This window comes from Colobus angolensis, unplaced genomic scaffold, assembly GCF_000951035.1.
Source record: "Colobus angolensis palliatus isolate OR3802 unplaced genomic scaffold, Cang.pa_1.0 Scaffold17, whole genome shotgun sequence".
Classification (NCBI taxonomy): domain Eukaryota; kingdom Metazoa; phylum Chordata; class Mammalia; order Primates; family Cercopithecidae; genus Colobus; species Colobus angolensis.
Window position 1 is genome coordinate 6805065 of NW_012114821.1, and position 60143 is coordinate 6865207.

The following is a 60143-nucleotide window of genomic DNA, read 5'->3' on the forward strand; positions in this document are numbered from 1 at the left end:
GCCGCTGCAAGTGTTGGCGGCCAGAGACGGCGAAAGAGGAGAAAGAGGGACCCAGGAGCGCGGCCCCCGGGGGAAAGAGAGGGGAGCCCTGCAGTGGAGACAGGTAGGTGAGAGCGCTCTGGGGTCGGCAGCTGCAAAACTCTCTCGTCGGTGGCAGTGACGCTTCTGCAAGCGTGGTTGCCAGTTGGATGGCTTTCTGTCACGGAACAGCGATTCCGCCGCAAAATGTGGTTTATCTCCCTCGATTTTCCCCAGTCTCTCTGCCCTCCAGGTTTGCTGCACAGCTGGGCACGTCTTGAGGGAATAAGAAGGGCCAGGGCTGTGAGAGAAGTGGAGAGGCTGGGTTAATGAGGGGGTCCCCCCAGGAGTTCCAGATGGAGGCTGAGGGGGCGCATGCAGACCTTGGCCATTGGGGTCCTTGGAGCCAGGGAACCCGGGGGCCAGGCTCAGGAGAAGACCGCACTGGGATGGAGGGGACAGTGGCAGCGATTCTCTGTGATCCAGGCGAATGCACAGACCCATTCTTCCTGTGGCTTGGCTGGGGACAGGGGTGTGCGGGGACACTGCAGCTCAGCTATGACATGGAAAGGGACCAGCTCTTGATCTTTAGAGCCACCTTCAAACCCAATCACTGGAGGGGATATTTAGACGAGACAAGTAGTAACTGTTATTATTTTGGGACACAGGAGTATCATGTTATTGTCGTTGACTATTAGGGATAGGAGGGCAATAGAAATAAAATTTTGGGCTAGCAGACAAGACCGTGCCCTCCCCTTCTCCCCGCCTCATTTCTAGCTCCCCACCCCACTTTGCCAGCAAAACAAGAACCACATCGTCCATAGTGACAATCCTTGCTGCTTGGCCACTGGCAAACTATCTCACTTTCAGACAGCTGGAGACACCTGCTTCAGGTGTCCATTTGAACCAGGGGGCTTTGTTTTCCATCAGGTTATGATGCTCTTGATGTTAAGTGATGTGTCAAAGCCGAGAGGCACCTGGGCTGTCCACACAGTGTGATAGACTGTTAACTACATCTGCAGGCTGGAGAGAGGGCCAGAGCTTGGGTAGTGATTCCCAACTCAGATCAGCTGGGACCAGGGCGCCGGAAGAAGGAAGATAGCATGTGAATAATTAGGGTCTGAAAGTTCGTGCATGTGGGTAAGTAGGTCTCTGAGTAATAACCAGGATAGGCAGCCATTGACTTTGAAAAGGCTCTTCCTTTATATCGTGGCCTCGGGGGACAGTCTAAGTCCCAGTTAAATGGCTATGTTCTTTAATTGGGCTTTTAATTTATGGTGTCATTATGTTACCCAAGGGGATTTGATTCGGCCAATGTCTCATCTGGAGATTTATGTCATAATATGGATGATATTATCAGAGCTTAGGCAGATGGTTAGGTATAGAGGAAAGTGGACCAGATTCAAATCCATTGTCAGAAAACATGGATTTGAATTCTGATTTCCTCATGCACCTGCTGTGTGACCTTGAGTTGTTCCACCTCCCTGAGGCTTCTTTCTCTCATCTGGAGAATGGGGCTACTAACAAGTCTTGCAGTTTATCAGGCTCAATCACAATCCAGTGGGATGTGGAGAGGACGTTTGGGAAGGGCTTTTAAAAACCTAATGTCTTGTGCAAGTAAAAGGGATTATTGTTTTCTAAAGAAACTCTCTTCCTCAGATTGGCAAATCATTAAACATCCATCAGCTATGAAAAGAGAGTGGAAATATTAGTCAGCGACTCACAGTGGAAACACTGTAGTCTGGTCCAAGATTCACTCAGGGCAACATAAAGAGGGCTTCTCAGGGGAAAATGCTGCATGCCATCCTCCTTGCCGACAAGTGCTGAAGGTCAAGTGCTTTGCCATCAAACGCAGCACTCATCTAGTTTGAAACACTGAGGTCTGCTCACCACAGGGGTGGATTAATTTTTTTTACAGTGTAAACAGAGATTTACACAGAGTAGGGACTCATTCAACTGTTCACCTCGGGTTGTGGGTTTCTTGTGGGCAGGATTACTTTCATCCAACTCTGCTCTGTAATGTCAGGTGTTTACCAAATGTTTGCTCAATTTGACTGAAGTAGACTGAATGCTTACAGCTTGATTTTATTGCTGAAGGAATTATAATTTCTGGAAGGAACCAGGACTATCTTATACTGTTCTCTGCTCTTTTATGCCCCTGATTTTGCTCATAGTGGTCTCCCTGCCTAGAATAACCATTTCTCACTTCTTTCTTCCCTTAACAACCTGATTCAAATGCCCCTTCCTATAGGAAGCCTTCCCAGATTCTCTCATGTGCTCCCACAACACTCTGGACCTGCTTTGTGATGGACTGTGCTGTGTCATCGCTTGCACACATACCTGTCCTTTCTGTTGATTTGATGCTTCCCGATGACTGGTGCCTCTCCCTATCTGACTTTGGTTGTGGCTGCAGCACCTGGTGCAGCCATGGCCATGATGAATGGTTGTTGAATGAGTGAACGAGCCTTACTTCCAACATGACCACCTGTGCAGACGTAGGCTGCAGAAAGGCCGTTCCTGGCTGCTTTTGCCATCTCGGTCTGTGTGGCAAGCCTGAAGGATGCTCCATGGCTTGTTGTGTATTATTTAGGGTCAACCACTGAGGCAAAGTGAAGGAGAACAGAAGCACATATTTTGCTTTAAAATGCTCATTTTTTTTTCAAGTGGGCACTTTAGGATAACTGAAATCTGGTGTTGAATGGCCTTCATGTAACATTTGCTGAAAACATCTGATGGAATATTTTAAATTTGAAATATCTTTCTCTCACTTCAATTTCTTTCCTTGATTTCAGCTCCAGTAGAGTAAAAAAGCACAAGCATCGGATTAAGATAGCCTAGATTTAATCTCAGTTCTCAGGGTACCTGGAACTAGGGCACTTGATTGTCTTGTGCCTCAGTTTCCTCATTCATAAAGTGTGGATGTGAATACCCATCTCACAGGGATATCGAATGCTTGGAGCAAATTAATACTGTGCCATAAAAGTAGTTCATAAACTGTAAAATATTAATACCCTAAGTAAGTTCATTCTTTTCCTTACTTTTTGTCCTAGAAAATGAGCAAAATCCTTGTCTAATTTCACAGCATCACATCAGCTTCCAATGCTAGCTCCTTCACTCATTAGCTCTGTGTGACCTTCAGTAAATCATTTTGCTCCCCCAGCCATCTGCCTTACCTGTGTAGCATTGCAATGATAGCCACCTTTCAAGATAGGTAGGGAAATTCACAGAAAGAAAATTGCCATGCCAGGAACTCAATATGTAATATCTGTAATTTGCAAATGATTGATGTAATTGCCAATAATAGAGGGTTCCAGAATTGTTTGAAATGCCCCAAATGAGTCTCCTCCCTCTATTTCACCTACATTTCTACAAAAGAGGAAGAACTAAGAAGATGGCCATGGTTCCAACCACCCAGAACCTCTTTTGGTTAGACATGAGAGACACCAGGAGGGAGCAGAATGACCTAAAGATTTAGATTCAGGGACCAGGTCCTCACTCCAGATCTGACACTAACTATTTGCAGGACTATTGATCTGGTCACCTTACCTTTCTTGACTCTGTTTTCATCTGTAAAAAACCTGGGTGATGTCAATGGCTTTCTCTAGCTCTATTGCAGTGCTCGTATGTACTAATCTGTGTTTCCCCTTACCAAGTTTACGTCTATAGCCCTCAGACCATTTTGTGGTTGTTGTTATTGTTGGGACTCACAGCTTATCCAAAACTCTACATTTCAATGCATTATATACCCATAGCCCTACCACCAAATTTTTCTTCTTTTTGCATTTTCCTTAGTTTAGAAAGTTAAGACTGGGTGCGGTGGCTCATGCTTGTAATTCCAGCACTTTGGGAGGCTGAGGCAGATGGATCACAAGGTCAGGAGTTCAAGACCAGCCAGTCCAATATGATGAAACCCCATCTCTACTAAAAAATACAAAAATTAGCCAAGCGTGGTGGCACATGTCTGTAATCCCAGCTACCTGGGAGGCTGAGGCAGGAGAATTGCTTGAACCCAGGAGGCAGAGGTTGCAGTGAGCCAAGATCACACTACTGCACTACAACCTGGGCAACAGAGTGAGACTCCAACTAAAAAAAAAAAAAAAGAAAGAAAGAAAGAAGAGGAAAAGAAAGAAAGTTAAAGTGCCCAAGATGACCCAGGGACTTAGGGAGTTGTTCAATACTCCTTGTCCCAGTCCAATTCTTATCCTACTCTAGGCAGGAGGTTCTGCTGCTCAGTCCAGTCTGGAAGATCTCCTTAATTTCAAATGCAAGAAATCGTGTGTGTAAAGTCTGATCTTACCCGAGAGATCTGGCAGAGGTTCACGGACATCGCTAATATCTGCTGAGCTACCCAGACAACGGGTGCTCAAACATGTCAAATGTTTCTGCTCAAACATGAATCATTTCTAGGTGGCTGCACACCCATCTCAGGAGTGACTCGTGAGGGAGATCTTAGCATCACAAAGTGGCACTGTAAGCCTGGGATCTGTGGCCCTCCCTCCGCCTCTGGTGTGGATGGAGTGGTGCTGTGATATGCCTGGTACAGGACATTTGCATAAGTAGCCTGCCCTGTGTCACTCATCATGCCAGACTGAGAATCAACTGTGGACAACACAAGGTCCTTGCCGTTCAAGAGCTTAATATGTAGTTGGGGGATCAGGCATGGAAGTGGGCAAGAACAAACCAGGCAATGCAGGGGGTCTGCAGGAGCAAAGAGAAGGAGCATACGGCATATTTCCTAGGTGGTGGCCGTCAAGGATGCCTTCTCAGAGAAGAGAGAGTCTAAGCTGAGTCTGAAGGAATCTCCACATGCAGACCTGAGGGAAGGGCAATCAGAAAGGGAGAGCAACATGCAGAGACTTGGAGACAAGAAGTAGCAAGGAAGAGAAAGAAACGGCAGGGCTGGAACAAGAGGCCAAGGGGTGAGGTGGTGTCCACTGAGGCTTGAGAGACAGTAGGGTTACATGTTTGAGAATTTTGCAAGCCAGTCTTTTCCTCTAATGGAAGGCCATAGGAAGTCACAGAAAAGTCTAGACCTGAGCAGGATGCTCTCCCCAGGTGTGATAGAGGCCAGGTTAGCGAGATCCAACAAAGATTTTATGGCCTCTTAGGAGGCTCTGCAGAGGTGCTTGACTTCAGGTAATGAGAGGTGGGAGAAAGAGAAGGACAGAGAAGAAATAGTGTGAGAAGGAAGAGTAGAGAGGAACAAAAGGAGGGTATCAGAGAAATGAACAGATTGCATGCTATCTCACAAAAATATCAGTGAGACATTCTAGGGACCTTTGATCATTGATAGGTCAAGAGGAAGGAGGGGTCATGGTTGATACTCAGGCTTTCTCTCCATCCTCCCACCATGAGAGAAGAAGGCAAGGACTAATGAACCAGGCTGTGAATTGACATCCTGCTTTTATTCTGCTTCCCAGTGTCTACCCTGCCCAAGGCAGCCAGAGAGATCTTTATAAAACTGAAATCAGATTAAACTCTTTACTCAAAGCCCTTTAGTGGTTTTCTAACTCAGAGTTAAATCTGAAGCATTTCCCATGACCTGCAACCTACATGACTTTCAGCCCCTGTTCCAACCCTGCTCACCACCTTGTGACCTGGTCTCCTCCACAGCCACTCACCTCTACCCACCCTGGCCTCCTGGCTGATCTTCAGCAGCACATGCTACTCCTTCCTCCTGGGACATTCTTCTCCCTGGTAACCACCGGCTGTCCCTACTTTATTCTGGCTGCAACTCAAATGTCACCTTAGCATATCATTAACCCACCCTTACTACCTACTTCTACAATGACAGTCTCCTATTTTGATGTTTCTTTCTTTATAGTACTCATCAATATATTACATAGTTCACTATTGAACTCCCACTGGTAGAACAAATCCTCTCATATAATATGCACTCAGTAAATGTTTGCTGAATGAATGAATGAATGAACATAGGATTGCCTTGGTGCCAGAGTAGATGCTGGTCCCAGCATTGACTGGGAATTAGAAAATGAGGAAACGATTGAGGGAGAAACAATGACATGTTCCAAATTGTGGGTTAGAATTAAATGATCATTTCCTACATAGCTCCAATATTCCAGGCATAACTAGGCAGTTGGATAGCAAGACTACCAAGATCAAATTTCTTTTGAAACATTTCTTGGGACATGGAAAACCATAGATTTATTGTTAGAGGAGTCTCCAGCTAGACACTGGAGGATGTGGGCCTGGTTGAGTTCTGTTGTTCACTTTCTCTGTCACTTTAGACATATTCTTTCCACCCCATTCTTTAAAGTCTTGCCCTATATTTAACTGATGATATAGCTTTTGTTGTTGGGCTTTGTGATATAGGAAATATTTTTCTTTTCTTTCCTTTCTTTTTTTCTTTTTTTTTTTTTTAGACAGAGTTTTGCTCTTGTTACCCAGGCTGGGAGTACAGTGGCACAATCTCAGCTCACTGCAACCTCCACCTCCCGGGTTGAAGTGATTCTCCTGCCTCAGCCTCCCAAGTAGCTGGGATTACCGGCATGTGCCACCATGCCCAGCTAATTTCGTATTTTTAGTAGCGACAGAGTTTCACCACATTGGTCAGGCTGGTCTTGAACTCTTGACCTCAAGTGATCCACCTGCTGCTGCCCCCCAAATTGCTGGGATTACAGGCATGATCCACCATGCCTGGCCTATTTTTCTTTCTCTTCTAGAGTTTTGTCTCTAATTTCATTATATTTAGCAGACGTTGAAGTGACGTCATATTCTCTAAGTCTTCAGTTACTTAGAATAACTGTAACTTACAGTCTTTAGTCTTCAGTTATTGGAGGGAAGATGGGCAAGGAGATTAAAGAGGTGAGTGTCATCCCAGGTAGCTGGAGGGAGGTAGTGGTGGGATGAACTCTTTGCATATGGATAATCTAGAGGCAGAGTGGTGTAGGCTCCCTTTGTGAGAGTGTCTTCCTGGTGCAGCTCTTTCGGTAGGAAGTTCCCGTGGTGGAAGTTCTCTTGCTGGGATGGCAGATAAGGCCCTTATCCACCCATCTGTCTGTCTGAGCATGGCTCACTCTGCTCTCCCAACCAGGCACACTCTCTTCCATGTCTCCAGGGCTGGGCTCTCTTACCTGATGGGCCCTGCAGGTCCCTGTGTTCCTCTCCAACACTCAGTGCAACCCTGTGGCTTGACCTCAGTCTGTAGCTTTCTTGTCTAGATCTCGAGTCCCTCCTAGACTCTGTATTTTTGAGATTAAGAACTAGGTTTTATCTTTTATAAGGAGTCTGGTATCTGAAAGAAAATCGGATCAAAAATTGAATACAGGTACTCTAGGGTTAACTCTGATATGAATTAGCTGTGTTCTTTAAGCAGGAACTTAACCTCCCTGGAGTTCTTTTCCCAATTGTGAAGTGAAGGCAGTCAACACAAATTTTATTTCCTAAGTGCCTGTTATGCCCCATACTCTCTTATAGAAGCTTGAAGGGGGCCAAGATAAGGAAGATCATGTTTATGTCCTTAAGAAGTTTATAACTTTTAAAGAAGACAAACAAGTAGAGAAGCAGTTATAATGTACAGTGACAGATGTACAGTTATAATGTACATTCTATGATAGAGATAAGACTTGATAACAGAGAAGGACACCTAACCCCACCTGGGAATGCCATGGGGGGCTTCCTGGAGGAAGAGGTATCAAATATGAGACATGAATGGAAAGTAGGAGTTACATAGATATATGTGGGATAAGGAGTCGGGGGACCTGTTTCACATAGAAGAAAGCCAGTGTGGAGAGCAGGGGTTCAGAGAGTATTGCAGGCAGTGGGATGTGTGGGCTCAGAGAGAGTGTGGGTGAAGAACTTAAGACAGGGGTGGGAAGCTGAAAGGCTGGAGAGGTGAGTAGAGCTGGGCGTGCGGGCCCTTGGACACTTTGTGAATGGATTTATTCTTTATCTGGAAGCTAATGGGAAGGGTGGGAAGATCTTAAACTGGGAGATGAGGGATACGAGTATGCATTTTGGACTGGTCCATTCTGGCTGCAACATAAAGAATGCATTGGAGAAAAGTAAGTTAGACAGGAGGCATGGAAACTAGGTGGGAGTCTATTGCAGGAAATTTAGGGTACCTAGACGTAAGGATGGCCTAAACCTAGGTTAAGGTAGTAGGGACGGAGACGGGAGGTCCAACTTGAGATTTATTCAGTCAGTAGAATCTTGACATACAGAGTCCAAGAGTAAAGAATACCTCTACTCCAGGATGATGCTCCATTTTCTGACCTAGTCTGATGGATTGGCTTTGCTGCTGTTCACTGGCCTGGGGACACAGGGGAAAGAACAGGTTTTCAGGAGGAAATGGTGAGTTCTGTTTCGAATGTGTGGAGTTTCAGGTCTCCAATGACATCCATATACATTTTAGGCAGTATCAATCAAACTCAGAAAAGAGTTTGGCTGAATACACAGACTTAGGGAATCCGCAGCACATAGATGCTAATTGAGAGCCTGGGAGTAGCAGTGATCGGCTAGGAGAAGTATAGAGGTAGAGGAAGCAAAGGTGTTCTTTTAGACCCACAAGGTCTACACTACTGCTCGTTCAAAAAATCAAACAAACGCTGGGTGCGATGGCTCACGCCTGTAATCCTAGCACTTTGGGAGGCCGAGGCGGACGGATCACGAGGTCAGGAGCTCGAGACCGTCCTGGCCAACATGGTGAAACCCCATCTCTACGAAAAATACAAAAATTAGCTGGGTGGTGGTGTGTGCCTGTAGTCCCGGCTACTTGGGAAGCTGAGGCAGGAGAATTGCTTGAATCTGGGAGGCGAAGGTTGCAGTGAGCTGAGACCGCGCCACTGCACTCTAGCCTGGTGACAGAGTGAGACTCTGTCTCACAAACAACAAACAAACAAAATCAAACAACAACACACACACAAAAACAAACAACAACACACACTATCTGGCTTCCTCTGGCCTTAAGGATTTTTCCTTTTGTGTCTACCCTGTTGGTTGGGACAGATCATCCCTTGATGTTGTTGTGGCTCACTCCCTTTCCTCATCTAAGTTCCCTCTTTGTAGTGATCTCTCTGGACAACCCTAGTTAAATAACCCTGTGTAGTCTCTAGCCACAGAGCTTTCTTAGTCTTTGGCCACAGAGCTTGCTTTCTTTTTTTCTCAAAAGAATTCATTATTACATCATTATCTGAAATAGTAGAGATGCATCGGTTTATTTGTTTTCTGTTATCTCCTCTGCAAGATGTGACCTCCCACGGTGCAAGGACTTTGCCGTACTCATAGCTGCACAAAACCCTTAGAATAGTTCCTGACACCCATTGAGCATGCAATAAATATTTGTCAAAAAATAGAAGAATACATGCAGAAATCATCAATAATAAAATAATACTTTTTACATTTAAAAACTAATAACTGCAGCCCTATTTAAGCACCATTTACAGTTCCCTATTTAAGCACCATGTACAGGTCAGAAGGTAGCCTTCCAGTTCAGGGGCACCTTGCAGCCTGGTTGCTTGCTGCTAGGCACCTGCCCCCCTAGGATGACCTCCCCTGTCCATCTCCTCAGATGACACTGGCAGGTCTTTTCTTTTTTTTTTTTTTTTTTTTTGAGAGGGAGTCTCACTCCGTCTCCAAGGCTGGAGTGCAGTGGTACGATCTCAGTTCACTGCAACCTTTGCCTCCTGGGTTCAAGCGATTCTCCTGCCCCGGCCTCCCCAGTAGTTGGGATTCCAGGTACCCACCACCTTGCCTGGCTAATTTTTTGTATTTTTAGTAGGTAAGGGGTTTCGCCATGTTGGCCAGGCTGGTCTTGAACTCCTGACCTCAGGTGATCCACCCACCTTGGCCTTCCAGAGTGCTGGGATTACAGGCATGAGCCACTGCGCCTGGCCGACAAGTGACAAGTGTGTTTTTTTGTTTTTTTTTTTGTTTTTTTTTTTGAGACAGAGTCTGGCTCTGTCGCCCAGGCTGGAGTGCAGTGGCGCGATCTTGGCTCACTGCAAGCTCCGCCGCCTCCCGGGTTCATGCCATTCTCCTGCCTCAGCCTCCCTAGAAGCTGGGACTACAGGCGCCCGCCACCACGCCTGGCTAATTTTTTTGTATTTTTAGTAGAGACAGGGTTTCACCGTGTTCGCCAGGATGGTCTTAATCTCCTGACCTCGTGATCCGCCTGTCTCGGCCTCCCAAAGTGCTGGGATTACAGGCGTGAGCCACCGCACCCGGCCAAGTGTGTTTTAAATTTCAGTTGAAACAGAAAAGAAGTACCACCCCTGCCCACCCCCCTCGCCCCCCGCCGCACACACACCTAGGGCTAGGATGAAAGTAGCCTGAGGAATGCAGTGGACAACTCCCACCCACCATGCTCCTGTGAGTGCACGGGTGAGTGCTGGGCCATTTACTGGGAAACAGCTCTGCTTGAGACATTAAGCATCAGATATAAGTACAGCACCCCACTGTTCTGCTTAATCCAGAGATAAAAGCAATGTTTTCTTAGACAATTGTTCTTAACCTTAATTATGTCCAGGATCACTTTGAGCATCTGATAAAATTTATAGCCACTCTTCTCAGAAAAAAAAAAGTAATTCTATGGGAGTTGGGGGGAAGGTATGGATCTCCTGAAGTCCTCCGTGACCAGCTAAGAATGCCTTTTCTACAAGTGGGATGGGGCTGCTTTGGCGCCTACAGACATCCCTGCATGGACATCACAAAGTGAACACATTCTCTGGTGAAAACTAAACGGCAGGTCTTCTGAGTATTAGTGAGACAGGGTCATGCAAATGAAAATCACAACCTTTAGAGTGAGGCAGACTTTGGTTTGAATCCAAGTTCTGATTAGAGTAATCAACTTGTAACATTTTGAGGGGGACTGTTCCAGTTTGAAAACTGAAAGTCTCGCATCCCAGGAACCTTCTTGGTCCTGGACAACGTGGATGAGACGGTCACCCTAGTTCTGACATTTGTTAGCCCAGGGACCCCAGGCAGTTACTAGGCCTTCGTGGAGAGGTCCTGCACCTTAGGTCAGGTTCCTAAGATGCAGAAACTGAAATGGAGATTCTTGTGCAAGTGATTGGCTGAGCAGGTACCTTCAGTTGAAACTTCAGAGAAAGAGGGAAGCAGGATTAGACAAGGCAGAGGCCAGCCATGGATATCTAGTCTCAGCCTGATGGCATAGGATGCCCTGGGACACACACGGCCCACACAGTCTTCCTCCTTGTGGCCAGGGCCCAGGCTGTTGTTACTGCTATAGACTCAGCTCTGGCAGCATATCCTTCCAAGTATTTCTGGGAAAAGCAGCTCCTGTCAGCTGTGGGCAATTCGCAGAAGAACAAAGTAACTGCAGACTGCTAGCAGCCAAAAAATCATCTGGGTGATGGAGCACCAGCTCAGTAGAGGGGACCAGGTGGGTCAGCAGTAGCATCCACTACATTAATGTGTATTTCAATTACAGCCCTCCATGTCTTCCTTTAAGACACACACATTCCCCAAGGCTCATTCTTTGGGACCCATAACATTCAGCCCTACCACTCTCTGATCCTTTGAAAATGCCTGTGCCCTGAGGGAATGAGTCATAAAATACTATAAAAATGTCTCCCGAAACTTTACCATGCTTGGAACCCGAGGAGCCCTGCTGTGGATTTTCATCCCGACTTAGCCACTCCTCCTGCTCATCTCTTAAAAGCATCTACTGACCAGCAGAAGTGCGATGGGATGCCAGCTACACCAGTACCTTCCAGCCTGATGGGGTTGCATTAGCTGTTCACACATTACTCTCCACTCACTGATAATTTTGGTACCTGAAGCTTGGTTTTCTTTACCACCCACTTCTGCAATTACCTAGGAGGCTTTCCAAGTTTAAGTAGATGATCCCAGACCATCCTGAATCCCACCTTCTACTCAGATAGCTTTTCCTCTACTCCCTTTAGCCGCACACTCACTCACATATCATACTTGTTCTTCATTCCAGATGATCTGTCGAACATAGCCTCGTCTCTTAGCTTGCTTTTTTTGAGTTTTCCTGCTATTGCTGTTCTTTGATTGCCTGGATTCCTCGGACCCAGTGATCTCTCCTATTTCCCTCAATTCTTTAGCCCTCTTTTTTTATAACTCCCCTCCTTACCCACAAGGGTTTCATGGTATGGAATTTCAGCAGTCCTTTTCCCAATAACCTCATTGTAAGCTCAGTTTCTCCCTAGGAGACTAAGACTTCAGTCATGTTGCCTTAATTGTATTGACCTTCGTTCCTTTATCTCTAAAACAATGATAATATACAACCTGTGAGGAATTTTTAATAAAATTTGCATAAAAGTAAAATTAAACAGCTTCTATTGTAATACTTGGCACATAGTAGATTAATCAATGTTTATTCTGACTAAAGGCTGATCTGTGTATGTATTTAATATCAACCAAGAGGATGGCGGGATTGTCATTCCACTCTGAAAACTGAGGAACCTCGATGTGATGCCTTAGGGGTCTTTGAGGCCATCAACCCATGACAACACTGAGCAATAGCTTATGTTCAGAAGTGTGACAATGAGTCATAAAAGAAAATCGACATTACAGTCTGTAAACTCTGCTGAAATAAGAGTATAATTTCTAAAATAGGTTACATCAGAAATTACTAAAATTAAATATAAAAGTATTTGGTGTTTAAAGAACTTGATATTAGTTATCTGGAAAATTAATTTCTGGGGCACACATCATCTTAGCTGAGGTGTTTTTGCAGGGGAAGAGAAGGCAACTGAATTGGTGCCTTTGGTGAAACTTCGTTGATTTTAATCCAGAATATAAAATGCACTGAAGAATAAATTGCCTTTTTAGTTTGTTTAAAGGAAATGTATAAAGATAAGATTATCCTTGGAATCTTGTGCCCCAAGTAGAATTCATCAAGCTTGGTATTTTAACAGGTTGGCTTGTGTTGGCCTTTTGGGAGAATAAAATGAATATTAATATAATTGCTTCTGAATAACAGAATGAGATTCTTCCAGGTTTCTTTTTTTTCCTTCCTTTCCCCACCTTCTTTTCAAAAGCATGCAGATGTTGGAGACAAAGAATGGTAATAAAACCATCTTTCAGCGGTGGATTAACATTGAATTAGGAAGTGGTGTGCGTGAGAGGAAAAGGAAGCTCTTTCTTCTTTTTTTAAAAAACAAATTATTAGCTTTAATTAAATGTGAAATAAAACAAAAGCATACGATAAAAAGCCCTTTGGTGTAAAGAGCTGATACTACAATAAGACCAACTTGAATATTCACAACTTTTCTATAATAATCGATTGCAAGATAATCACAGTAAAATTTTAGCATACTTTAAGTAGATTTAATTGTATAAAAGTAAATATATAACTCTGAAATTATTAACAAAATACTACCTAAGTATACTTTGTAAAAGTAAACTTACATTTTATGTAGTCTGACCATTTTTCCTTGGGAAGCTCTTTCTGAGCCCCTACAATGAGCTGTGGACTGTAGAAAGTACTTCCTCAGGTGAAGCTCTTATGTCATCTTCATGCGGGGCCATCATTAGCCCTAAAAAAGAAAAGCCAAGAGGGTTTTCACAGTCACTTGTTCACAGTCACACAGTCAGCCAGAACCTGACCTCCAAATTGGTTTGATCTCAAAACTTATTCCTTCCTGGCCACACTGTAGATGTCCCTTGTGAAGGGTATTCAAAATTCAGCTATAAATCATGAAAGGAAAACAAACTGTTTCCCTCTCAGCCAATAAAGAAACCCAAATAAAACCTCAAAAAACCCTATTTACTCAAGATTGCTTGCTTTTAGCCACCCAGCTGTGTGAACTTGAGAAAGGACTAGAGCTCATGTTTAACTTAGAGGAAGGGATTTATTTGAGGATCCCTCATATCAGGTCTGGTTCCAACATTTTTTGAGTCTAGAACACGTGTGAAGGGTTGCAGGCACATCTACTTGAAAAAACTCGTAGAATTAGAATCCTGCTTAGGCTAAAAAAAAGAAAAAGAAATCCAGAGAAATCTATGTCCTCCCTACTTACTCAGATGAGCAGTCAAAATAATAGGTGCTCATCCTTTCACTTCATACTTTATTGACTTTCTTGAACCAAACTGGAAGAAAGGAGCATTTACTAAAATTGCAGATCTGCCCCTCCTTGTTTGTGTGGCTTCATTCAGTGTCCCCCTAGATATTTTTATTCAAAATTCAGTGATTAATGGATGTGTCAAAACTCCTGGGATGCAAATGTAGTGTATAGTGTATATCTAGACTGAAAATCAATATGCTGCTTTAAGAGCCATCTCATTCTAAGTTAAAACTGAGGCTGGATTGACACCCAGTGTAATCCAATTAAGGCTTGCGTAGGGTCACTGCAGGAATGAGCAGTGTGCCCTGAGCTGCAAGTTTTCTTTGCAAGTATTTTTTGGGTCCTGATCATGGCTTCCATGGGTGCAGAGGGTGAGGTACCCCCAAAGAAGGAGCTGGTGCATCTATTTATAATTTAAGCATAATATTATTGCCTCTCCTGTCTCTCTCCCTCTCTCTGTGTTACACAGGCATGCATAAACACACGTACAAACCCCATCTTCATCTGGGCAGCCTCCTCATGGATTCAGGTTCACCTCAGTTGCCATTGTTTCTGAAAAGGCATTTTCCACGCCTCTGATGGTTGAATTCATTGTCTTTCTCTCCCACAGCAGCTCGGCTAAGACCCCAGCTTGGAGGCGTGACAGCCTGTGGGTTGTGTGGTAATACGTCGCTCAAAGCCTCGCTCCTCTCCTGGTTGGCTGTGTTACCCAGGACAGATTGCTCAGCCTCTCTGTACTTCCATTTCTTCACGTGGAAAGTTGGGATAAAAAATAAAATGGTGCCTCCTTCACGTTTTTGTTAGAATGAAAGAACAAACTCAAGAAGAAATGTGGTTAGAAATGTGACCCATAGCAAGACTCAAGAAATGTTAACTTTTGCGCTTAGAGCATTGATTTAAGTCCATCTCTGTTTCTTATTTGGGACAGTGAGGTTTTTTTTTTTTCAAATTTTACATTCATTGTTCCAGAAATATAGTCTGTTCCATTCATTAAAGAAGTCACTGAGGCACCTAAGTCTAGGTACTAGGTTGGCACAGGTTTTATAGGAAAATGCAGTTTATGGAGTCATTAAATGAATGCTTGGGTAGATGGATGGATGGGTACATGGGTGGGTGGGTGGACGCTAAAATAGTTTAACAACTTTTTTTTCTAAAAATGTGGGTATCTCAGAGTACTACCCCATGATGAAAATATAAAATGAAGAGACCCAGTGTGAGTGGATAGGAACACTGGCTCTGAAGCCAGAAAACTGGGTTTAATCCTAACTGTGCTACTGGCATTGGTCAGGTTTGTTAACTAATCGGAGCATAAATCCTTTCATCAAACAATGCAAGAACAATGTGTCTACCTAATGGAGTATTTTGAGGATTAAATGAGTTAATATATGAAAAACATATAAACACTAGAAGTGTAAGCTACTATTACTAGGTAGGACCTGGGATTGACTACAAAAGTTGCAGGGCCAGCTGCAAAATAAGGAGGTGGAGCCCATTGTTAAAAATTAGTATTAATATCAAGATGGTAACAGCAGAGCAATTAATCGAAGGGAGGGGTCTTCTAAGCATGGTGTGGGATCCTCTGTGACTACGTAGGGCATGCATTCATAAAGTCAACCCTGGTAGGATGCTCGGATGCTCATTTCCCTAAATTACAGAGTCTGACAAAGATTACAGGCATCTTCTGAGCAGGCTCTTGATGGCCCCTGTGGCCACGTACTTCAACACACTCTTCCCTATTTCCCTCTTCCCTACCCTTCCTCATCCCATACAGATATCCTATGGACCTTGTTGTTCCCCACATCTTTGGAAACCAGCAAGGTGTCACTCCTGCACAGACTATACTCATCCCCTCTCTGCTGAAGTGGCACTTCCTTTCCATTCTCCCTCTACAGTCTGGGAATCTCTTTTGCATCTTTCAGCTGACGCTTGGGCCTGATGTGGAATGGACTCCTCTGCCGTAGGTGCTGACCATGTAGCCCATACTAATGTCCGTCTTTGAACTGAACAATTTCACACCCTCCTTCTCCAGATGGTGAACTCCTCCAGGGGAGGCCTTTGACTTTTTTATCTTGTACTCCCATCTAATGCCTGACTATTCCAAACATTTCTTCTAAAGTTAGGTCTGGCCTTGGCACTGTTAGATGCACAGACTCATGGTAAAATCTTGGTTTCTGGAGCTGGTTTTATAGAACAATTCCCTGAAGTGGCTAGGAGAGACCAGTTAAACAGACACTAGGCTGGATGTAACAGAGGCAGGAACAAGTAGAAGGTAAAAATGATAGAGTGGAGGAGCTGTCATTCAAGCGAGAATAAAGCAATAAAACATGAGCAAAGACTGGCTGTGTTACAGCCGCATAACCGGGGCAGGCAGTGTGGAAGCCAGCCTTGAAGGGCTAACTCCCAGGACTATGCTAAAACACACCCAGTTCAATCACTGTCCACCTAAGGGAATGGTGCAGCCATCGGTGCTTTCCCAAGAGCCTGCTTTGCGGGCATTAGCTTAGACCCACTCTCTGCCCTGCTATGCTCAGCTGTAATATGCAAACTAATTGACCTGAAGGATGCAAGCAGAGTATTTGAATTCAAAAAATCCTGTTCCAGTTTCAACTGTGCCAGTCACTAGCTGTGTTTTGGAAAACATTTAACTTCTTCGAATCTGTTTTCTTATCTGTAAAATGGAGATAACAAGACTTCTTTTGTCCTAGGTGGCCTGGATGATTGAATGATGTAACCACTGCATACACAGACTTAACAAAGTGCCTGACACCGTGAGACATAATTGAGAAAGAATATTTATTTTATTAGTAAATGAAATTTAATCAAGTCTATAGCATGTGCCAAGAATCATCCTGTGTGCTGGGGATGCTGTTGAGAGCGAGGCAGGCATGGTCTCTGTCTCCTCAAACTTAAATTCTTTTAGCAGGGAGAGTAGGGAGAAGTCAGAGGTAACAGACAGTAGTTTCTTTCTCTTTTCCCTTCTAAACAATGTGTCCAAACACATGTTCATTCAACAGACATGGGTTTTCTCCTGTAATCTTAACAACAGTTTTATCAGATGAAAGCATTCTTACTGGTCTCTTCACAAACGAAGATTCTGAAGCTCAGAGAGTTGAGTGTCCTGCCAAGAGTCACACAGATGATCAGTCTCAGAACCCAAATTCCAACTTAGAGGCATCTGATTCCAAAGCTGTTTCAGAAGGCTAACTTGTTAAATAGAGACGGACTCACAGTCCTGCAGAGCAATCAGTGCAAACTAGGACAAGTTGACTTGCTTCTCAAAATGACGAGAGGTGCAGAAATCATCCTAGTGTTGTTTCATGTTGGCTTTCTTCCATTAGGAAATATATTTCTCTTTCCTTTGAGTTTGTTTCTTCCACTGAACCTCTCTCATTTTTTTCTTATTTTCTCATATATTCCTGATTTCTCTATTAGCAGAGATACTTATTTACATTTAAAAAATCCTATTTGAGTGTGGACAGCTTGAATATTGAGCCTATTTCATAATCTATCTTTCTCCACAGTGCTTCCACACCATAGCTGCACAATAAGTGTTTATATAATTCTGCAATTAGGATTTTATAGTACAACCTGATGACAACAGCCTACAGAAACAGAACAATCCCATCATGTCAAGGTACTGATGTTTTGGAACCAGATAGTTCAAAATAACTGATGTTGAGGTTCCCAGCTAGACTCTCCTAAGCTGAGCACTAGTTATAAATGACTGCTCACTTCTCTCCAGCCCTTACTTGTCCCAGGGAGTCCCCGTGGAATTCACATGAGGAAATTAAATTGTTCAGAATGGTGGAGCCAGAGCTCAACTCCCAGAGGCTCATGGACATCCAGATCTGATGAATGACCGTGTTGTTTAGCTGCATTTGTTACTGACCCAGTCCTGCCAGCACAGTTGGCACCACTGAGAACCTCCCCGCAAAGTGGCTGCCCCAGGGCTTCACTGTGCTCAGAAACAGACTGTCTCAATGAGGCACTGAGCCTGCCTGATGGGGTAAGCCTTGGGGGATAAACATCAGGAGGTATTTTTGTGGGAAAACTAGGTGCACAGGGATATCATTTGATTTTGTGTCCTTTTGTATTCAGATGTTAGAGTTCTGTGTAATTTAGAAGCAAGAACAAAAGACGTAAATATTGTTTCATTTATTTATCTAAAAAATATTAATAAGCACCTACTATAGTCCGAGTCCAGTGCTGAGGATACAAAGATACAATCATCATCATCATCCCTAAAACTAATATTTGTTGAATTCATTTTAGCAGGTATTATGTTAAACACTTTGCATGTACTACCTACTTAATCCATAGGGTGCCCAACTCCAGGATTGTATGATATTATGATATAGTAAGAAATCTACATTTTTATTTTAGTCCTCAGTTATGGACACAGAGCTCCTAAAACTTTTATAATTTCCTAAGTGATAAGAGCAATAAAGATGAAAGTAGCAACTTTTGTGATTCATAACAAGCCTCTATCAACATTGCCTGAGTTGATATCAATGGCATGACTTTTGGAAAGCCCCGAAACAGGGGGAGGGGGGGCTAGTTGCCAAGGGGATCAAGCATGTGGTTAGTGGGTTGGAACTGCCAGATCCCCGACCTCCCAACCTCCAGGATGGGGTGAGGAGAGGGACTGGAGACTGAATTTATTACCAATGTCAGTGTTTTAATCAGTCATAGCTATGTAGTGAAACTGCCATAAAAACCTACATGGACAGGGTTCAGAGGGCTCCCAGGTTGGTGAACACCTGGAGGTGCTGAGAGGGTGGTTGCCCAGAGAGGGCATGGAAGTTCCACACCCCTTTCCATACCTCACCTTATGTACCTCTTCTTTTCAGTGCTTTTTGAGTTGTATCCTTTGTTATAAATGGCTACATGTAAGTAGATGTTTTCCTGAGTTTTGCCAGCCGTTCTAGGAAATCATTAAACTAGATGAGGAGGTCGTGGGAACCTGTGACATAGAGCTGGTCAGTCAGAGGCACAGATGACAACTGGACTTTCCGTTGGCATCTGAAGTTAGGGGTCTGAGCCCTTAACTTGCCAGGGTCTGCACTGACCCCAGGCAGTTAGTGTCAGAATTGCTCAGTGTGCAAAACCGACACATCTGCCAGCAGAAATGTTTTCTCTGTGAGCGTATTGAAGAATGGTTTGTTTATCCCTCCCTATGGGAAATGTCTTTTCATGTCTTCCTCAACACTCACCCAAGGGCAGGGCCCTTATTATTTGTAGTATTATATCCCTAGGGTTGTCTTATGTGGCTAACCTAGTGCCATCCTGAGTTTATCCACAGAGTTAGAGAAGATCAGGGTCACCACTTTGGTAGGTAGAGCCAGTGTATTTAGAAGCACCCTCCCACACTAGATTGAATGCCTGATAAGGCAGGATCACTGCTCTCTCTCTGGTTTCAAGTTCTGGTGGAGAAGGGAGATGATAAAACAAATAATTTGAAAGTCATTTATTATTTGCTGCGACAAAAGCAACCATAGGGTGCTCTCTGGAAGTTCAGGGGAATGAGGGACTATGGGATCAAGGAAGGCTTTAAAGAGGAGGTAATATGCACCCCCATGTTGATAGGCCAGTTGGACACTTTCAGGGGAAGCTCGTGGGGAAAAAGGCATTCCAAGGACAGAGAAGAACCTTTGCAAAGACAAGGACCTATAGTAAAGGCCAGGGTTTTCGGGGGCACTTGTTAACACATATTTAGAATGATTAGGGCTCAGAGAGCATGTGGTGACTAGTGGCAGGAGGTGGGACTGATAAGGTATACAGACCCTGAGATGCAGGGAGTGTCAGGGGGATGGGTTGAGATTTCATCTTGTTTTGGGGGAAGAAATTATATATAGTTTTCTTCCAGTTAACACGGGGTTCTGCTGGAATAACAGAAACCTCATGAGGGGGCTCATCCAAATAGGGTTTTATTTTTCTCGTGCAACAACAGATCTGGCTCACGCTGCTACTTGTGGGAAGTCATCAAGAACCCAGGCTTCCCAGGATCTCTTCTCTACATCTTTACTGTATGTCTGTCTTTTTCTGGTTCATGACCATGAGATCTCTGCTCTATAATCAGACATGATGTCTGATGTCCATATTCCTGATATACAGGAAGCAGGAAGGGTGAAGAGCAAAAGCATATGTCAGCAAAGTTTATCTCTTTGAATCAGGACAAAGTATCTTTCTCCTAATTCCATTCACTAGACTTTCAATAACATCTTCTTAGCCTGAACTGACCCTCATGGCCACCACTGACCAAAAGGGCATCTGAGGAAGTGCCTGTCTGAGTATAGGTGTCAGTTAATATCACCATTCTGTTTAGTGAGAAAAGGAGGATAGATTTTGGCTAAGAAACTAGCAGTGCCTGCTAGTGTGAGTGACAGGATCAGCTTACATTTACAAAACTGGCATTGTCAGCCATCAAGGTTACCATGACCTTGTAGCCATGGCGATCAAGCAGCTCATAATGAGGCAACAGATAAACAAACAGATGATGAAAATGTAGGGTAAGAGGGACTTGTGGTGATTTGGGAGCCAAAGGAAGGAGCACTTTACCCAGTGTGGGGCATGGTTTGGGAAGGTATCCCCAGAGAAGGTGACTCTGTGGCTGAGCTTGAAGGAAGATAATTGGTAGGTGACAAAGAAGAGGTAAGGACATGCAAGAAAGCTCAGGGAAAAGAGATTACATGATCCTGGCTGGCAAATGTAAATAGTTCTATTGGAGAAGGGTAGAAGGGGGGAGTGGGTTCTTCTTAGTCTCAACTAGACACATAGGACAACCATTGGTGACACTTGATATCTGCCTACTCAGGAACCACAGGTGTTCCTCTTTAGCAAAAGCCTTTGTAGCAGCCACACGGCAGACAGCTCAGATGTAAGGAAGAACGATGTACATTGGATGGTTCAGGTTCCATAGGGCTTAAAAGTCTCATGCCTTTCAGGAACCATTTATCTCTCATAAGAACTCCGTAGGCATTGCTTGTTGGTTCTTGGCTTCTTCTCTCATGCTAACTATAGGAGTCTCCATAATCAGGAAAACTTCAAAATAAGGAATCTTCATCACGTATCTGTAGTTATCCCAGTCCAGCTCCAGTCCTCTTCACAACAGGGGTCATTTTACGAGAAGCAGTACTGTTTTGTTTAAGTGATATATCTGTTTCCAGGAAAACAGCTTAGAAACTTTATCCAGTGGTCAGATTCTTAATGCACAAGGGGAAAAAATGCTAACTGTTTGCCTAGAGCTCTTTAATGTATAGGCTATAGAAAGCATGAAAGGGTTTTCTGGAAGTAGATTATGCTGATTATATTTTTTATTTAAAAATTATTCCTGAGTTACGTGGGAGATTGATTCAGTAGGTTCATGATGGTTCATATGGCTAGATGAAAGGCTATTTTGTGTTTATTTCCTTTTTTGTTTTTAATAGACTTATTTTTTTAGAGCAGCTTTCAGTTCACAGTAAAATTGAGCAAAAGGTAGAGAGATACCCCACATCTCCCATCCCCATACATTCACAGCCACTCATCAACATCCACCTCACCATGGTTCACTTCTTATAATCGATGAACCTACATTGACAAATCATTATCACCCCAAATCCATGGTTTACATCAGCGTTCACTTTGGTGTTGCATATTCTCTTGGCTTTGATAAATGTTTCATGATATGTTTCCACCATTGTAGTATCATGCAGAATAGTTTTACTGCTCTAAAAATCTTGCCCTCTGCCTTTTCATTTTTCAATCCCCCCAGACCCTTGGCAACCACTGATCATTTTACTGTCTTCATGATTTTGCTTTTTCCAAAATATCATATAGTTAGAGTCCTACAGTATGCATCCTTTTCCTGTTGGCTTATTTCACTTAGTAATATTCATATAAGTTTCTTCCATGTCTTTCCACGGCTCCTTAGCTTATTTCTTTTTAGTGCTGAATAACATTTAATCATCTAGATGTACCATAGTTTATTTATCCACTCTCCCACTGAAGTACATATTGGTTACTTCCAAGTTTTGACAGTTATGAATAAAGCTACTATAAACATTCATATGCAGATTTTTGGTGGACATAAATTCTCAACTAATTGAGTGAATGCAAAGGGCATGATTGCTGGATTGTAAGGTAAGAGTATGTTTAGTTTTGTAAGAAACAACCAAATTCTTTTTTCCAAAGTGACTGTACCATTTTGCATTTCCACCAGCAATAAAAACATGTCTGTTGTTCCACATCCTCACCAGCATTTTGTGTGGCTAGTGTTTTGTTTTCAAGGTAAGAGAATACCTATACCATCAATGAGGTAAGAATTGGTGAGGTCCTGAACTAAGGCAGTGGCAGTGGATACTGAGTGACTAAATTCTAGAAATATTGCCAATTTAGAATTGACAGATTGTGGTGATAGATTGACCTTGGGTGTTGAATCTTGGTTGACTCTGAGGTTTTGGGTTTGATGACAAGATGATAGATGGTCGTGATACCACCTGCAGACATAGGAGAATAGAGGACCAAAACTGAAGTTTTGAGAGCTGGCAATATGGTGCCTCATTATGAGCTATCTATAGTCTGTGGCTTTGGTCGATGTCTGGGTTGGAAGTAGAAATTCAGGGTTTATGGATGTGAAGATTGTAGCTGAATTCATGAGATTTGATGTGACTCCCCAGTTAGAGCATTTCCTGTAGAAAGATAAAAGAAAGGGTAGGAGAAAGAATTGTGGGTGGTGTGAAAACCAACTTGCAAGGGGTCAGGGAGAAAGAAGAGCCTACAGAAACCAACAGTGTCTTGCACAAAGTTTGTTGCCTCAGTTAATAGACGTTGACTTGAACTACCCAGCTATTTCTGTCTCCCTGTTATCCTTAGCAAATATAAGCTATGGCTTTCAAACTGTGTATTTTTCACTTATCTAGAAGCAAAAAGGAGCAAATGTTACAAAACTTGGTAACAGCACAAGGTTTTGTCCCAAAGTGAGTGATACTGAGAATGCATGTCACAAACAGGTCTGGAAAAGCATCCTGTAAGAGGCTGACAATGAACCAGGTAGTTAAGGGTTAGTAGTATGTGAATTACTTTATTCATTTACTGCTAGCAAATACCTCCTGGTGCTTACTCTGGGATGGATGCTGTTCAGCACATTGGGAATAGAGAGGGAAGAGTCCAGACCAAACCTTCATTTCCCCAGATTCTCAGCCCTAGCGGAAGGAGTCAAACAGTACATAAATATTTACAAAATATAATAGAAAATAAAATGCATAATGCAGTACAGTACAACAAGGGAAGAGGAGGCAGAGAATTTCTGCTTTACATAGAGTCGTTGGTTGAGCAAAGACCCGAATAAAGTTAGGATTTGAGCTGTGTGACTGTGTGTAGGAAAGGCATTCCATTCAAAGGAAAGGAGGCCAGGGGATTCTCAGGATGACAACTTCAGTTCTTCACAGTAAAATCATACCTATGTCCCCAACAAGCTTGCATCTTTTATAGCTGGAATAACACAGAAATAACACTAGCATGAGGGAGGAAGTTATGACTGATCTCTACTATGTGCTGGTGTCTATACTGAACACTTGACCTTTTCTCACTTGTTCCTTATAACCATGTATCATAAGTCATGCTGTTACTCTCATTTTGCAGTAGAGAAACTGAGGCTCAGAGAGAACATAATTTGCCCTAGGTTCCACTATTAATGGCTGGTAGAGCTGGAATGTTCGTGGGGGTCTTTTTGGCCTCAACGTCCTTACTTTTTATTCATCCATCTATGGCATCCTCCACAAATGACTCAGGTGACACTCCCAACTGTGTATTCCACAGGACAAATTTAAACTTGCTGCACTGCAAGGAAGGAACTAGGGCTATATTTGTTTTCTGTTGACTGGCTGACTCCACAATGGTTTTGCAAACCTCAGATAGAATCACTGAATCTATGCCTGAGACACGTTGATACAGTCAAATAAAAGATGGAATGCTGATCTTTATGTAGTGTGCATAACAAACAAATGTATCCCAAGGCACTCACTGTAGTGCCAAGGTCCCCAGGGATGGCTTCTGTTTAGTTTTATGCACATTTACACAATGCTTGGACTGAATTAAAACAATAAAATTACAATTGAAAAGTCTCTCTCATATGAGTGGATAAAAAATTAAACACGAGTATCAACAAGTCACGAACAATTCTGTTCTTATTTGTTTTCACTGTTGTATCTGAAAGCTGTTGGTGACTGGGTTGATCTCCTGATTGTTTACTAGCGAATTACCAGTGCATTATTTTCGTTGGCAATCAATAGCTGTCTTTAGCATCTGGAGAGGCTTTAGGAAATTGCTTTTCAGGGTGAGGATATTAGGCTGAATCTGGTTGGAGCAATAGCTTTTACTGCTTAGGGTATTGTTTCTATTTCAAAAACTACCATCTTTTAGAAGTTAGGAAGGAAATGGCTGTATAAGTTTAGAATTCTCTGAGATATATATTTCCATGTTATAGGAAGATGGGATCTGTGTGGGAAGGAGCAGGATGAGAGATTGAAGAAGCAGCAGGGACTTTATCCTCTTATCTAGGAGGGTTGTGTAAAGCATTCTACAGATGCTGGGCTTGATTCTGTAGGCACCATGAATTCTTGAAGGATTTTTAAGCAAGGGAACGCCATGAGAAGACTTGAGATTTTTGTGAATTATTCTGGGGCAACGAGGGTGTGGCTGTCTGTCAGTTCAGACTAGACATTAGGTCAGCATGTTTTATTCTTAGCGCTCACTTTGAGGTTCTCCTACTAGATCGTGCTATCTCTCATTATTAATGTAAGGCCTTAAGTCATCATGAGCAAAGCAGATCACATGATCACAACCTAATGTGATCAAAAGGTGAAAATGGTTTGAGTTGAGAAGAAATGATTCATCTCAGTTTATTCTTATTTTTCCAGAATGTAATAATTCATATTAATGACTGTGCTTCTGGCTAGAATTCCCAAAATCCACGTGCTCTCTCATGGATTTGCAGGACTTCTACATGACCTCCAGATAAAATGTGCTCCATTTATGATAAAACATGCATCCTTGGTCTTGAGGGCAGACATCAGGCGGTGTCAATCAATGCATCTGCATTAACAGACCAATCAGCAGAGACAAACCATGATACCTGCATCTGGTAGTGCTCAGTCTTGAGTCCTTCTAAACATGGGACTCCCCTCGCTGAGGCTGTGAGGCTGCCAGTGGAAATAACATGCACATTGTGATGGTGCCAATTGAAATCCATAGTCTCTAAAACTTAGCTCAGTTCTTAACATTGCTGGACAACCCTTTAACACCTCCTTCCTCTGCTCTTGTTTCTCCTTCTGCTCTTTCTCTACTGGAATTTGAGTTGTTCAAAATCTTCCAAATTATACCCTCCTTGCATTGTCTACCTCCCACCACGTGTCCTAGGACCTGGCAGGAGACCCATTTCACCTTCTGCACTAGGAAAACAAAATGAAACCAGAACAACGCGGGGACCGTCCCTATGTAATCTCCCTGTACTCCTGCATACCACTTCATTTGTATGTAGCTCTTTCTGGAAAGAATGGCCTCTTTCTAAGGCCAGATCCTCCCTACTCCCTCCTATTCTGGATCTCAGCCTCCTTCTCTTCTTCAATGAACTTGTTCCCTGTGATATTCCTTCTTCCTTCAGAATGGTCAACCTCTTCCTCTTTTATTGCCCTGGTTCATTAGCTCATTAACATATACATATGATAGAAATTTCTCTGTCTTATCAAACCACATGGCCATCCCTACATTCCCCCCCAACACACACTGTGTCCCCTCTTGTCTCTGTCCTCTCGCTCAGTCCTGCACACCCAATCTTGACAAGGTTGTCTCAACCTGTTGTCCCCATTTTCTCATTTCTTCTTTTCCCACTGACATGCCCTTGTGCAAATCACCAAACAGTCTTCTAATTGCCAGTTTCACTGGAAACATTTCACTCTTTAGATCTTTGGAAGGATGCTTCTTTGCGTGGTGACCAAGTTGACCATGTCTTCCTTCTGTGAATCACTTCTTTTCACTATTTTTTCCTTGATTTCATTCTTTCCTCAATTTCCTCCTACCTGTCATATAATACTTGTTTTCCTTGTAGTGTATGTTATCTTTAATTCTTTGCTTACTCCTTAAATGCTAACTTCCTCTCTGGTATATACTTTGATCCTTTGATGTTTTTATGGTAAATGCATATCCCAGGTGTTCTTATCTACTTCAGAGGTTTAAATTACCATAGGTTTCTGACTTTTAAGTTGTGCTTGATCCACTTCTATAAATCCATGCATCCTGCTGGATTTCTCTAGAAGTGCATTTCAAAGCACCTTAAACTCAACAAGTTCCAAACTTACGTCTACAATCTGTGCTTCTTTGAGGTTCCCATCTCAGTGGGTAAATGGTACTTTTGTCCATCTGTTTCCCTAAGCTAGAATCAAAAGTCATTGTTTCCATATATCCCTGTGTCACCATCCCATCACCTGTCCATATCTGTCCTTCTAATCTTCCTCCATCTTCATCCTTCCCTCGGTGACCCTGGTGAGGCCACCATCATCTCTCAGCTCTGTTGCAGTCATATTCTCCCAATGATTTCCCCATGTATACCAGCCACACTCTGCCCCAAATCTGTGGCGCATTTGATATTCTCAGAATGGAGATGAGATCCTGCCCCCTCACCTTTCCCTAGGAACCCTACAAGGCTTTGCAGTTTCATGAAGACTAAGAGCATACATTTCAGCATTGTCTGTGTACATGATAACTTGTTGCCAGCCACATTGTGCCCCAAATCTGTGGGGCATTTGATATTCTCAGAATGGAGATGAGATCCTGCCCCCTCACCTTTCCCTAGGAACCCCACAAGGCTTTGCAGTTTCATGAAGACTAACAGCATACATTTCAGCATTGTCTGTGTGCATGATAACGTGTTTACCTCTCAGCTCCATACAGTGCTTTCCCAAAACAGTGACTTCCAGAGCGAGAGGCATGCATTTCAGTGAATGCTTAAGAGAGTTCATTGGAGCGTAGACAGAAAATGCTAGAACTTGCCTTTATATTGGTTTTGTAATTATAAAATAAGTGAGAAATTGGGCTTTTAAATATTCATATTCTGCATGATTTCAGTACCCTTGCCTGTCTACTTGTCAGACATCACATGTAGTGTGACCAGTGTCCTGAGGGAGGGGGACTCCTAACAAAGCAAGTTGGAGTGATGTCCTCACTTGTCCTTTTAAATCCAGCTTTATTGTGACAATACATTGTCTCTAGTACCCAGTTGTGTAGATATGTGGATTATAGTATTTAGTTTTAATTAAACAGACTTCACAAAATGAACAAGTGACTCTGAAAGATTCCCTCAAGGAAACGGCAGATTGAAGACAATGCTGATAATTACACAATGAATAGAAATCAAGTAAAAGCTTTTTTCCAGACATATCACAAGTTCAAAAACAAATTCAATCTAATTATATTTGATAATACATTATAAAAATATCCGCAAGACCATTTGAACCAGGGCTTTACACTGATTCGTAGCCACAGTGAGCTCCTGCCTTTAAATACACTGAGACTTAAGATATTAGTTAATGTATAAATATAAAATGTACAGAGAATATGATACCTGTGTCTATGTATATGGGTGTGTATGGTTTTTATACCCCCCTGGTCACATTGCCTTTCCTGGTACATTTGTTCCTGCTCTTGTTCCTGGGCTTGTGATGTGTGTTCTAAAATGTTTAGGAGACATTTCTCTGAAGCTTGGTGTTTTCTCCTGTCTTAGGGCTCCCGCCTGAGAGTCAATGCTTCTTTCCACTCATGTCTTTTATATTTCAGTTCAGGTATTATATCTTTCAAAGCAGTTTTCCTTAAATCTTGCATTTATTTCTATAATTATTTTATTACCTCATTCACTAGCCTGCATACTCCATGTTGAGGAGAATGTGCCTGCTTTTGCTAATCTCTGGAATCCAGCCCTTAGCCCACTGGCTAACCACATCCAAGGTGTTGAGTTAATAACGAATGAATGAATGGATCAGTGCATACATGTCAGCTGCTGTGCTAGTTGCACTGCATTTATTATTATATTTTCCCAATTAATGCTGCTAGTTTCAGAATGTGCTGAGAGCTCTGTGTTGGGGACTGTAAATGTAAGCCTGTTAAAAAGCCAAAAATAAAATCCCCACCCCTTCTTCTCCCCAAAATATTAATCCTTAGTTAGGTAGCATTAGTGTGACAATTCAGAGAGGTCGTATCTGCTTTCTAATCTTGTGTTTGTCCTGCTATGCCACCTGCCTCAAGACATCCAGTTACATAATTAATTGAGGAATCTCTAATATTTCTTGGCAGTGGTCTCTGTATTCATCTCTTGGTATCAGTATAAGCCCATTGTCCAGTTGTAATCGGTGAGCTTAATGCTTTCTTTTTCCCTGATTTTTTTCTTCTTACTTTGATTCCCTAGTTCCTAAGATGTTACGCACACATCCTGCTCCTTTCTCAGAGTCTTCAATCAACATTGGCTTTATATTAAACTAGTTATCACCTGAGACACCTAGGTCTGTTCAGAGATGTGCCTAGTCACTAGTTGCCTTGTAAAAAATTATCTGTCTTCTGTTTCCTAGGTCTAATCAATCATTCTAGTTCATTTTTAACCTTTCATCATTGGGTTCCTTAATCTCAGGAACTTGATTACCTTTCATGTTTTCTTCTTCTTTTCCTGTAACTCTCTTTCTCTCTCTCTTTCTTTCTTTCCTTTCAGAAACTTTAAAAATTGAATATTTAAAAATTTTAAGCATTTTTCCATTACTTTCAAAGGGAAAAACCACAATCCTTCCTTCTTTCCTTCCTTCTTTCCTTCCTTCCTTCCTTCCTTCCTCGCTCACATGCTCTCTCTCTCTTTCCCTCTCTTTCTTTTCTTTTCTTTCTTTTTTCTCTCTCTTTCTTGACAGAGTCTTGTTCTGTCACCCAGGTTGGAGTGCACTGGCTGTATCTTGGCTCACTGCAACCTCTGCCTCCTGGTTTAAGCAATTCTCCTGCCTCAGCCTTCCGAGTAGGTGGAATTACAGGCATGTGCCACCATGCCTGGCTAATTTTTGTATTTCTAGTAGAAACAGGGTTTCACCTTGTTGGCCAGGCTGGTCTCGAACTCTTGGCCTCAGGTGATCTGCCCACCTTGGCCTCTCAATGTGCTGGGATTGCAGGCGTGAGCCACCGTGTCCGGCCCTCAATTTTTAATTAATATATTTATTAGGTTGATACAAAAGTAATTGTGGTTTCTCCCTTCGAAAGTAATAGAAAAAATGCTTAAAAATTTTAAATTTTCAGTTGTGATGTTTAAGAGGAGGCTCTCTGGTTAGAGCTGGTTGAATCAAAAGCAAGTTTTGACAGATACAGGAGAAATGAGGTGCCTGGCATTTAATGGGGAAATGTAAATATGACATGTAAATTGCAACACCCTATTCAAAAAGAAAAAGGAAGAGTGGTGGGTGGCAAATAAAGAAAGTTTATCAAGTGGGCTCATAATGAAATTGATTGGCTTGGGATTGGGAGACACATGTTGAAAGTTTCGTGTCAGTAAAATATGCAGGCTTTCTTCTGTCCATAGATAGTCATGAAGAGCTAACAGCTGACTCAGAAAACGCAATAAAATTATTCCTATCATTTGATCTCCTGACACCCATGTAAATAAAACAGTGTTAGAGGAATGGAAATGTTCCATTACTAAGTAAGGAAAGCAAAAAGGGCTTTCAAATACAAATTGCCTTGGAGTTTTGACACATGTCAGGCTCTGTAAATTCCATAGGGATGTTGTTTCACAAAAATTTATGATGAAAGTTTCAATCATCCAGAAATGTTGAAGAAAGGCATGATGAATACCCATAGTTCCTAGTCCCAGGTTTAACAATTGTTAATATTTTGTAATATTTTCTTTATCAGCACATGAATGCGTATTTTGCATAAAATATGCATATGCATATTTTTCTAGATCATTTGAAAATAAGTTGCAGACTTTAAGACAGTATACTCTAAATACTTTGCCAGGCTTCTCCTAGGAATAAGACATTTTTCAGTGGCACTCCAATGACATCATTATAATGAAGTAAATAAATGATATTTCGTAATACTATTTAATGTATACTCTACATTCATATTTTCCCAATTTCTCAAGAAATTTGCTTATAGATATTTTTGAATTAGAATCCAATCTAAGTACATGAATTTCTTTTGATGTTATATCTTTATTCTCTTTAAATCTACAACAGTCCTCCAAATTTCCCTTCTCAACACCACACCTATAACGTTGACTATTTGACAGTGTGAGCCAGTTTGCTTATACAAATTTCCACATGTTGGAGTTGTCTGTTTTCTCAAAGCGTCATTTACCATGGTTCTCTGTACCCTGTATTTCAGAAGCACTACAAGTGAGGTCTAAGGCAATACTGTCCAATAGAAATTTCTGTGGTGATAAAACATATCCTATACGTTGTTTATTACAATGGCCAGTTGCCACATATGGTTACTGAACACTTGAAATGTGGCTAGTAAAATAAAGGAAATGGATTTTTAACATTTCATTTAATTAATTTTAATGCAAGTAACCATGTGGCTAGTGACTACCATATTTGACAACACAGGCCTAGGGCCTTGAGTAAGTTAAATAGTCCAGCAACTATGCCTCCGAGATGTTTGAAATTTGGTTTCCAATTTTAAAGGTTCTAGTTCTGTTCATCCTCTGGTGAACCCTATGGTTAGACTGAGCGGCAACTGGTATAAGATAGCATGCAGTGAATCACAGACTATGTTCTCCAATTTCTTCTGCACATTTATAGCACAGGACAGATGGGATCTTCCAATCATATTTCGGGAAGACAATGATTACCTAGAACTTAAAGTGACCGATGACTGATTTGGAGTGTGTCTTTTTGAGTGAGGGGATGAATTATGGGAAAACAAATAGATAGGATGTTTTATCCCCATCTTTAGTTCTGGGGTCTGCTTGGGATCCCACCTTGTCACACCTCCTTAATCCATATTTCTACGTGTTCATAGTCAGCATTTCACTAATGACACAACTGCCTGATCCTGAATCATCAAAGTAAAGTTTCTATAAATTTGCTGCCGTATACTTATTCAGGAAAGGAAATAAAAAACTTTTAACTGCTGAGGTTGACGTAAAACTTTTAGCTCATCTCCTGAACTAGACATGAAGTAAATTAAACAGAACATCCCAGCCCTCCATATAGTTAACCAAGAGCTTTAAAAATAGAGTAGTTTTTGATACATCACTCATTGCATTGGCATCGATTATTAATTTGTCCTTACTTCTTATCTTGTAAGACACAACGTCATTCTTATTTAAATTCAGTTGTTCAGTCATTAATTTCTCCAGCTAACATTAGTGAACACATTCTAGTGCAAGGCCCCCGCTCTTCCACGAAAGCGTCATCAGGGAACATGGTGCTGGCATCCTCCACTCTGAATCTCAGACTCTGGATGCAGCTGCCCACCTGGTCACATTGCCTTTCCTGGTGCATTTGTTCCTGCTCTTGTCTACTCACAGGCATCATCTCTTGGGTTTTCCAGTTTTGTCTCCAGGTTTGCTTTGCTCTCAGCCTGCCACTGACCTACTTCTCTCTCCTGACCGAGATTCTGACCCACTCTCTTTAACTGGGTCACAGTGCAGCTCTCTTGCTTACTTTGATCTGTCTTAGTTTCAGTGCCAGACAAGAGGAGTCAAGAGCAGGGTCCAGTCTGTCTTCTTGACTCAGAGGGCCTTTACCCTCCAATGCAGGCCCCTTCCAGGTCCTCTGCATATGAGCAAGACCTGGAGCTCTTGTTGGAAGAGGGAAGAACATACTGTCCAGGCTAAAGCCATAGATCAGATTTAAAAGATCAGGTGGGGCCAGGCACAGTGGCTCATGCCTGTAATCCCAGCACATTGGGAGGCCGAGGCAGGCAGATCACCTGATTTCAGGAGTTTGAGACCAGCCTGGCCAACACAGTGAAACCCTGTCTCTACTGAAAAAACAAACAAACAAAACCCAATTATCTGGGTGTGATCGCACATGCCTGTAATCCCAGCTACCTGGGCGACTGACGCGGGAGAATCGCTTGAACCTGGGAGGCGGAGGTTGCAGTGAGCCAAGATTGTACCACTGCATATTCCAGCCTGGGCAACGGAGAGAAACTCCATCCAAAAAAAAAAAATCAGGTGAAACTTGCACCAGGATGTACAGTGACAAGTCAGCAGCTAGGTGAACATGAGATGAGGGATGAGCAGGAGGCTGGGTACAAGTCACACTCAGCTGAGAGGGGAGAGGCTTTTTGCTGTTTGCAGGGCTGGGCTCCTGGAGCTCTGCTGGCTTTATGTAGTTGCATTATGCAAAGAGTGGGTTGGGCAAAGGCACAAGCCTCAAATGATGACACCAAGAGAGGCCAAAGAATGGACATTGCATTTCTGGGGGGTTAGAAAGCGTGCATGGGCACGAGAGAGGATTTTAGAGAGGAAGATCCATCAGTGAAAAAGACAAAGCATTTGGATTTGATCAGCCCTGAGTATGCTTGTGGTACCACCCCTTACTTACCGTGTGATCTTAGGACAAAGTGACCTTGAAGCCTGAGATGCTCCATCTGTAAATTGGGGATATGATGGACTCCTTGCAGTGCCTGCGAGATCTGAGTGTAGGGCCAGGTGCAGAGTGGGCACTTCAAAAACATCTACTAGAAAAGGACCATGATGGGCAATTGGCAGATGACCTTTGGGTCTAAACACCTGATACGTGCAATGTCGGTGAATGCCGCTCCCTTCCTTTCCCTCTACTTCAGAACTACCTCAATCAGGTCTCAGCATTGACTTGGATACCACAAGAGCCCGGCTCGGTTTGTGTATCCCTTTGTCTTCCTGCTTTTGACTTGACAGTTTGTCTCCTGAAACAGCAGCCTCCAATTTTCTTAATTGCAAAATTGCCCTCAAGCCTGTGATTCCAGCTTGTGGCTGTTTCTTCACTAATTGTTTTTTAAATAATGAGTAAACCTGTAGTTCTTCTCAACTTCTGAATGTATTCTTCTGCATTCGCAAAAGTCTTAACATATGGCCGGGTACATTCAAAGTGCCAAGGTACAGAAAGACAGTGTCTGTGGTGCTGAGGTCTACACTCCAGGGCCAGCGTAGGGGACAGTGCAGCCGGGGCACTTACTGCGGCAGTACAGAATGATTGGATGCCTTTCCTGTGAGGATATGTGCTGACTTGTTTTTCTCTTCTGATGTTCTGGGCAGTGGGCCCACTGTCATCCAGCCGCAAGGATCTCTGTTGGGATGATGGAAGAATATCCTGAAATCCTTCCATTCTGGTTTTTTCCATTTCGGAATTTCACTGTCGCTTTGGCAAACCTCCTGTCTTCCTCCCTCCTTTCTTAGAATATTCACTTTGTCCAGAATTCTATGGCTAATGCTTCATGTGTTCAGAAGACACCCAAGAGGACCCTGTCTATGGATATCACTGAGGCCAGAGGGCTCAGCAATGCAAATTAAACCTCTGTTCTAAGGGGTGGGTATTGTTTTTCTCTCTTGGCATCCTGTGCCATATGTTGGGGGGAGGTTTTTGAGAGGCCTGGAGGTCTGAAGTTCTGGATCTGAAAGGAGGGTATTTGGTAAGCCCCACCCTAGGAATAAAGCATACAGACCAAAGAGAGGTCCATTTGCGTCTCAGGAGGGAGTGAAGAATCTATCCTGAGCATCAGGTCCAAGCCAGGTATCCACTGGGCTGATATTTGCTCAGTGACATCTCAGCCATCTCCCCATTCACCGTGATAGGCTGCAACCTTCTTAAAGTCAAGGATGGTATGCCCCTTACTCTTGTCTTCACTTCCATTGTCTAGCAGTGCCTGACACACATGGCTCTGACAGTCAAATACTACCTGATGAAGGAATGAGTGAATACAGACATTTGTGCGCTCGGCCTCAGTCTCCTTTTCTGTTAAAATAAATGCAAGGTACTGATATCTCATGCATTGTAGACAAATCAAATGAGATCATACAACTCAAAAATGCAGCATACTTTCTATTTTAAGCACCCTATACATGTTGGTTATTTTTATAATGATAATTACCACCCATCGAAGGGTTTCTTGACTAGTGGGCCTTGCTTTATATCTTAAAATCTCATTCTACTTGACCCTTCTCCTCAGGATTGCTCAGGGGCCAAATCAAGCCTCTTCCTTCTGAAACTTCCTTCCCTTCTGCAGCATCTTAGATTACATCTTACTACTGCTTCTCTTTACTAACTCCCTCCCTGAAAGAGGTGCGGATGCCAGCTACTTCCTCTTTCTCAATGCACTCCTCCTGAGTTGCCACTTGGTTACAGGACCTTTGGTATTTGTGGAGTGCTATATGTTCACCCCAGAAATTATACCATGGTGTCTTCAAAACACTCAGACAAGCCATTTACCCAGAGGAGCTGAAGCACAGGTGCTACGGCCTGGAAGTCGTGGAACTGGGATTCCAGGCTCTTCCTGCTTCACCATGGCTATGAAACTTTTTACAGTGGACTTTGCTCTATCTGGAGGCCCCAACATCCACCCCCTTTCCTGATATAATCCTCTCCCACCCTTCTTGAGTTCCTTGGTTCAGTGGTCTCTCCGTTTTCTAACTCCGGCTGGCCCTGTCTTTCCTACTGTCACTGTTCTAACTGTATGTGTTCTACTTTGAATTATAATCATTTGGTACTTGCACTTTTCATCCCCATTAGCTTTGGAAGAATCTGAAGATACTTACTATCTCTTTTCTATCTCTCTTTCTTTCAACCCTATTAGCAACAGAACCCGATGAAGCAAGGACTCCATATGTGCTTTTCACCAAAAACTTAGGAATAGAAACTTCCTTTTAGAACTGAGATCTTCAGTTTTATTTATTAACACAGATGTGCCGGTTGCCTGGGATCACAAACATTTCGAGTGCTATGATGTTCTTTTGGGAATAATTTATTATTACTTCTTGGTCTTTTCAGTTATTATGAAAATATAATGTAAATAGCCTGCTGTTAGTTAATTTTTGGATGAGAATACAGAGGAAATTATAGTTACTGACCACTCAGAAACATCAGAGAAGCCGTGGTTGAAACTCAGCCAGGTTGGGCAGGGCAGTGACTTTCCCCAGATCTGGACCTAGCTTCAGATTTTCTCTGGACCTCCCTCCTCTCATTTCCACATCTTGACCTACCTTGTTTCTTTGCACCTTACACTGGTGCTTGCCAGATAGATAATTCCCTAGCATTTTCTTTTTTATATTAAAAGGCACTGACTCCCTTTTTTTTCAAATGATGTTGAACAGAAAACTCCTATATAGGAAATGGACACAGAGAAGAGCTACTTGGTTTAAATTATGAGTTGGGGTCCTGAGCCTGGCTCAGTCGTCCTGGCATTTACCCTACCCTCCTCTCCCCAGTGACTCCAGGAAGCATTCTAGGACCTGCACACCCTCTGGTGAGAGTTGGAAACCCGCAGCTCTGAAGTTCTTTCTTGACTCTCTTTAAACATATGCACTCAGCAGTAAAACTGCCTCCCTTGGAGTTGACTTCATTCATAGCAGGACGCTGGAACCTTTATCCCACCCTTGTGAATCCTTGAAAGAACTTCGATGTGACTTGCTCTACCAAGTAGGAAAGTATTCTGCACAGTTATGAAAACAAAAATAAATGCCAAGAGCAATGGAACAATGTGTTGTCCCCAAATGGCCTTTGGCATATGACAAAGAAGAAATCGGTAGAAAGAAAACAAAGTATCCCACATATATGTACATATATGCATATATATGTGGAATACTTTTAACGTATATTATTACATGTTACATACATATGCAATACTTTGTTTTCTTTCTTTTTCTTCTCATTTCTACTTTGTTTCTGGAAGTATTTACATTGATGGATTTATCATCATTATCATCATCATTATTATCATCCTCTATCAAGCCAACCTTGGATAATTGATTCAGCTGGTCATAGAGTTGACTCAGGCTTCTGAGAGAGGGCTGACAGCTCATATGTGTCATTCGGGCAGGATGACAGCCACATGAATCATGCTGCTCTGGGTGGGCGGTTATTAGCAACCTTCTCCTACCCTCGTGGGTTGAACGATACAGAGAGAGGATCATCATTTTTGAGTATGTGCTGGTTTTAAAAAGAAATTAAGGGGCAGTACCAACGTGGCTATGTCTTGTAGAGAAAGGCAGGCCTGGGTTTAAATCCAATAGTCATGGTTGACTGTGAGGTCCTAGGATGATTTAAATAGACTACTGAAGTCTGAGCTTCATGTTTTATCAAAGAGAGTGATCCTACTCATTTCATAGTGTTCTCTTCAGGGTTAAATGCAGTATGTATAAGGAACCTTGCACAGGTCCTAAATAGCTAGCCCTATGGAATTAGAGTGTTGGCTTAACATTTCGTTTGCATACCTTGACATGGACTTGAAAACCAAGAGAAGTTAAATGTCAATCCTGAGGTCACATTTAAATGTGTTTGTGGTAATTTATTGTATGTGTTCTCTGCTTTCATCATGTCACTGGGCTTCTCAAATCCTCTGGGAAGGACTTTTTGTAATCTCTTCATTACAGAAAGTCATAACATCTTAGAACTCAAAGAGACCTTTGCTGACATCTGGCTTTTTTTCCTTACTTTACAATGAGAATTGGTGAGTTGTTTCCTTGATGACCAGGATGCATGCCCAGCACCTGGTCCACTTTCTGGCTCAGGTGTGTGCTTGACACCCCTGCAGATCTCAGCTGCCTTGCAGTGTGAGCCAGGACTGCTGTCAGCTTTACATAAGAGTATACTTGGTGAATAGTAGCTTCAACTCCTGTTAACTAGCCTGGAGGTGACCAGTGACAGGACATTAAAAAAGAAAGAAACTTATAACAAAAGATTGACTCCCTGTTTTTTAAATGAGCATCTGATCCTTATCTCACCAGTTCCCTTTGCTGTGGATTGGAAAAGAAAGTAGGAAAACCCAAGCTCTCTGAATACAGGAACTTTGGCTGTACGATGCCAGAGCCCCCTCTGCAGGAGTCTGAGCCCTATCTCAGTCCAGATCTGAATCAGGGTCTGTAAAGAGCTGAGGTTCAGGGTAGAGTTATTCTTTGCCATCCTTAGCTATTGCCTTGTTGTCACATTGTTGTAGTAGAATAACCACAGCTCCCAACATCACATCTGTGTTCAGGGCAGAAGAAAAGAGGAGTACAGCACCAGCCATTTTTCTTCCTCATCTGTTCTTTTTTAATAGAAAAAAAAATCCTTCCAGAAGCCTCCCAGAATATTTATTCTTTTATTTCTTAGTCAAAACAGGGTCACCTAGAGGACCCTCCTAGAAGAAATGCTGGAGAATGAATAACTGTCTTCTTTTCCCCAATCTTAATAGTCTGAAGCAGGCACAAATGTATACTCCAAGGCATGGGGTGGCCTGAGAATGAAACACTCTTGGGTTAGACAGTCCCTGCCATGTTTGGGTGAAGCCCCTGTTGGTGTGAATTGGCTCTGGGACCTTTGCCATGTCCCTTTGTCTCCACTTCCAGGGTGTGTGTGTTTCACCCTCCAGGCTGTTGTTTTGCATTTGGAGGAAGGCGTTAGCTTCTGGGGCTGTGGGTGTCTCAGGCACTGCAGTATAGCACTGGGTTGTTGAACTCATAGGCTTTGAAGCCAGACAGTCTATGGAATCTTCCATTCCCAGCTCTGCTGCTTACTAGCCATGTGCCTCTGAGCAAATTATGTCCCTTACCTGTGACTCAGTGTCCTCATCTGCAAAATGTAGGTATTGTGTCTGCCTTCTAGTAATAAATGTGATAATGAATGGAATAGATAATGAATAGAAACTGCTTAGCATGATGTATCACCCAAAGTAAGGGCTTAAACTATTGGTACAACAACAACAAAACAGTAGTTAATCCTTACAGGATGCTTCCTATGGGCTGGCCTCATTCACAGTGCTTTGCATATATTAAATCAGTTCATCCATATTACAAATTGAGGAGGAAAGTTCTATGGTTCTATTCATTTTACAGCTGATAGAGCAGAGTACAAGGATGTATGAAGTAACTCCCTTAGGCCACCTGGGATTTAAACTGATGCTTTCTGGACCCAGGGTCCATGGCCAATCTCTATTTTAAAGTGACTCACAGACTTTCAAAGGGGACCTGCTTCTTAGCTCTCCAGTTCCCTTTGCTGTAGATTGGAAGAGCAAACAGGAAAACCCAAGCTCTCTGAATATAGGAGCGTTGGTTGCACAATGCCAGGGCCCCCTCTGCAGTAGTCTGAGCCCTACTTCAGTCCAGATTGGAGTCAGGGTCTGTAAAGAGCTGAGGTTCAGGGTGGAGTTATGCTTGAAGAGGATGAGACAGAGAAAAACTGGCCATTCATCATCATCATCCCACCAGTTTGAGTATTGAATCAATACAGCCTGTGTTTCTCATGATCGGCTGGTCCTTGAGACTGTTGATAAGGCATTAGAGAGCTTCATGGTTGTTGATAATCTGAGGAAAGCCCTCTCTAGTGACAGACTGTCACGGACATGGAGGACTTTTTGAAGTGCCTTTTCAATTTTATGAGTTCAGGATCCTGCAGCCCTGGAGATTTATAATTGTCCCTGCCACTGCTGTTTTGTGCCTTCTTCTAGTTTCTGCCTTGTTTATCTGGTTTTCTTCCCTCATAGTATTCTGGCAATTGTGAAAAGTGGTTCTGGAAAAATATCAACAAATCCTCTTACTGCCCGAGAACTGACACTTTTGGAGACCACTGACGTTTATGGCAAAATAGCCTGAGTCCTTTAATATCCTTCTTTGATTGTTCTACCAGCTACGATTCCTGCAAATCCCTGTCATTCTTCATCACAAAATTATAGGGGAACTGTGATCATAAATTTCCCCAGGTCCTTTTGCTCTGGGCTGATTTGGGGACGGGGAGTGGGAGTGCTGCGTGGATTCAGATGCCCAGCCTCTGCTGTATTCCCTGGGCTTGCCTGTGTAGGGAATTTCACACACATGCACTGTGTGGCCACCAGTACATGCTGGCAATTTCGCAAGTCAGAAATCCCACACTTCACTTTGCCTCTGCTTAAATTAGCCATGTGCTGCTGGAAAATTATCATTTGCTACTCCCTCTGAATTCAGCGTAACTTCTACAACAGCAGAGAACTAAATGAGCTCCTAAATCAGGGGTCAGAGTACATTTTCTGTAAAGGGCTAGATAGATGGTACATATTTTAGGTCTTCCAGGCCATATGGTCCCCGACTCAACTACTCAACTCTGCTTTTATAATGAGAAAGCAGCCACAGACAATACATAAATAAATGGCTGTGTTCCAATAAAGCTTTATTTACAGAAACAGACCATGGGCCAGAGTGGTAGTAGATTTGGTACCAGGAAGGAAGCATGGAATTCTCTGGACACATGTACCAACTCTTTTGATCTAATGGCCATCCGTGTCAAATCCAAGAAATATTTTCAGATTCTTTCTACTCTGCTCCTTCCTCCCCAAAGCAACCTTGACCATCTGATTTCAGGCCATAACCCTCTTACCTGGATTATCCAAGTTTCCCACCTTGCCTCAGATCTCCATCTTCTGATGTGTCATTTTGACTCCTGACAGACTGAATTTATTTGTGAATTTGTTCACTTAATAAATATTGAATTCCTCATGTGACAGGTTACCATTGTGTTAACTCTTAAGGCTTTAAAGTTAAATAGAAAAAAGACAAGGTTCCCACCTTCACAGAACTTATAATTTAGTATGGAAATATGTAAGTATGCTACTATGTGCTCATAAGAATGTATGCTTTGTTTATTTATTTATTTGAGATGGAGTCTCGTTCTGTCACCTAGGCTGGAGGGTAGTGGCATGATCTCAGCTCACTGCAACCTCTTCCTCCCAAGTTCAAGTGGTGCTCGTGTTTCAGCCTCTCACGTAGCTAGATTACAGGCGTGTGCCACGTCCAGCTAATTTTTTTTTTTTTTTTTGAGATGCAGTCTAGCTCTGTTGCCCAGGCTGGAGTGTAGTGGTGCAATCTCAGTTCACTGCAACCTTTGCCTCCTAGGGTCAAGTGATTCTCCTGCCTTAGCCTCTCAAGTAGCTGGGATTACAGGTGCCCATCAGGGTGCCTGGCTAATTTTTTGTGTGTTTTTAGAAGAGATGGGATTTTGCCATGTTGGCCACGCTGGTTTTGAACTCCTGACCTTATCCAATCAGCCTGCCTCAGCATCCGAAAGTGTTGGGATTACAGGCATGAGCCACTATGCCTGGGCAAGAATGTATACTTTATATATGAAATGCACGATTGTTGTAAATCCTATAAAGCATAAAGGATGATAAAAATCCTTGTAAAGTGAAACATGAATGTCAGTTTCCTGCTGCAATGACTTCAGTGACTCCCCTGTGCCTGGTGGAGAGTCACCAGCTCAGTGTAAACAAGGATCACCACTGGGGCTTGGTGGCGCCATGCTCATCATCTACATTCTGTCTTGTGAAATTGGCTAAGTCTCAGGGAGGGCTTGGGATCTGAAATTTTAGCAACCATCTGGGGTGATATTGAGGCAGTTGTATGAGTATCACACCTTGAGAAACTCCAGCCTAGACACTGTGACAATATGGCCCTGCAGTGGCTCACAGTACTTTCCATGGCCTACACCATCTCTAGCCATCTCTGCCATGGCTCTCATACCTGCTCAGTGTTGGAGATGCCTGTTGCCACGCCCCGTTTCCCACACCCTCACACCCTTCCCTCCCTCTGTGTGTCTGCACACACTTACATCCCATATCCCCTTCCTTTTCTTCTGGCTCCCGCTCGTCTTCTTAGGTCTAGTGTGGAGAGTTGCTGGCCATCCCTTCTCTTTTCTAGAGGGATTTCTCCTGTTCTTTTATCACCTGTGGTTTTAATTCCACATGTAAGGCTTTGTTGTTGTTCCTTTTATTTTTCTTTCACATGTTCTTTGTTGTCCCAGTTTTGTTCTCCCCAAAGCTTCCCAGGATGATTTTCCTCGTCCTTCCCCCGTTTTATCTTTCCACGTCCGCGGTGAGAGAAATGGGCTATGACTCCAGGAAGGAAGCGTGGTTTCTGTCTCCACCATCCGGTTTTCCCTTCGTCCTACTAAGTACTGATGTGTGTAGAGCATACCAGTGAGGCCTTTGCTTTCCCTTACAACATGAATGTCCTTTTCATCTTCTCTTTGATAGAGAAAAAAGTGCTTCTAAAGAGGATCAAGGGAATATGGTGGAAATCACCATTTGGTGTATATTTTAGTAATGATGAGTCCTAGGAAAGCTTTAAAATGATCTTGTTTTTTTCCAGCTGGAGGCATAATCATTATGTAGGAATTGATAGAGCTGCCTATAGAAGAGTCAGATAAATCCACCACCCACCAGCCTCATGACCTTGTGGGCAGGGATTTCCCACTTAGGCATTAGATAATGCCTTCTCCCTAGGCTGGGAGCGTGGATTACACTGAAGGAGCAAAACGCAGAAGCTAAGACCCTGTCCTAACCTTGTAGTCTCCCACTGAAAATACTTCCTCCCCGCTCCGTTCACCCTCCTTAGAAATGGACTTGTTTTTGGCAAATTGCAAATCTGCAGTTCAAAGATACAAAGGATTAGGAAGATTACCTGACTTTGTAAATTGCAATTAGCTCTTAGTTCATTTTGATGACTTCAATGTCAGTGAAGCCAAAATATTTCGGCCATATACCCAGTGATATTTGTGAGGATTTAAAGTAGAAATCTGGGGATTTTCACAGTTTTGTTGTGTTTGGGTGATTGTGTCATTCAAACCATAACATAAGGAAGACCTGTTGAATCCCTGTGGGCTGCCAGTGGTATGTTGGTGACTTGTTCACTCAGTCTTTCAACACATTAACTGACCACCTACTATGTGCTGACATTACATTGGGTCCTCACGTACACTTCTGAGAAGATAATTTATTTTTCCCATTTATAGAGACAGAAATTGAGGCTCTGAGAAGTCACACACAGAGGCAGACCGCTTGTAGGTCTGGATCTGGCATACGGAGGGTGTAGGTCTGATTTCAGAGCCTGTGCACATCACCACCATTCCTGGCCTTCCAAACCAATCCAGCAGGACTCAGCCACTGCAATAGCTGTCTACAGCATGAATTGTGCGTGAAGTCAGGTACTTAGAAACTGTACCACCATAGCGGTGATGGACCCCTTGCTGATTCCCATCTCTTCCCATCCTTTTATTCACCCATCCATCTGCCCACATACCCACCTACCCATCCATTCACAAGGAGAATAATGCTAGACAAGAAAGAACAGAGCCAGAGTGTAGAAGCAGTTGATCTCTTGGGCCTAGATATTTATTTCTTCCTCAGTTGTCTCTTCCATAAAATGGGGGTTATTATGGTAATAATAAAAACCTACATCTTAGGTTTGTTTTAAGGATCAGATTAGGTAGTACAGGGAAAGCTCTCAGAACAATGTCTGGCACTTTATAATTATTAGGACATTGTTATTGTTTATTATTATGTCATCTGTATTATGCTTCATTTTGCATTGTTGGCTAGAATCTTAAGAGATGCTGTCAGACCAAGTACTTGGAATGTGAAGAATATGAAACCCTGGTTAATTTGGACTTTAGTGACTTTGAAATCTATGACAATTGTGCAGCCCAAGGTCCCACTGCAGTTTACATTTCTCCTATCTGTAATGAAAGAGAATTTGCTGAGTAAACAGGCAGAGCTAGTGTAACTGCTTGGAGACATATTTAACCTCCAGAGTACTTTGAAAGGTCCTATGTGCCAGCAACACTGTATTTGTTGGATTTGGAGCCATCTTACTTTTACATTAAAATAGATCCCCCAAGGACTTCCTCTTTCTGAAGGTCACAAAATTACGCTCAGTTCCCACATTTACACTCTGAATGGCTTGAACACATCTTTCAACCAATTTCAGCTAAGTTCCCTAATTTATAATTCAGTGCTCATCTGTTATTTTACGATTTAAGTGAGAACATTGACTCAATATGTTTATTGAATGTCTACTACATGCCATGCCCTGGGCTGAGGGATAGTGACACGAAGGTGAGGAATCTGTGGACAGAGTTCTTGTTCTCGTGGAGTCTGCAGCATTGTGGGCAACACAGGTTGTGCATGAGACAAGGAGCAGATGCCTGGTGCACAGTAGGTCCGCAGTAATTAATTGTTTCCATCCCTTCTGATTCTAAATTTAGTGGAGCTCTCTCTGTGTGAAGCCACAATAGCATGAAAGTGAGACTCCTCCAGATGGACGGAAACAAATCTATGTTTACAGAATCCTGCCCCCCTCGTCGACTTTTAATTTAAGACCTGAGTGATGGGGGAAGAAAGAGTGCCGAGTGAGGCTTTAGTACTAGCCCTGGTTCTGCAGTTATTTACTCTGCAGTATCAAGACAATATTAGAATATGTTTGGCCTCCGTTTCTTCCTCTGTTTAGTAGGTGGTTCAAATAGCTAAACTCCCAGGTTCTTTCCAGGAGAAGATGCTGGGATTTGACAGTTATTTTGTAACCTCTGCCAGCGGCACTAAGACTCTAATATCCCTCAAAAGCCATCACTTAAGGGAGGCATCTAGGGCAGTCATTTTCCATTTGACGAATGAAGGAGAAAATGGGTCACTGAAACATGGCTGTGTTCCAGTCATCCACTTCACGTGTACCTGATCCCATTTTTTGGCCTGGAGAATTGGCCTTTGAAGAGAACCTTGGCCAAGTCCATGGCTTAAACACTTAGGCTGCTTTTCAAAAGGCATTTTCAAAATTACTCTTTTTTTTTTTAATTTTAAAAGCAGTGGAATTAAAGGGAGTTTTTGTGCAATTACCTTCCTTTTTACCTGCCTTATTCTCTTCTCCTGCATCCGGTCTGGACTAACTCAGTGACCTACCCCGGTTCTGGGAGTCCGTGCATGAGTTGCAGGCATAGCTCGACTATCTATATTACCTTGGGGAAAACCACACACTCTCCCCAAGAGTCAGATTTTTCTTTAGTGAAACAAGGAGAGAGTAAGTTTGGCAAAAGCATAGCAAAGATCCTTTTACTTTATGAGGATTACATAATTTAATCTGCCCTCACCTGATGGAGTCAGTAGTAGTATTATCTTCACTATATAGGCACTGAAGCTGAGGTCCATCAAGTTTAAGTAACTTGGAAAATGTCACAAAAATAACATGTAGGGTGCTGAGATTTGAACCTAGGCAGCCTGGCTCCAAGATCTGCTCTCTGGACAACCATATTCTACTGTTTCTAAAAAGGGGGCTAAGAACAGCAATATGGGCACTGCTGATTCTATGGAGTGACCTGGACTCTGGACCCTGACCCTTAACTGTATGTGGTACCCTGGCTTCTGCTTATTTTTTTGGCTGATCTACAGCATTCTGCTAGTTGAGCAAATCCCCAGCTGTAAGAGAAAGCTTCTTTTTGTTTGTGGAGGTGAGGGAGTCTGGGACCAGCAGGGAATGGGCATATACTTCTCTTACATCATGAAGATAGTCATTTTGCCTCTTTTTTTTTTTTTTTGTCACTTGGACCTACATGAGAGAAGGCAGGGGCAGGAATTTGTTAGAGTGCCTACAGTAAATATTCTTGTATAAATAATAGGTATTTTACATATGGGATATTTATTGATAACCTATCAGCACTCCTCCAAAATGAGCATCTGTTTGTAATGTGAACTTTTCACAAGTGGGATTTCTGAAAGTGGGCAAAAAAGCTGATGTCCCCATAGTAGGCAATGATGTTACAGAGATAATGACAGCAGGCCTGAGAGTGCCTTGGCTTTCGGTCTTACAGACTGGCATCTTTCCTGAAACTAATTTTTAACTTCTGAGTGCTGTCCAGCTGCTGAGATGCCCCTGCATGATCCCCACTTTTTGATATTGTATTCTATTCATGAGCTACTAGTCTTCTCCCACCTTAACCCACGTAACTCCTAGGACATTGTGGAGATGACAGAGCTGAACTTCCGCAGGTAGCTCACAGGAGACATAGCTTCCTCCTCCTTCTCTTGGATCATTTGCTCTGGCCAAACCAACTATCACGCCATGAGGACACCTAGGCCGTCTCATGGACGGGTGCACAGGAAAGCTAAGGCACCTGCCACCAACCAGCACTACCTTGCCAGACAGAGGAATGAACATTCTGAGCATGGATTCTCCAGCCCCAGTCGAGCCTTGAGATGACAGTAGCCCTAGCTGACATTTTGACTGCAACTTAATGAGAGACCATAAACTAGAGAATCCAGCTAAGCCACTTCTGAATCCCGTGTCCACAGAAACTGTGAGTTCATAAGTGGTTATTGTTTATAATTGCCGAGTATCTAGGTAATTTGTTAACCAGTGTAGATAATTAATACAGTGTAGTGACATGGAAAAGACACAGAAGGATGTCTATGTAGAAGCTGGAGCGAGTGCCACTTCTCTGTGTCTTGGTGTGCAGACTTTTGTTTTTCCTGGGCCTCTCAGTCCTACTCTTTATCTGTAGACTGTGGTCAACTCCACTTTGAAAAGCAGATTGGGGCCAGGCACAGTGGCTCACGCCTGTAATCCCAGCACTTTGGGAGGCCGAAGTGGGTGGATCACCTGAGGTCAGGAGTTCGAGACCAGTCTGGCCAACATGGTGAAACCCTGTCTCTACTAAAACTACAAAAAGTAGCTGGTCTGGTGTCCTATCTCAGCTACTTGAGAGACTGAGGTGGGAGGATTGCTTGAGCCTTGGAGGTGGAGGTTGCAGTGAGCCGAGATCATACCACTGCGTTCCAGCCTGAGCAACAGAGCAAGACTCCATCTCAAAAAAAAAAAAAAAAAGAAAAGAAAAAGAAAAAAAAAAAGAAAAGAAAAGAAAAAAGAAGGTAGGGTGGATGAAATAAGAAATTGTGGGGCATAGTATAATAAAATTAATATTGTTTTGTGACTTTTATGCCTACAAAGTGATTTTTTTAAAATTTTGTCTGCATTTAAATGCAACTTATATTAATTATATAAATTATGGGCAAGGTGAAAAGGAATGAAGGAAAAAATATGGGCTGTGCCGTCAGCCATCATTTTTCTAATATATTAAATCTCACAGACTGTACCAAAATGTCTCGAAACATCTCTCATTCCTGTATTTACCCATTCATATGTTTGCCCATCCATCTATAAGTCCATCTTTTTACCAAATATTTGTGGACATTTATCTGTGTCAGGCACTGTTGGGGATGCTGGGGGTAGACTGCTGAATAGTACGGATTCCCTGGCTTTAGAGGAGCAAACCTGTAGTGAAAGAAAAGAGGAGTCATTCAAAGATTAGTAAACATGCTCATAGCAAACTCTTTATTCCAGTTGATGAAAGAGTTAGTTGCCCTTGTACTGAACACCTCAAACTTCTATGTTCATTTGGTTCCCTGTGATTTTTCACCATTCAAGCTTGTTCATAGGAAATTCTGCTGTAGAGGTTGTCCCCTTACTCTGAATGTCCCCAAGTGACTCATAGGACATCTGTACTCAGCATGTACAGCTACTGTTGCTTCCTTTTCATCCTTTAAGACCTTCTCCATTTTTAGGATTTCTTCAAGTATCTTCTTGCTGTCCAAGTAATTGCCGTTTGTTAAAATCCAAGAACCATTTCAATAACTTCTACCCCAATAACAACATGGCATATGCAACAAGAAGTGTGTCAGTCAAGGTTCTTGGTAGCAAACAAGAATGCAACTCGATCATCTTCAACAAAATGGGAATGGTTTGGAAGAATATGAGGGAATTGCTGAATTAGTAACATTGTAGAAATTTAGTTCAGAACTGAGCAGAAGCTGCAGGGACCTCTGAGGCTAAGGGGCAGAGTTTATAATTAGTCAAAGCTATCCCGTTGGATGAGCAGGGCCTGTGTGCTAGTCTGTAGCCATTTTTTAAAAGCAGTAGAATATGTTGGTTCAGACAGCAGACACTGGGGCCAGACTGCCTGGATTTGTATCACAGCACGTCATGTATTAGTTGCATGATAATTGTCAAATTATTTAAACTTTATGGGCTTCAGTTTTATTGTTTATGCAGTTGAGATAATAATTGTACCAATTTTATCAGGTGAGGTGTAAATTAGATAATTCACATAGTTTAGTACAGTGTCTAGGACACAGACAGCACTCAATAAATGTTTGCATTATTGCATCATTCCTTCAGGATAGAAGATGACTGATTGACAGATCCTGAGTCAACTGCTAATGAGCCCTTGCTGAGTAAGGAAAGAGAAGGATCTTTGGCATCCCAAAGACCATAAAACTCAACAATAAGAAGGTAACCAACCAGATTACAAAGTGAGCCAAAAATTATAACAGACACTTCACCAAAGAAGATGTACAGATAACAAATAACCATATGAAAAGATGCTCCACATCATAGTTCATCAGATAGATGTAAATGAAAACAGCAATGAAATACCACCACACATCTATCAGAATGACCAAATCCAGAACATCAACACCACTAAATGCTGGAAAGGATGGAAAAAAAATAGGAACTCTCATTCATGGCTGGTGGGAATGCAAAATGATATAATCCCTGTGGAAGACAGTTTGACCATTCCTTACAAAACTAAGCATACTCTTACCAGGCAATCCAACAATTGTGCTCCTCAGTATTTACCCAGAGGAGTTGAGAACATATATCCACACAAAAACCTGCACATGTATGTTTATAGCAGTTTTATTCATAACTGCCAAAACTTGGAAGCAATCAAGATGTCCTTCAGTAGTTAAATAGATAAATAAACGGTGCAGCATCCAGACAATGAAATATTCAGGGCTGAAAAGAAATGAGCTGTCAAGCCATGAAAAGACATGGAGGAAACTTAAATGCATATTGCTAAGTGAAAGATACTAGCCTGAAAAGGCATAGCTTTTCCTTGACATTCTGGGCAAAGAAAAACTATGGAGACAATAAAAACGTTAGTGGTTGTCAGCAGGTAGAGAGGGAGGAAGAGGCAGAGCACAGGATTTTTAGGGCAGTGAAACTACTCTGTATGATACCATAATGTTGGATGCCATCATTATCTATTTTTTCAAACCCATAGATTATATAATATGTATGTATATCTAGGGATTGAACCAATAGAAGGTATAACATCTAGAGTTCAATCAAGAATGAATCCTAATGTGAACTCAGAACTCTGGAGGATTATGATGTGTCAATGCAGGTTCATCAGTTGTAACACATGCACCACTCTGGTGAGAAATATTGATAATGGGGGATGTTCTGATGTGTGGGGATGGGGGCTTTATGGGAAATCTCTGTACCTTCTTCTTAATTTTGCTATGAACCTAAAACTGTTTGAAAAACATGAAGTCTTAGAAAAAGAAATCTGAGCGGATTCCTCTGTAGCTTCAATAGGCTTCCAATGCACTCAGCAGAGTTTGAATCCTGAAGTTGGTCTTGGCCCTGAGTGGTGGGCCCCTGACTGCTCCCCAAGTTTCAACTTAGATGACCACCCCTTCATATTGGTTACTGCTGCTGCTTCACTACTGCCCCCCTCCCCACGTCCAACCACTCTCACCTCAGCCATTTGACAGCTCTGGGCTCCATCCTCTCTCAGAGCCCTTCCTCCTTCTGTGGGATCCTTTCTGGAACACTCGTTTCTCTCTCTCCTTGCTCCTTGGATCTCAGCTGTAATCCGGGCCGGCCTCAATCCCTTTATGGCACTTTGGAGCGGGTTAGTTTCCCCAGCACGAGCTCTCTTAGCAGCTTGTGCTTGTCTTTTATTCTACTTAATACAGTTGTAATGAATTAATTATTTATGTGAGAAGCATTTGAACGCCTTTCACACCCATTTGTAAGTTCTTTTTCATCATGTATCCCTGGTGCTTGTCTGATAGCAGCTACTCAGATAATTTTGTATTGTGAGTAAACCTGGGCCTGATGTGGCCTCAGTTTATTTATAGTAAACATATTAGATAATTGTTTAAAAGAAATGACAATTGGACTGTATCAGCTATACAATGGAAGAGATTGAAATATGTATTTAGTCTCTTGAGAAAAGATCTCCCAAACGAAGATTAGTGTGTAAAGAGGGGTTCCCATAAAATATAGAAGATCATCTTTTAAATCCTGGTTTTCTCTCTCCCTCTGCTCTTCTTAGTAATCTCCATGGAAACAGCTACTATCTTCCAAGAACTTTTTTTTTCAGATTCCTAGCTTTTTCTTTTTTTTTCTGTGTTAGGTTTTCCAGAGGAACAGAAGAAAGGTATAGGCTTATGTGATTATGAAATATATTTCGTAATATAATATGTTGGTTTCATGATATTATTATATGAGATCAGGGATTGGTTCATGTGATTACGGAGGCTGAGAAGTCCCAAGATCTTCAATTGGTGAGCCAGAAGCCCAGGAGAGCTGATGGTGCAGCTCCAGTCCAAGTGCTGGCTGGCTCAACACACAGGAAGAGCTGATGTTTTAGTTTGAGTCCAAAGGCTGGAAATAAGTGATATTCCAGCTTTTACAGTAAGGAAAAGATCCTTGCTAACTAGGTCCACTCTTATGATCTAGCTGAACCAAGGTTTCAAGCAATCTAAGGAAAAAATGACAGACAGGAGGAGTCCACCCTTATACTTGGAAGAGGCAGTCTTTCTGTTCTACTGGGGCCTTCAACTGATTGATGTGACCCACTTACATTAGGGAGGGCAATCTGCTTTACTCAGTCCACCAGTGCAAATGTGCATCTCATCCAAAAGTCCCCTGCCCAACACACTGGGAATAAAGTTTGACCAAATATCTGGGCACCCCATAGCCCAGGCATGTTGACCTAGAAAATTAACCATCACACCTTCCCCAAACAATTCTGACACCCACCCCAAGTACTTTTTCTTTTTTTATCTGACCTCTCTATCCCTTTTCTGCTCTCTGCCATATGACTTCTCTGCTTTCTTATTTTTTTCCTTAGAGTTGCTTGAGGCCTTGATTCAGCTTGCCAAATTAGATCACAGGATCTAGTAAACAAGGATCTTCTACTTCCTGTGAGAAGAGGGTGGTTTGGAGCCCTAAAGAGTATGGTCACATATGATACAGAGGATGTTCTGTGATCACTGATATTCAAAACAGCTTCTCCAGCACTCTGTCCATTTACCCTTCTTTGTCTTCATATAACCTGAGTCTTACCTGACATAAAGTACATTTCTTTGTTACTGTTATTGTTGTCTCCACAACAGGAGGGTTCCATACTTGCTGTCATGGGTTTGCTCTCTGATTCCCAGTGCTGGGAACAGCCCTTGTCCCTTAGTCAGTGCTTAGTAAATACTTGCTGAGTGAATTAATTTGCTGAATGACAATTTGGAAAATAAAGATGTCTTGGATTAACTAACTAGCAATTTTATTTGTGTGAGTTCAGCCTTTCAGGTTTGATGTAAGATTTTGAAAAATGTCTTTTTTTGTTTGCTTTTTGTTTCCTGCTTTTGTCCTTCATAGTGAAAGATCCAGGTATTTAAGTGGACCCCATATAATACTGACTTCGTGAGTGCAGATCATATTTTCTGGCTCCTTTTTGGAGAATGTCTTTGGAAGCCATAGGATCCGGTAAAAAGAAAGAAAAAGAGAAAAAGGAAAGAATATTTGAATGGATAGATCAGACTTCAATTTCTGTCTCAATAATCTATTATTTCTGGAACATTAATTTCCTATTTTATTTGGGGGGATTAATAAAATCTGCTTTACCCAGATGTGATGAGCAATGACGCTTTTATGGCCTGCCATTAGGGTGGATCATGGACTATTTCTCTCTCTGCACACAACTCCACAAACATACAGCCTTGAGATAGGACCTATTGGGGTCTTTACATTCCATTTAATGTAAGCCGTAGGGTGAGTCCTGACTCATCAGTAGCAGCAGCCTCACTGGGGCTGTAATACCCTAACTTAACTAAAGACAAGCCATCCTCGCATAGAGGGATGAGGAGGTGCAGGCATGTTCTCCTGACAACCATCATGTAGTCCTTTCTGATTTGTCAGTGGCATTGCATTAAAATCGATCCATTTCCCAAACTCCATTGCTGTCCTTGTCTTATCAAATTATAGACACAGCCAGAGCACATCAGTCCTTCCCCCTGGGAGTGGGAACTCCTCAGCACAGCAGGGCTTTCTGATACAATGCGGTTTGCTTGGAATTCATTACTCAGGGGACTTGGCGAATTAAAGATCTATTACTTTTTACATTCTGCTTTCTGTGGAGTGCCTGACATAACGTCCTGGCTACTCTCCAGAATGTTTTCGATTGTTTTTGTCCTCCTCTCTTTCTTTCTGTTTTTATTTGTTTGGTTTTATTTTGCTTTGTGTTTGGTGGTAGAGGTCAGGTTGAGACAACACAGTGGAAAAAATAGTAACTCTAGTTCTGTGAGGTCTAACCTAAGTCTTAGCTACATTCTGTCACTTGACATTTTGAAACCCACTGAAAGAGGATGATAAACAGCATTCATTTCAAAGGATGTTATATGTGCCTGACACATAGTAGTAGGTGCTCATTAAATATTTCATGTTGAACAAATAAAATAGTAAACACAGAAATACAGACGCACAATCAAACATATACATTGTGCCCATAAAAGGATATTCAGCTGCCAAGGCTTTTTAAAATATAATATCCTATTCTTTTTCATATTATTATTATTTTTATTTCCAAATTGAAGATGCTAGGCTAAGACAAGCTGTATTCTAGTTCTATTTCATACACCTTGGACAGATTATGTAATAATTTAAGACTCTCAGTTTCCAACATTTGTAAAATTCAAGGGAGGAGATAATAAAATGGTCCTTTACATCCTTTGCCTACTGCAGAAGGACTTACAGAGCTTGACGTATAAAATATTCAACCAAGTCCAATCCACATTACTCTGTGTGTATGTGATTTCCCAGCAGTTCTCTCTTTTTCCCCCTTATTTCCTCCTTCCTTCCAAATTTCTCTCTCTTTCGTTCCATGATTATTTTTTGCTCTTTCCTCGCAGAGCATATTCTCCGTCATGAGTGACTGCACTCTCTGAGTCTTCAGACCACCCCCTTCTCACAGTGCTAAGGGTAAAATATCTTTGCTTACTAGGTCCACTCCTATGATCTGATTTGAATCAAGGTCTCAAGCTAACCTAAGGAAAAAAAGTAAGCAAAGAAGCTGTAAGTCAGAAAGCAGAGAATTGGAAGGGACGTCACAAAAGGAGAAAACATACTTGTAGGCAATACTTGTAGGTATTGTTTCAGGTAGTGAGTGAAGTCAGCAAACAAACAGAAATTCTTTCTCTCATGGAATGTATGTACTAATTGGAGGAAGTATTGTTTGAAAAAATAAGCAAATAGTATTTCAGGCTGTGTTCAAGGCAATGTATTGAGTTCTTTACACAATAGTGATGCTGATGGATAAAGATTCCCAGTTTGGTTTCAATCCAATGAAACACCCCCCTTTCAAAGTCCTACTCCTTCCCAACTGATGTCCTAAAGCTCACAGAAAAGACTAGCTGGGTGTGTGAATTCACCTTTCCTCATAATTCTGCAACCTGTTTAAGAAAGTTTTAGTTCTGATTTTCAGCCTTATCTTCCCCGTGACTACATGAAATAAGAGATTCTTTTAGGGCTACCCCAGAAACAAACTTGTTCTCTCATCAGAGCTAAGTTGGTAGACAGTCTGAAGGCTAGATCTTGTTATTTTCCTCTGTTATCTCTCCAGTGCTGTAAAAAGTATCCATCCCCCAGCAGCCTTGTATTCATCATTAACATTGTAGCCACATGTAGCAGCCACTGGGTCATCCAAGGCACTTGCCAGAGTGAGCACTTCCTCCACTGAGGCTGGACGGTCTACGATGGCTTCACTCACATGTGTGGGGTCTTGGTGCAGGTGCTAACTGTTCCTCTCTTTCTTTAAGGTCTGTTTTCAATATTCTAGTATAGGCTTTGTTATGTAGTGGCAGAAACACTCCAAAATAGCAAGGTAGAAGGCTCAGGAACTCACACAGTTTCACTTCTGCATATTCAGTTACCATCCAGACCAAGGGGCCTGGAAATTGGCTCTACCTCTTGAGTTACATGTCCTGAAATATCATAGCCACTTTTTCAATCTATTAGATGAAGCCTACAGTATGAGTATATCTCAGAAATATGATAGCTTTTAAATTGATCTTGCCTTTCTAAAGATGGTTCCCATCTATACTCTGTGAGAGACACCTCTAAAATGTCTCATGTCAAAAGAGTATTGGGTAAGGTGTCCAGTAACCTACGTTTGTGGTCTGGCTCTGGAACTGATTTATATTGTCTTGTAATGATAGCAATGATGATGATTTTGGTGATGAAAGTGACGATGATTTTATTAAGATATGATTCAGACAATGCAGTTCATCAATAATTTCATGTGTATTGTTACAGATATTTAACTAATTCTAATTTTACCTTTTTTGGACTTTATATATATTATCTGTTAAATATAAAGACCATATTTTACTTTTGTCCTAGATATTTGTCACTATCTTGCACCCATTTCTCCCTCGTAATAGCACCCAGACATTCCTCTAGATGAATTGCCCCTTGAATCTGTGCTCTTGGTTGAAAGTAAACCCAGAAATATGCCCTCTTCTGGGGTGGCTTAAGGGTTCCTGAGACATTTATTTGCAAGAGCATAGTCAAAAGCTGGGCTGATTGTCTAAATATGGCCAGGAAGGCATCTCTCACCTGGAACTTTAAGTCTTAACTAAGACGAGTCAACACAAAAGAAAACATTATAGTTCCTGCAGCCCAGTGATGGGAACCTGGTGAGCTTGTCAAGTTCTGACTGATGAGACTGTCAAGAACACCCTGATAGCTCTTAGTTCTTAGCCTGGTTCACCACACTATCTTCCCTATGATCCTCGCACCTGCACTCCAGCTCTCCAGTGGGTCCCTTCTTGCACAGGTAAGTCTGCATTATTGTTGGCGTCCCAGGAACCATGACTGCTTCAGTTATCTATTGAATTTCTTTAGAAGTGCCTGGAGTGATGGAAAGCACTTGGCCAAAGTTTACAGAGCACTGTAGCCAATAACTGGTTCCAAATTTCAGGTCTGCCTTTTTTGCTCACATTTTAACATTTGACAATCAAACTTTCTAAGCACCAATTTCTTTCATTGTAACATGAGATACAATAATACATCCCAAGCAGGGGGGTTAAGATTAAATTAGAGAGCAGCTGTGAAGCACCTGGCAGAGCTTCTAGCACACAGTAACAGTGGAAAGTTCTGGCACTACAGTAGAAAGTTCTTTCCCTTTTTGTTAATGTTAATGCATCATCCCCATTCACAGAGACAGGAGTATCCCTTGATTACTCCAGTCCAAGGGAAACCCAGGTTGACATGTTCCCTCCCCCTAGGTCATGTCCTCCTCTGATGTTATGTGGTCAGCCTGTGAAGCTGTAACTTGGAGTTTGAAGATGAGTCTGGTGTTTGTAATCCACGAGGACCACTGAGGTCACATGGTATAGTTGGAATGAGCATGGGATTTGGGATCAGGCAGGTCTGAACTCATACATAATAATAACATATGTGATTAGTTGCTTAATCTTGAACCTCATTTATTGTCCTATGTGCTATGATTCTCTCATACTGACCACACAGGGCCATTATGAAATGATAATTGGTAATTTACATGCAGGTTCTTTGTAACCTAGAAGAATATTATCTTTGTGCTGGAGCCTCCTCAAAGATTTTTGGGGATGTACTCACCAGAACCTTTGCCTTGTACAGCTCCTAGTGGATAAATGAAGGCCTTCAAATGGGCAGGAAATAATCCAATTTCCATGAAAGTTAATTGAGCTCTGTGTTTTCTAAAGGCTAATAGCCTGGTGAGAGATGTCCTGAGTCAAGCTAATGTGATGACCCACTTGTTTTTTCAGGTACCAATTATGGAACAGAAGCCACATCTGTCACTGATAACCTGTTTGTATAGTGACCTCTTCCACCCCACCCACAAGGTTACCATGGCAATTTTAGGTCAAGAAGATCATCCCATTGAAAGACAGGTGATGCTGAGGAGTAAAATGCAGTCCCCAGGAAACCTGGTTTTAGTCCTTGCTACATACTGTTAAATGGCTGGGCCAGAGTCTGGTTGGGACTGCTGTGCCCGGCATCATCCCCAGGTGATGTCTGATCATCCTGGCCTGTCTTTGGCAAGAATCCAATTCAGTGGGTTTTGCCAGAATCCTTTTACTTCTGACGTTTCCTCTTAGTTGTTTTCCATTCCCTGATCCCTCTCCTGATTCTTGGTTATATATTTCCCCTTACTTGTGCTGCATTCAAACCTGAACCCAGTTTTATATTGAGGCATCTCTTCTCCTGTTTCAATAATCCAGAATAGAGTCTGTTTTTACCGCTTTAACTACTGCCTAGCTCTGTTTATACTTTGACAGAGCTCAGAAGTGCAATTCAAATTTGATTTGTAGATGTAGCAGCAATCAAGATTTAGCTGGTATTTGAAGACACTTATATTATCACTCTTTTTACTACCTTTTATGATATATTTTGACTCTGCCCCACATTATTTTTGCTAAGGAAGCAGAGTTCCAGGAACTCTCAGGGAGTACTTGAGACACGGCTCTTCAATAGCCACCCGGCACCTTCTCCTAGATAAGAGGTGTGGAATTCTAGGAGCTCCTTCTTGCTTGAGAGCCCCTTGAGTAATAATTATTTTTTTAAAAAGCTGTTATAATAAAATTTTGCATTTAAATTGCCTCTTATTCTTAGCATGTCAAAGTGCTTTACAAACATGAATTGCTAGAAACCTTTTAGGTTAATTAAAATGAGCAGGTTTCCCAGACAAAGAAGGTGACTGTTTTTGTACTTTCGGGTGTTTTTACAGGTGAGCAAATTGAAGCACAAATAACTTCTTTGACTAATCAAATAGAGATGTTCTGAGAACAGGTGATTTCTGCATTAGCACACCAACCATGCTGCCAAATTTCATTGCCCTTCAGAAATATAACGACAATAATGTAGTGATTCCTGAATTCTGGTATTCTTAGTATTTGTGCTACGATTTACTGAATGGCTGCAGTAAGCCATGCATTATGCCTGGCACTTGGTTTGTGGTAGTGTGTTGTATTCTCACAATGCCACTGTAAAGTAGGTCTTATCTTCGCTTTATGCTGCTGTGAGGTAGGATTTATCATCATTTTACAGCCCTGGACACTCAGTGCGAAAGCAGCTGAGCCACTTGTCACAGGTCCTGCAGCTAGGAAATGGCAGAGTGTATTAGTCTGTATTCACACTGCTATAAAGAACTGCCTGAGATGGGATAATTTATGAAGAACATAAATTTAATTGACTCATAGTTCAGCATGGCTGGGGAGGCCTCAGGAAACTTACAATCATGACATAAGGGGAAGGAGAAGCAAGGCACCATCTTCACAAGGTGGGAGGAAGGAGTGCCAAGTGAAGGGGGAAGAGCCCCTTAGAAAACCATCAGTTCCCATGAGAACTCACTCATTACCACAAGAACAGCATGAGAGTAACTGCCCCCATATTCAGTTACCTCCCACCAGGTCCCTTCCATGACACATGGGGATTAGGGGGATTCTAATTCAAGATAAGTTTTGGGTGGGAACACAAAGCCTAGCCGTATCACAGAGCTGGGGTTTTAACCCATGTTTCTTTGATTGCTGTGTCTATATTCTTCTTCTCTACCAATATCATTATCAAACGCTATTACTTAGTTCTTCTCCATTTCTAAACTCCTGAGGAATATAACATATTCCTGTCATTAAGAGAAGCTGCTGACTTGAAATGGGAGTTCGGTAATGGCAGTGAGAGGAGAGGAAGTAACACTGTTGGAGGAGGTCAGAGCACAGGGGGCTTTAAAAACAAGCCATGGCATTTGGACTTTATTCTCCTTATTTATGGCATCCTGTTTATCAATATTGATCTGCAGCACTCCAAGGTCCAAGGGGCAAAGGCAAAGAAATCTCCAACCTCTGAGAATATGAGAAGACACTATAGTAAATATGTCAACAAATTTTATTCTCACGACAGCTCTATGTGGCGAGTTCTCAACTTCATTGTACAGAACAAGAAATTAAGACTCAGACATCTTAAAGGATTTGCTGAAGGTTGCATGGCCCTTAAAAAATGTCACCAGCTCATTTAACCTCAAGACCTCTTCCTGCTATGCTCACACTGTTTGGAAAGTCACATTCTAATCAGACTTGATGGCTAAATCAGTCGGAATCAAATATGCCCACCTATGTTGACATGCTGTGTAAAGATTTTCTGTTCAGTGTGAACACATGGTTGCAAACTCATGCCTTAGAGTCTTTGATTGTGGGAGGAGGTCTTTGGAAACACAGACTAGCCTGTCATTGCATTTCACAGAACACTGGACTCAGGGCCTCGTGTTCACCGGCAAAATAAGCAGACACTTTGATCCCTGCTGTCCAGCGTGAATGAATACATTTCTACAAATACTTCTGTAGAGTAAGCCACCTTTCCACATCACATGATTGTCACTCTCTCATATCACTGTGACGCTGTGCATTGCATTAAAAAAAACTGCTTCGGGATATTTTCCAGATAAATGGAAGAAGTGACCATATAAGTGTGATTTTTTTTCAGCAATTTATGTCCATTGATCTTGCTGAATTCTTCCCGGAGAACATCTTCTCTTGCAGATCCAGGTTCTCTCATTGTTTTAGCATTTGCTTAGCCCCTTTTTTGCCCTTCCCAATTTCCAGTTATCACATGTAAGATAAGCGTTAAATTGCATATTCCTTGTATTTCACAATGAATAAAAGTGAAGGATCTGGTCTCCACCTCTCCACCTCTTCTACGACACTGTTATTATGACATGAGATCCAGTGGAGCATGTAGGCTGTCACAGATAGTATAGTCTGAAGGTCAGGAAAGGCAGGATGGTAGAAAGCTGAAATAGCCCTGATCAAAAAGACAATGAGAACAAGGTGGTTTTGAAATATCTGCTGAATCCAGATCCCTAGTCTTGAATCATGATTGGAATTGCTTCAGATCTATTGATAAATCAGATTTGAAGTCTCCCCTACAATGTTTAAACAAAAGGGGTGATAGGATAATAACTGCAATTTAGAAAGATAATTTTGAGAGCAGACCAGAGGGCAATTTGTGACCTTCAAATATGTGTGTTGATTCATTTGTATGCGTTTTTTAAAGCAATATTTATTGTAGACCTAAATTTTAGGGAATATTGAGGCCTGATGAGATAATATAATTGAAAATACACAAACAGTTCTAAAACTATACATAAACTACTTATAGATATTGCTGTTGTATTTGATAAATAATATTAGTAATATTATTGCATTCTAATAAGTAATATAATTCAATACATTAGTATTCTTATTGCATTTAAATACAGCAAGGCTACTATATCATAAAGCAGTACACCTGTGGACATGTCAACATTCAGAACTTCAGCTTTCACATCAGTAACTTGAGGATAACACTCCAAGCTTCACCATTGGGGGCATCAGTGAGATGAGGTGCATTGAGCCATCATCATGGAGCTTGGCAAGTGGCTTCTTTTTTTTATTTTTCCTTCTTTTTTTTTTGAGACAGAGTCTCACTCTGTCACCCAGGCTGGAGTGCAGTGGCGCTATCTCAGCTCAATGCAACCTCTGCCTCCCGGGTTCAAGTAATTCTCTGCCTCAGCCTCCCGAGTAGCTGGGATTACAGATGCCTGCCACCACGCCTGGCTAATTTTTTGTATTTTCAGTAGAGACAGGGTTTCACCATCTTGGCCATGAACTCCTGACCTCGTGATCCACCCGCCTCGGCCTCTCAAAGTGCTGGGATTACAGGCGCGAGCCACCGCACCTAGCTGGCATGTGGCTTCAGCCACACTTGCAAGATTGAAAATATTTACATTGTCTGATAGTGGAGCCGGTAATGTGCCAGAGGAAACTTGTGATAAGTAGCAGGAGGGTAGAAATGCTCAGGGCATTATATGATCATATCCTGGACCTGAGAGGTATCCAGTCTGACTGGTGTCACTGTTATTAATGACACAATACTGGCATGTACACCCACCTACTTGAACGGTGTACTTCATGTCAACTGTAAGAAGCTGGTGGGATTGGGATCCCCATTTCATAGACAGTGAACATATTCAGAGAGGTAAGTAGCTTTCCACTGTCAAAGAAGTGTCCTAAGATGACAGTAAGCAACAAATGACAAGGCCATCTTGGGAAGGGCTTTGAAGGTCATCTCCAAAGAGAACTGTAACATGCAGTCAGTTGGCCTAATACCATATTTTTACACTGTAGCTAGGTAAGCTGGGGAAGAGTCAATGGAAGCATGTACTTCAGTGTCTGACACTCTTTAATTGAAATCCTAGCTCCTGGTACTTACTAGCTGTGTGATCCCAAGCCAATAAATTGCTTATATGAGCCTCAGGTTCCTCATCTTTAAAATAATGGGAACACTTACACCTACCTTGACTTTGAAAAGTGGAGAGCAGTCATGGACAGAGCAAATGCCCAGTGTGTGTCACCTTGTCACCTTCTTCTTTTAGGCTTTCCTGATTATTCTCACTCCCAAAGAATATGAAGGCTCAGAATTGAATAAATCAAAGAGATTCAGAAACAACATTAGATTCTTATTTAGACAGCAATTGATTTTTTTCTTGGGTAAGAAAAATTATACATCTGCTTCTAAAATATGAAGAGTGGTGATTATGATTCATGCACACATGATTCATAGAGAAAGCTGGAGCTAAAACACAGCTAAACTAATAATATTTTGTCCTTGTGACTAAAGCTTGTCTAAGCTTAGAATGTATGCCCAGAGTTAGAGCAAGAATCCCAAGGGCAATGTCAATGCTGCTTTTATTTGGTAATAGTGGCATAAGCAGAAACGCTTGTTTTTCCCAGAGTACATCTCCCCAAGGTGGATGCATTTGTGTCTTCTGCAGCTGCTCCCTTCTCTTCATCCACTTAGTTTCTATGTGTGGTTGATTTCTAATAATGATGCTCAGAGCCAGACTTCACCCTCTCTGTCCTGCGCTATTGCCATGGCTTTTTTTTTTTTTTTTTTGATACGGACGGAGTCTCGCTCTGTCGCCCAGGTTGGAGTGCAGTGGCCGGATCTCAGCTCACTGCAAAATTTATAATCTTAAATGATGGGACTACCATCCT

General features: G+C 42.2%; 1 long non-coding RNA gene across 1 annotated transcript; it reads left to right on the top strand.

Moving 5' to 3' along the window:
* Window positions 1-20539: 20539 nt before the first annotated feature.
* Window positions 20540-57004, top strand: LOC105509037. The gene is made up of 2 exons (XR_001001365.1): window positions 20540-20684; window positions 52076-57004. It is a non-coding gene; the product is annotated as an uncharacterized LOC105509037 (long non-coding RNA).
* Window positions 57005-60143: the final 3139 nt, after the last annotated feature.